This window comes from Sminthopsis crassicaudata, chromosome 1 (genome assembly GCF_048593235.1).
Source record: "Sminthopsis crassicaudata isolate SCR6 chromosome 1, ASM4859323v1, whole genome shotgun sequence".
NCBI classification, from domain to species: domain Eukaryota; kingdom Metazoa; phylum Chordata; class Mammalia; order Dasyuromorphia; family Dasyuridae; genus Sminthopsis; species Sminthopsis crassicaudata.
Window position 1 is genome coordinate 320,358,626 of NC_133617.1, and position 72,089 is coordinate 320,430,714.

Below are 72,089 nucleotides of genomic sequence, written 5' to 3' on the forward strand. Positions count from 1 at the left end.
CCCTAGATGACAGGCAATCCCATACCTTTTACATGTGTTACAGTATAACCTAGATACAATATATGTGTGTAAATCCAATTTTCTTGTTGCACGTTAAGTATTCGATTCCGAAGGTATATGTTGTAACATGCCCTCCTGGCAGTTACAATTACTAGTCTGTCCTAGGCCCAACACAGTACCTTTGACCACTGACCTTTGCAGTGTCCACTCTACCCGGCTCGGCTCCTCTGAGGTCTTCAAAGATGTCTGGCCATAATATCTTGAATCTATAGGTTAATAACCAGTAGCACACTCAAGAACAGCCACATGTAGTCTTAAAAGCCTTTATTATATCTACTCACATAATGCTCTGACTTGATGCCCTGACTTGTTGGTTCCCTAGTGAACAGCTAGTCAGAAGAAGCACATGTTCACTACCAAACTCCTTACCTATCTGGGCTATCCATCCACTTGGGTCAGGGAACTGGGTTGAAGAGAGCAACTGCTGTCTGCAGTGTGCTTATAAAGGGCCTGTGAGGTCACACACACACACAGCCAATCAGCAAGAGAGTCACCATATATAAAGCTATCTCAATGTGGCCAAGATACCACCCACAGGGCAGTCCTAATATCCACAGAGATTACTTCCTGGGGCAATCAATCTCCTGTTGCACTGTGGAGTCACCCATTTAAAGGTCCCTTACAATAAGTAACCTGAGTAGATAGACAGTAGTGCCAACAATTTACATTCATTTCCCAGTGTTCCTTCTCTGGATGTAGTTGTTTCTGTCCATCATTGATCAACTGGAAGTGAGTTGGATCTTGGTTATGTTGAAGATATCCACTTCCATCAAAATACAGCTTCATACAGCATTGTTGTTGAAGTGTACAGCGATCTTCTGGTTCTGTTCATTTCACTCAGCATCACTTCATGTACGTCTCTCCAAACCTCTCTATATTCATCCTGCTGGTCATTTATTACAGAGCAATAGTATTCCATAAACTTCATATAACATAATTTACCAAACCATTCTCCAATTGATGAACATCCATTCATCTTCCAGGTCCTAGCCACTACAGAAAGGGCTGCCACAAACATTTTGGCACATACAAGTCCCTTTCTCCTCTTTAGTATTTCTTTGGCATATAAGCCAATTAGCAGCACTGCTGGATCAAAGTTTGTTAACTTTTGGGGCATACTTCCAAATTGCTCTCCAGAATGGCTGGATTCTTTCACAACTCCACCAACAATGTATCAGGGACCCAGTTTTCCCACTTCGCATCCAACATTCATCATTATTTTTTCCTGTCATCTTAGCCAATCTGACAGGTGTGTAGTGGTATCTCAGAGTTGTCTTAATTTGCATTTCTCTGATCACTAGTGATTTGGAACACTCTTTCATATGAGTGGATATAATTTCAATTCCATCATCTGAGAATTGTCTGTTCATATCCTTTGACCATTTATCAACTGGAGAATGGTTTGATTTCTTATAAATTAGGGTAAGTTCTCTATATATTTTGGAAATGATACCTTTGTCAAAACCTTTAACTGTAAAATTTTTTCCCAATTTGTTACTTCCCTTCTAATCTTGTTTGCATTAATATTGTGTGTACAGAAACTTTTTAGTTTGATGTAATCAAAATCTTCTATTTTGTGATCAATAATGATCTCTAGTTCTCCTCTGGTCATAAATTCCTTCCTCCTCCACAGGTCTGAGGGGAAGACTATTCTCTGTTCCTCTAATCTATTTATGATCTCATTATTTATGCCTAAATCATGGAAGCATTTTGATCTTATCTTGGTAAATGGTGTTAAGTGTGGATCCATATCTAATTTCTGCCATACTAATTTCCACTTTTCTCAAAAGTTTTTTTTTTTTTCAAATAATGACTTTTTATCCCAAATGTTGGAACTCTGAGATTGTCAAACACTAGATTGCTATAGATGTACCTCTTTTGTCCTTTGTGCCTAATCTATTCCACTGATCAACTGCTCTATTTCTTAGACAATACCAAATGGTTTTGGTGACTGTTGCTATATAACATAGCGTTAGATCAGGTACACTTAGACCACCTTTATCTGAATTTTTTTTTCTGTAGTTTCTTTGGAATTCTCGAACTTATATTCTTCCATATGAATTTTGTTGTTATTTTTTCTAGGTCATTAAAATAGTTTTTTGGGAGTCTGATTGGTATAGTACTAAATAAATAGATTAGTTTGGGGAGTATTGTCATCTTTATTATATTCGCTCTGCCTATTCAAGAGCACTGATTGTTTTTCTAATTATTTACATCTGACTTTATTTTTGTGGCAAATATTTTGTAATTTTGCTCATATAATTCCTGACTTTTCTTTGGTAGATGGATTCCCAAATATTTTATACTCTCAACATTTGTTTGGAATTAAATTTCTCTTTGCATTTTGTTGGTGATGTATAAAAATACTGAGGATTTATGGGGATTTATTTTATATCCAGTAACTTTGCTAAAGTTGTGAATTATTTCTAATAACTTTTTATTAGAATCTCTGAGGTTTTCTAAGTATACCATCATATCATCTGCAAAGAGTGACAGTTTGATTTTCTCATTACCTACTCTTATTCCTTTAATCTCTTTCTCGACTCTTATTGCCGAGGCTAACATTTCTAATACAATATTGAATAGTAATGGTGATAGTGGGCAACCTTGTTTCACTCCTGATCTTACTGCGAAAGGTTCCAGTTTATCTCCATTGCATATTATGCTTACTGAGGGTCTTAAATATATGCTCCTGATTATTCTAAGGAATAGTCCATTTATTGCTATACTCTCAAGCATTTTTAGTAGGAATGGATGCTGGATTTTATCAAATACTTTTTCTGCATCTATTGAGATGATCATATGGTTTGATTAATTTGATTACTAATATGGTCAATTATACTAATACTTTTCCTAATATTAAACCAGCCCTGCATTCCTGGTATAAATCCTACTTGATCATAATGTATTATCCTGGGGATGATTTTCTGAAGCCTTTTTCCTAATATCTTATTTAAGATTTTAGCATCAATACTCATTAATGAAATTGGTCTATAGTTTCTTTCTCAATTTTCAATCTACCAGGTTTAGGTATCAGTATCAGTTTAGGTATCAGTATGTGTCATAAAAGGAGTTTGGCAGGACTTCTTCATCCCCTATTTTTTTCAAATATTTTACATAACATGGGGGCTAGTTGTTCTTTAAATGTTTGGTAGAATTCACATATAAATCCATCAGGTTAAGGGGATTTTTTTCATGGGGATTTGATTAATAGCTTGTTCTATTTCTTTTTCTGAATTGGGACTATTTAGCCATTTATCTCCTCCTCTGTTAATCTAGGAAGCCTATTTTTTGGAGGTAGTCATCCATTTCACTTAAATTATAGAATTTATTGGCATAAAGTTGGGCAAAGTAAATCCTTATTATTTCTCTAATTTCCTCTTCATTGGTGGAATGATCCCCCTTTTCATTTATAAGACTAACAATTTTTTTTCTTTCTCTTTTCTGATCAGATTTACCAAAGGTTTATCTATTTTATTGGCTTTTTCATAAAACCAACTCTTGGTTTTATTTATTAATTAAAAATATTTTTTTACTTTCAATATTATTGATTTCTCCTTTTAATTTTAGTATTTCAAGATTCATTTTTGGTTGGGGTTTTTAATTTGGTCTTTTTCTAGCTTTTTAAGTTGCAGGCCCAATTCATTAATCTTCTCTTTCTCTATTTTGTTCAAAGAAGTCTCTAAAGGTATAAAATTTCCCCTTATTACTGCTTTAGCTGTATCCCACAGATTTTGGCATGATATCTCATCATTGTCATTATCTTGGGTGAAATTATTAATTGTTTCTATAATTTGCTGTTTCATATTTTAAGATGATATTGTTCACTTTCCAATTACTTTTTGGTCTTTTTACCCCTAACTTCTTATTGAATGTAGTTTTTATTGCATTGTGTCTGAGAAGAAGACATTTATTATTTCTGCCTTCCTGCATTTAATTTTGATATATTTATGTCCTAATATATGATCAATTTTTGTATAGGTTCAATGAACTGATGAGAAGAAAGTATATTCCTTTCTATCACCATTCAGTTTTCTCCAAAGATCTATCATACCAAGTTTTTCTAATGTTCCATTTACTTTTTAAATTTCTTTCTTATTTTTTTTTGTGGTTTGATTTGTCTAAATCTGAGAGTACAAGGTTGAGATCTCCCACTATTATAGTTTTACTGTCTATTTCTTCTTACAACTCTCTTAACTTTTCCTTTAGAAAGTTAGATGCTATACAAATTGGTGCATATATGTTTAGTATTGCTATGGATTAATTAATATAGTTTTCTTCCTTAACTCTTCTAATTAGATGAATTTCTGCTTTTGCTTGATCTGATACAAGGATGGTTACCCCTGCTTTTTTGGCTTTACCTGAAGCATAATAGATTCAGCTCCAACCTTTTACCTTTACTCTGTATGTATCTCCCTGCTTTAAGTGTGTTTCCTGTAAACAACATATTTTAGGGTTCTGACTTTTGATCCAGTCTGCTATCCAATGCCATTTGATGGGAGAGTTCATCCCATTCACATTTACAGTTAAAATTACTAATTCTGTATTACCTGCCATCATATTATCCCCAGATTATGATTTTTTCCCTTGACCCCCCTGAACTCCTATCCCAATATTTAATTTATAGACCTCATTTGTGACATGCAACCCTTCCTTTTTAGTATCCCTCCTCCCTCCTTCCAAATCCCTTCCCCTTTTTTGTACCCTTCCCTTATTCCCATTTTATTTTTCCCTTTTCCTCTCCTCCATTTTAATGAGGTGAGATTGAATTCTCTGACAAACAAATATGTCAGTTATTTATTCTTTGAGCCTACTCTGATGAGAGCAAGACTCCCTCAATGTTTCTCCCCCTCTCTAAATTCCCTCTGATTTGGTAGATTTTCTATGCCTCTTCTTGGAATGTAGTTTCCCTCTTTTTATCACTCCTTCTCCTTTTTTGTGATAATACCCCTTTCCATTTACTATTCTCCCTTTTTTATATCAGTAAAATCAAATTATCCATGCAGACGACTTTCTGTATTTCCACAACAGAGATCCAGTTCTCAAGAATTCTTTACAATTTTTTCTGTTTCTCTTCAGTCTTGTGGATGTAGATCAAAGTTTTTGTTTGTCTGTTTTTTTTTGTTTGTTTTTTCTTAGAAAATGCTAAACTTAGTAGATTTTTTTAGTTACAATCCTTAATCTTTTGAATTTGGAATATCAGGTTCCAGACTTTTTGATCTTTTAATGTGGAGCCAGCCAGATCTTGAGTGCCCCTGATTGTGGCCCCTTGATATTTGAATTGCTTTTTCTAGCTACTTGCAATATTTTCTTCCTTTCTTTGGTAGTTCTGCAGCTTAGCCACAATGTTCTGTGGAGTTCATTTTTTAGGGTCTTTTTCAGAAAGTGTTCAATGAATTCTTTCAACGCCTATTTTTTCCTTCTGTTTCTATTATCTCTGGACAGTTCTCTTTGTTGATTTCCTGTAAAATAGAATCTAGGCTCTTTTTTTGATCATAGTTTTCGGGAAGTCCAATGATCCTCAGATTATCTCTCCTAGATTTATTTTCCAGGTCTATAGATTTTCCCAGTATGTATTTGGCGTTATACTACAGCTTTTCATTTTGTTTTATTTGTTTTGTTTGACTGATTCTTGGGTTCTCAATGAATCATTCATTTCTATTTGTTCCGTCCTGATTTTTAATGAGTTATTTTCTTCCTTCACATTTTTAGTTCTTTTTTTTTTGTATATGCCCAATTGAGTTTTTAAATGATTTTTTTTCCATTTCCCTAATTTTTTTTAGAGAGTTATTTTCTTTTTCCAATTCAGCAATCCTACTTTCTTGAGACTTTTTTATCTTTCCCAATTCAGAAATCCTACTTTCCTGTGATGTTTTTTTAACCTTTTCTAATTCACAAATGTTGTTTCCCTGCGTGTCCTGTGTATTCTTTATTTTTTCCAACTCAAATTTCATAATGTTGTTATTCTCTATCATAGCTTCTCTTTCCTTTCCCCATTTTTCTTCAAACTCTCTTAACTTTTTAATAGTTTCTTCTAGGAGAGAGTTATGTGATGGGAGGCAGGTATTGTTCCCCTTCAGGCTGTTATCTGCTGACTCTCTGCTGTTAACTTCCTTGGAGTTGGATACCCACTCTTTCTCTGTGTATAAGGAATCAATCATTCTCTTAAGCTTTTTTACTCATTGTTAAAAATCTGTTGGGTCTTCCCTTGGGGTAAGAAGTTTATTTATTTATTTCTTTACCAGATACCTCCCAGACCTGATGGATGCAGAGGCTCCTGTGCCTGAGCTAAGAGAGAGCTCTGGGAGAGAGTTTTCCTCCCCCTCCCTGTAACTGTCTCAGAGGTGATTAGTAAGGCTAAGCTGTTAGAGTTGCCTAATGAAGGACCCCTCTGTGTGTCCTAGCCACTGCCCTGAGGTTTAAGACTGAGCAGTAAAAGCAACACTAAGCACAGCCAATGCCTCCCATGGGGCCTGGATATCAGCAGATGATGTGAAAAGTCCCTGCACTCAAACTGGAAGTGTCTGCCCAGAAACCACGGTCCCTATTTCAAAGGTTCTGCTTCTCTGGGAATTCATCAGCTGCTAGAGTTCCACAGCTGCTGGAACTCTATCTTTCCAGAAATCAGCAAGAGTCAGGATCACTAAACGTCTTTATTCTAGATCTTTACCTTCGCCTCCAACGCCCGGTCACGAGTGCAAGTGAGCGTGAGTTCCACCACCCAAGTTTCTCTTGCTCCTCCCACACAAGTCACTTCCCTCTCTTTGTCTCACCAATCAAGTCAGCACAGAACAGCTGGGGAGGGTCAACCTTAAACAAGTTAATAGGGAACCGTCCAATTGGCAATTAGTCTCACGTGCTTCATCATCCAAGTGCATTGCTCAGTTCTAGCCCTTTACATCTCCCGCTTTCTTTTGTTTTAGACCACAGGAGGTCGCGCCATCCCTGAACTTTCAGGGAGATGAGAACCCCAAAAAGGACGTGATCACGCCCCCCCTGACTTCTCAGGAGGGGAGATGAAAGCACTAAAAAGGAGATAATCACGCCCTCCCTGACATCTCAGGAAGGGAGATGAGAAGCACCAAAGAGAAGTGGGGATTTGCTAGCGGGTTTCTGGATTGAAGGGCCTTATTAGAAACAAGTATGCACAAACCCATCAGCATGGGAGTTATTACACAAGCACATAGCAATAACGCAGAGGCTATTAGTGGTGACTCTCCCCACAATCAGTGCAGACTCGATGTGGTGTAACAAACAGGAATTGTACATGCAAATAGTGACATAACAAACAATATAAATCAACATGGTATTGTAAGAGATTTCCAGAAGTCAGCAAGAGTCAGGATCACTAAACGTCTTTATTCTAGATCTTTACCTTCGCCTCCAACGCCCGGTCACGAGTGCAAGTGAGTGTGAGTTCCACCACCCAAGTTTCTCTTGCTCCTCCCACACAAGTCACTTCCCTCTCTTTGTCTCACCAATCAAGTCAGCACAGAACAGCTGGGGAGGGTCAACCTTAAACAAGTTAATAGGGAACCGTCCAATTGGCAATTAGTCTCACGTGCTTCATCATCCAAGTGCATTGCTCAGTTCTAGCCCTTTACACACAGCCTCAAGCTAAGCAAATTCATATGGAAGAACAAAAGGTCAAAAATTTCAAGGGAATTAATGACAAAAAAAATCAAATGAAGGTGTACCTGATTTAAAACTCTATTATAAAACAGCAGTCACCAAAATCATTTGGTATTGGCTAATAAATAGACTAGTTGATCAGTGGAACAGGTTAGATTCACAGGAAAAATAGTGTACAACTATAGCAATCTAGTGTTTGACAAACCCAAAGATACCAACTTTTGGGATAAGAATTCATTATTTGAAAAAAAACTGTTGGCAAAACTGGAAATTAGTATGGCATAAATTAGATATGGACCCATACTTCACGCCATATACCAAGATAAGATCAAGATGGATCCATGATTTAGGCATAAACAATGAGATCATAAATAGATTAGGGGAATAGAGGATAGTTTACCCATCAGACTTGTGGAGGAGGAAGGAATTTGTGACCAGAGGAGAACTACAGATCATTATCGATCACAAAATAGAAGAGTTTGATTACATCAAACTAAAAAGTTTCTCTATACACAATACTAATGTAAACAAGATTAGAAGGGAAGTAACAAATTAGGAAAATATTTATATGCTTAAAGGTTCTGATAAAGGTCTCATTTCCAAAATATATAGAGAACTGACCTTAATTTATAAGAAATGGTCAAAGTATATGAACAGACAATTCTCAGATGATGGAATTGAAATTATATCCACTCATATGAAAGAGTGTTCCAAATCACTACTGATCAGAGAAATGCAAATTAAGACAACTTTAAGATACCACTATACACCTGTCAGATTGGCTAAGATGACAGGAACAAATAATAATGAATGTTGGAGGGGCTGTGGGAAAACTGGGACACTGATGCATTGTTGGTGAAGTTGTGAAAGAATCCAACCATTCTGGAGAGCAATCTGGAATTATGCCCAAAAAGTTATCAAACTGTGCATGCCCTTTGATCCAGCAGTGCTACTATTGGGCTTATATCCCAAAGAAATACTAAAGGAGGGAAAGGGACTTGTATGTGCCAAAATGTTTTTGGCAGCCCTTTTTGTAGTGGCTAGAACTGGAAAATGAATGGATGCTCATCAATTGGAGAATGGTTGGGTAAATTATGGTATATGAATGTTATGGAATATTATTGCTCTGTAAGAAATGACCAGCAGGATGAATACAGAGAGACTTTGAGAGACTTACATCAACTGATGCTGAGCGAAATGAGAAGAACTTGGAGATCATTATAGACCTCAACAACAATACTATATGAGGATGTATTCTGATGGAAGTGGATATCTTCAACATAGAGAAGAGCTAATCCAATTCCAGTTATCAATAATGGATATAATCAGCAACACCTAGAAAAGGAACACTGGTAAATGAGTGTAAACTGTTAGCATTTTTTATTTTTCTCCCCAGATTATTTTTACCTTCCAAATCCAATTCTTCCTTTGCAACAACAACAACAAAATTTGGTTCTGCACATATATATTGTACCTAGTGATATACTATAACATATTTAATATGTATGGGAATGCCTGTCATCTTGGGGAGAGGATGGAAGGAAGGAGGGGAAAATTCGAAACAGAAGGGAGTACAAGGGATAATGTTGTAAAAAATTACCTATGCATATGTACTGTCAAAAATAAGTTATAATTATAAAATTAAAAAAAAAAACTAAAAAAATGTTTTTGTTCAAACAAAGGTAAAACAGACAAGGTTAGAAGGGAAGCAGAAACCAGGGAAATTTTTTTTAATGAACACATTGGGATAAATCCCTCATCTCTAAAATACATAGATAATTGATTCAAATTTATAAGAGTACAAGCCATTCTCCAACACATGAATGGCCAAATAAAATAAAAAGATAATTTTGAGATGAAAACATTAAAACCATTTGTAGTGATGTGGAAAATATTGATCAGAGAAATACAAATTAATTGGTACCATTACACACTGCTCCAATTGGCTAAGATGATAGAAAAAGGTAGTGATAAGTGTTGCAGGGGAAGTGAGAAAACTATGGTTGATCCAACCATTCTGGAGAGCAATTTGGAACTATGCCCAAAGGATTATTAAACTGTATCCTTTGGCCTATTAGTATCTCTACTAGATATGTATCCCAAAAAGATCATAGAAAAAGGAAGAATTGCTACATATGGGAAACATATGTAGCGAATTGCTACATATGGGAAACATATGTAGCAGTCCTTTTTCTAGTGGCAAGCAACTGGAAACTGAGTGGATGTCTATCTGTTCGGAATGGCTGAATAATTTAGGATATATCAATGTTATGGCATAATATGGTAAATGAAATGGGTAGAACCGAGAGAACATTGTACATGGTGCTAAGAAAAATATGCAATGATTAATTATGATGGACAGCTCTTTTCAACTATGAAGTGATTCAGGCCAATTCCTATACACTTGTGATGGAGAAAGCCATCCACATCAATAGAAGACTATGGGGATTGAATATGGATCACAACATAGTACTTTCATTTTTTGAGGTATATTATGATTTTGTTATATATATTTATGTGTATGTATATATATATATATATATGTATATATATATAAGGAATAGCTATACACATAATAGATTTGCATTTCATCTAAAATAGAACTGAATAGGTTATTAAAATTAGATAATGTATTTAAATATATTTTATTTCAATTTTGCATCCAAATTTTTTTTAAGAAGTTATGATAGAAATCATGCATAAAATTTGTTTCAGGTCAAGGCAACATCACATGCATGAGAAAGATTAAGAAACTACTTAAGATTCCTGAATATCTGCAAAATAAATAGATCATGGAACTTAACATGCTCTCTCTATATATGAAAGTTCTAGCAAAATTGTTCAGTTTTCTTAAATGTAACTGCTAACCTTACTGAGATGGCTGATCTCTCTCCCTTCATAGATATTCATTCTTTTTTTTTTTTAATTATTAAAGCTTTTTATTTACAAAGCTTATGCAAGTATAATTTTTCCAACTTTGACCCCTGCATAACCTTTTGTTCCATATTTTTCCCTCCTTCCTCTCCACCCCCTTCCCTAACTGACAGATAGTTTAATACATCTTAAATATATTGAAATGTATGCTAGATCCAATATATGAACACATATTTATATAGTTATTTTGTTGTACAAGAAAAATTGGATCAAGAAGGAAGAAAAAGAAAAACTGAGAAAGTAAATAACAAGAGAGAGAGTGAAAATGCTATGTTGTGATCCACACTGTTCCCATGGTTCTCTCTCTGGATGTAGATGGCTCTCTTCATCATTGCACAAGTGGAACTGGTTTGAATCATCTTAATGCTGAAGACAACCACGTCCATCAGAATTAAGTCTTGTTTTTGCCATATATATTAATCTCCTGGTTCTACTCATTTCAGTTAGCATCAGTTCATGTAAGTCGCTCCAGGCGTCTCTGAAATCATGCAGCTGGTTATTTCTTACAAAACAATAACATTTCATAGCATTCATATACCATAATTTATTCAGCCATTCTCCAATTGAGGGGCATCTGTTAGAGACTTTCCTTTTCAGAATTGCCATGTATGCCATGTTAGCTAGTAAGGTGGATCCAGGAGGTAAAAAGGGGCTTTATCTTTGAGGAAATGCCACACTCTTGGAGGCAGAGTCTGATTCATTCTCATGACTACCTTCACTCTGGCTAGAGGCTCCAGAAGCTCCCTCAAGAAACCTGCCCCCCAAGAGAATGATTACAATTTAGAGAAACAACAGAACATTACAATAATAATTATAAAGAAAAAATTTCAAGCAAGTTTCTCTGAAGAAAGCCTTTTCTCAAATGTGAGAGAACTGAGTAAAATTTACTTTTTTTAAAAAAAAGTCATTTGCCAATTGATAAATGATCAAAAGACATGAACTATTCCCAAAGTACTATGAAAGCACATATATCCTTTGACATATCAATATCATTACTAGGCATAGATACCAAAGGTAATTTTAAAAAATGGCAAAGAACCTATATTACAAAAATAGTTATAGCACCTCTTTCCTCGGAGCAATTAAGTAGAAATTGAAGGGATGACCATCTCTTGGGGAATGGCTGAGAAACTGTGATATGAGGTTATAATGAAATATGTATGTGTCTACATATGTATGAGTATATACATATATATGTGTGTGTGTGTGTGTGTGTGTGTGTGTGTGTGTGTGTGTGTGTGTGTGTGTGTGTGTGTGTGTTTGTAGTGGGTAACCATGCCCAGAATAGCAAAGCAATAATTGAATTTGATTTAAATATGTGGGAAAGTTCCAAAGACATTATTAAAGAAAATCTTTTTAAACAAACATCCATCATGCCTTTATCCAAAACAGTTCATTTTAACCCAAGTTTATTTAATATTCAACATGACAGGAAACCTCATAGATCAAAGGATTTGTTAAATAAAACATACTTAAATTTAAATGAAACACTTGACAAAATGTCTTATTTTATTTTGATGGATAAAATAGAAGTTATGATATAGATGATATTTCAGTTAGGTATGTTTAGAACTTCCTGACTGAATCCAAGTCATTGATAATGTGACAGCAACTTAGAGTGAGTTCTCTAAAGGTTCCAGGTTTTTGTCTTTGATTCAGTCCTTTTTCTGGTATTTTATTTGATTATTTGAAACTAAGTTCTGTATGTTCATATACTTTGCTAAGGACATAAATATAAATCTGGAAAATATAGCATACTGGATGATGAAACTACGATTTAAATATTATATTATATTATATTATATTATATTATATTATATTATATTATATTATATTATATTATATTATATTATATTATATTATATTATATTATATTATGTTATATTATATTATATTATATTATATTATACATATATATTCTAATTATGTGAAATCCTAGATAGTAGGCAATAAGAATATCTGTGTAACATATATATACCATTAAAAAAAAGCTTTACTTAAATTATTTTATTTGAAATTTACAACAGCCCAAGGAAGTACGATTTCTTATTTTCCACATTTTATAGATGAGGAAATGAAAGTTCACAAAAAACAAATGAATAGGCTGGGGTCACAGAGCTAGCAAGTGATGTGGGATTCAAATTCAGGTCTTAATGTCTTCATGTTCAGCCTTCTAGCTACTTTTCCACCCTGAAATGAAAATAGTGTTCTAAATCAGCATTCAAATAATAAATTAACAATTATGGGAGAAGAGGGAATTGTTTGATAATACTTCCTGTGAAAAATATCTGGGGTTTTTATTGTACTGAAAGCTTTGCATGAATTTACAATTCTTCAGGGAAGCAAAAAAAAAAAAAAAAAGTTATTGTAGGCCCTATTAAGGAAGGCATATTGTTCAGAAAAAAAAAATCATTATAAATAGGCCTCTCTCTTCTATATGTCTCTGTCCCTGTCTGTCATTATCTCTCTTTCCTCATCTTTTTGTCCCTCTGTCCCTATTTCTGTCTTCATCTTTCTCTCTCGCTGTCCCTATTTCTGTCTTCATCTTTATCTCTTTGTCTCTCTGTCTCTCTCTGTCTCTCTCTGTCTCACTCTCTCTCTCTCTCTCTCTCTCTCTCTCTCTCTCTCTCTCTCTCTCTCTCTTTCTCTGTCTTTGCCTCTCTCCCTTTCTTTTTTTTCTCTTCCCCTTCTGTTTTGCAAGACTACATCTTTATAACTGTGTTCTTTTTGAAAGAACAAGGAAAAATTGGACAACATCCAGAAAGGAAATCCCAAACAGAGGCAGATAACAAGAAAACCTTTCATAAACAATTAGCTGAATACAATGTGAATGTTTAGGCTAAGGACCTGGAAAAATGTATTTGGAAAAGGTATGATAATATTCTTCAAGAAAGTTTTCCTTTAGAAGAGGGTTTTATCTTTCTTGTCTGAGAAAGTAGAAGTTGAAACAACGAGCGGATCTTCTGATGCCAAATTTAGGCTGAAAAAAAAGTTTTTTTAGTGGAGTTATAAAAAGTGTATCAAGCTGCTTTGGGTAGTATATAATGTCCTTCCTAAATGTTCCTCAAACAAATAATGATTCTTTACTGGCTGGGGATGTTACAGAGTATGCTGTTCTAAAAGTGATTCAAGTCCCTTCGAATATGAAAAATTTGGGGCGGAGCCAAGATGGCGGAGAAGAAACACACAACTCTGTGAACGTCCTTACTCCCTCACAACCAATTAGATAAATCAGCCTTAGAAATAGCGTTGGACTGATAAATACCACAAGGACTGGAAGCACGACTTAACAGCTGAAGAGAATCTGGAGTTTCAACAGAAAAGGTCAGTTCCCAGGGGAGGAAGAAGAGACCAGCACAGATGGCTGGGTGCTAGCACACTGCGCTGATAGCAATGGGAAGGGCTCTGGGATCAGAGAAGCCACTGAGATAAAGGAATCTGAGTGACTCAGCAGATCTTCTCACTGGGGGGTGTGGCCCCTAGCTCCCACCTGAGACTAGTTAAGATATTGAGAAGTGGGCAGATAAAGCCCAAGGCAACACACACTGCCTAGCTCAGCTGAAGGCTGTGGAAATCAGCACCGGAAGTCCCAGAGAAGCTGAACCTTTGAACTACGGATCGCGATTTCTGGCACACACTTCCAGGTTGAGTGCAGGGGCTTTTCACGTCACCTGCTGCTGACATCCACGCCCCACCGGGACACATAGGCTGGGCTTTGAGTCTCCTTTACTGTTCAGTCTCAAACCTCAGGGAAGCCGCTAGAACACAGCGCCCTCAAGGCACAGCAGTGCTGATCACCTCTGAGGCACTTCCAGGGAGGGGGTGGGGAACTCTCTCTCAGAGCTCTCTCTTAGCTCAGGCAAAGGAGCCACTGCATCCATCAGGCCTGGGAGGAAGCTGGTAAAGAAGTAAATAAATAATTTCCTACCCCAGGGACAGACCCAAAAAGATTTTTTAAGTAGGAACAAAAAGCCAAGAAAAACCATAGATTCCTTCTACATAGAGAAAGAGCGGGTATCCAACCCTGAGGAATTTAACAGCAGAGAGTCAGCAGATAACAACCTAAAGGGGAATGATTCCTGCCCCCTATCACATAACTCTCTCCTCGAAGAGATTATTAAAAAGCTAAGAGAGTTTGAAGAAAAATGGGGAAAGGAAATGGAAGCTATAATAGAGAATAACAACGTCGTGAAATTGGAGTTGGAAAAAATAAAGAATTCACAGGAGATGCAGGGAAACAAAATTTATGAATTAGAAAAGGTTAAAAATCACAGGAAAGTAGGATTTCTGAATTGGAAAAGATAAAAAAGTCTCAAGAAAATAGAATTTCTGAATTGGAAAAAGAAAATAATTCTCAAAAAAAAATTAGGGAAATGGAAAAAAATTCAATAGAGCAAAATAATTCATTTAAAAATGAAATTGGGCATTTACAAAAAGAACTAAAAACTGTGGAAGAAGAAAATAACTCCTTAAAAGTCAGGATGGAAAAAATAGAAATGAATGATTCACAGAGAACTAAAGAATCAGTCAAACAAAAAAAAAAAAAATGAGAAGCTGGAGAACAACGTCAAATACTTACTGGGAAAATCTATAGACCTGGAAAATAGATCTAGGAGAGATAATCTGAGGATCATTGGACTTCCCGAAAACTATGACCAAAAACAGAGCCTAGATTCTATTTTAGGGGAAATTATCAAAGAGAATTGTCCAGAGATAATAGAAACAGAAGGGAAAGTAGATGTGGAAAGAATTCATCGAACTCCTTCTGAAATAGATCCTAAAAAAAGAACACCACAGAATATTGTGGCTAAGCTGCAGAATTACCACACAAAGGAAAAAATCTTGCAAGCAGCTAGAAAAAAACAATTTAAATACCAAGGTGCCACAATAAGGGTCACTCAAGATCTGGCTGCCTCCACCTTAAAAGATAGAAGGGCCTGGAACCTGATATTCCATAAGGCAAAAGATCAAGGACTGCAACCAAGAATGAACTACCCAGCTAAGTTTAGCCTCTTTTTCCATGGAAGAAGATGGTCATTCAATGAAATAGAGGAATTCTATATGTTTCTAAGAAAAAAACCAGACTTAAACAAAAAATTTGATCTACATCCACAAGACTGAAGAGAAACAGAAAAAGGTACACAGAACCCTTGAGAACTGTAACTCGGTTGTGGGTATATAAAAAGTACTCATGGATAATTTGATTTTACTGATATAAAAGAAAAAAAGGGGGTGTAGTAAATAGAAGGAGGTCATTTCAGAAAAAGGGGAAGGAATGATAAAAAGAGGGAAACTACATCCCAGGAAGAGGCATAGAAAATACACCATATGTGAGGGAATTTAGTAAGGGGGAGAATCACTGTGTGAATCTTACTCTCATCAGAAGAGGCTCAAAGAGTAAATAATTGACATATTTGTTTTTTAGAGAATTTTCTCTCACCTCATTAAAAGGGAGGAGAGGAAAAGGGAAAAGGAAAAGGAGAATAAGTGAAGGGACTTTGAGGGAGGGGGGAGGGAGGGATACTAAAAAAAGGGAGGGCTGCGTTTCACAAGGGGGGTCTGTAAATTAAATATCGGGGAGGGGGATCAGGGGAGTCAAGGGAAAAAGCATAATCTGGGGATAATATGATGGCAGGAAATACAGAATTAGTAATTTTAAATGTAAATGGGAATGTGATGAACTCTCCCATCAAACGGAGATGGATAGCAGATTGGATCAAAAATCAGAACCCTACAATATGTTGTCTGCAGAAAACACACTTAAAGCAGGGAGATACATACAGAGTAAAGGTAAAAGGTTGGAACAGAGCCGATTATGCTTCAGGTAAAGCCAAAAAAGCAGGGGTAGCTATCCTTATCTCAGATCAAGCAAAAGCAGAAGTTGATCTAGTTAAAAAAGATAAGGAAGGAAACTATATCCTGCTGAAAGGTAGCATAAATAATGAAGCCATATCAATACCAAACATATATGCACCAAGTGGTATAGCATCTAACTTTCTAAAGGAAAAGTTAAGAAAGTTGCAAGAACAAATAGACGGGAGATCTCAAACTTGAACTCTCAGATTTAGACAAATCAAACCACAAAACAAATAAGAAAGAAATTTAAAAAGTAAATAGAACAATAGAAAAATTAGGTATGATAGACCTTTGGAGAAAACTGAATGGCAATAGAAAGGAATATACTTTCTTCTCAGCAGTCCATGGATCCTATACAAAAATAGACCATATATTAGGACATAAAGATCTCAAAATTAAATGTAGGAAGGCAGAAATAATAAATGCCTTCTTCTCAGATCACAATGCAATAAAAGCTACATTCAGTAAAAAGTTATGGGTATATAGACCAAAAAGTAATTGGAAAATGAACAATCTCATCTTAAAAAATGACTGGGTGAAAGAGCAAATTATAGAAACAATTAAAAACTTCACCCAAGATAATGACAATGATGAGACATCATACCAAAATCTGTGGGATGCAGCTAAAGCAGTAATAAGGGGAAATTTTATATCTTTAGAGGCTTATTTGAAGAAAATAGAGAAAGAGAAAATTAACAAATTGGGCCTGCAACTTAAAAAGCTAGAAAAAGACCAAATTAAAAATCCCCAACCAAAAACTAAACTTGAAATACAAAAATTAAAAGGAGAAATCAATAACATTGAAAGTAAAAAAACTATTGAATTAATAAATAAAGCCAAGAGTAGGTTTTATGAAAAAGCCAATAAAATAGATAAACCTTTGGTAAATTTGATCAGAAAAAAGAAATAGGAAAACCAAATTGTTAGTCTTACAAATGAAAAGGGGGATCTTTCCACCAATGAAGAGGAAATTAGAGAAATAATAAGGAGTTACTTTGCCCAACTTTATGCCAATAAATTTGATAACTTAAGTGAAATGGATGACTTCCTCCAAAAATATAGGCTTCCTAGATTAACAGAGGAGGAAATAAATTGCATAAATATTCCCATTTCACAAAAAGAAATAGAACAAGCTATTAATCAGCTCCCCAGGAAAAAATCCCCAGGACCAGATGGATTCACATGTGAATTCTACCAAACATTTAAAGAACAATTAGCCCCAATGTTATTTAAATTATTTGAAAAAATAGGGGATGAAGGAGTCCTACCAAACTCCTTTTATGACACAGACATGGTAATGATACCTAAACCAAGTAGATCGAAAACTGAGAAAGAAAATTATAGACCAATTTCCTTAATGCATATTGATGCTAAAATCTTAAATAAGATATTAGCAAAAAGACTTCAGAAAATCATCTCCAGGATAATACACTATGATCAAGTAGGATTTATTCCAGGAATGCAGGGCTGGTTTAATATTAGGAAAACTATTAATATAATTGACCATATTAATAATCAAATTAATAAGAACCATATGATCATCTCAATAGATGCAGAAAAAGCATTTGATAAAAACCAACATGCATTCCTACTAAAAACTCTTGAAAGTATAGGAATAAATGACCTAGAAAAAATAACAACAAAATTCATATGGAAGAATAAAAGGTTGAAAATTGCAAGGGAACTAATGAAAAAAAAAAAAAAAACTCAGAGGAAGGTGGTCTAAGTGTACCTGATCTAAAGCTATATTATATAGCAGCAGTCACCAAAACCATTTGGTATTGGCTAAGAAATAGACCGGGAGATCAGTGGAACAGATTAGATACAAAGGACAAAAAAGGGTACATCTATAGCAATCTAATCTTTGACAAACCCAAAGATACCAACATTAGGGATAAAAATTCATTATTTGGAAAAAAACTGTTGGGAAAACTGGAAATTAGTATGGCAGAAATTAGATATGGATCCAGACTTAACACCATATACCAAGATAAGATCAAAATGGGTCCATGATTTAGGCATCAAGAGTGAGATAATAAATAGAATAGAGAAACAGAAAATAGTCTACCTCTCAGACTTGTGGAGGAGGAAGGAATTTATGACCAGAGGAGAACTAGAGATCATTATTGATCACAAAATAGAAGATTTTGATTACATCAAACTAAAAAGTTTCTGTACAAACAATACTAATGCAAACAAGATTAGAAGGGAAGTAACAAATTGGGAAAATATTTTTAAAAGCAAAGGTTCTGACAGAGGTCTCATTTCCAAAATATATAGAGAACTGACCCTAATTTATAAGAAACCGAACCATTCTCCATTTGATAAATGGTCAAAGGATACGAACAGACAATTCTCAGATGAAGAAATTGAAACTATATCCACTCATATGAAAGAGTGTTCCAAATCACTACTGATCAGAGAAATGCAAATTAAGACAAGTCTGAGATACCACTATATACCTGTAAGATTGGCTATGATGACAGGAACAAATAATGATGAATGTTGGAGGGGATGTGGGAAAACTGGGACACTAATACATTGCTGGTGGAGTTGTGAAAGAATCCAGCCATTCTGGAGAGCAATTTGGAACTATGCCCAAAAAGTTATCAAACTGTGCATACCCTTTGACCCAGCAGTACTACTACTGGGCTTATATCCCAAAGAAATACTAAAGAGCGGAAAGAGACCTATATGTTCCAAAATGTTTGTGGCAGCTCTTTTTGTTGTAGCTAGAAACTGGAAGATGAATGGATGTTCATCAGTTGGTGAATGCTTGGGTAAATTATGGTATATGAAGGTTATGGAATATTATTGCTCTGTACGAAATGACCAGCAGGAGGAATACAGAGAGGCTTGGAGGCACTTACATCAACTGATGCTCAGTGAAATGAGCAGAACCAGAAGATCACTGTACACTTCAACAACAATACTGTATGAGGATATATTCTGATGGTAGTGGAAATCTTCAACATAAAGAAGAACCAACTCACTTCCAGTTGATCAATGATGGACAGAGATAGCTACACCCTGAGAAGAAACACTGGGAAGTGAATGTAAATTGTTAGCACTAATATCTGTTTGCCCAGGTTACTTGTACCTTCGGAATCTAATGCCTATTGTGCAACAAGAAAATGGTATTTACACACATGTATTGTATCTAGGTTATATTGTAACACATGTAAAATGTATGGGACTGCCTGTCATTGGGGGGAGGGAGTAGAGGGAGATGGGGGATAATTTGGAAAAATGAATACAAGGGATAATATTATTAAAATATATAATAAAATAAAAATAAAATAAAAAATATGAAAAATTTGATTAATTGACTCTACAACCCTCTACATATGATACTCTCACTCAAAATTTCTTTTATCCAAAATAAATGTTTAAATATTTTTAATCATGTTTCATAAAGCACAATTTCCAAATCCTTCATCATTCCATCCTTCCTCTTCTTTGTGTACACCAATTGTCGGTGTTTCAAGTAAAATACAATTCTCACAAGTCAGCAAAATAACCTGAGTTAATAAGGTCAGTGCAGTTCAGATAAATTCTATGAGAAGCATCCAAGTTATATTACTATAGAACAAAGTAAATTTGAGGATCTACAATTGCATTAGAAATTTATATAATGTAATGAAAGGCTTTTGGGACTCAGAAAAGAGAGGTATATGGAATAATGACATTTTCTTCAATTATCTAATTTTACTGAGAGTAATCTTTGTTATTTTAAATTATGTAAATAAATTTTCTTATTGCCGTTTTATGAGTTCTTTTTGCTAATTGTCTATTAAATTAAATGAGAAAAAACTAATATAAGGACAAAATGCCTCCAGCTTATTTCTTAATTATATATGCTCATTTGCATTTATCAATTGATATTGTATTAGACCAAAGCATTGAACTGAGCATTGAACAAAATAGTAGGATGAATTAATGTATTACCTATGAGAACTTAAAATTTCATTGGAGGAAAAATAAGAAGAAAATACATACCTAAAAAATGAAATTTAAAAAATTACATACAATGTCCTAAATAATTGGTACAAATATTCAAGTCTATCAGTAATCAAGGTAATTAGAATTTCATTTTAGTTTAGAATAAAAAGACAGGAGGAATAATAATTAAAAAAAACTTTCAGATACTTCCTTCTTAACTAGTTCACAGAGGCATAAGATATAAAACCAGCAATGAATGTCAGTAGAGTTTTATCAGCCCCAGCCTATTCTCTCTTGGTAGAGGAGAGCAACAGCTTTGTTGTTGATGCTTTCCACATGGCTGATTACACAGCAGGGAAAACATCAGAAATCTAACCTCTGCTCTACTGAGGCTGTTAACACTATTTCTATATCCATGTAGACATTTTCATGGGTTTGTTATATTTCCCCCTTCTTTTGCCCAGTGCCAAAAATCTGATGAGGAAAGTTCACATTTAAACAAAGAAAGAGTATCTTTCCTCACCTCAGATAATGTTATCACAAAAGAGTCTATGTATAATAAGTATGAAGATGGATGTTTCCCCACTTGTGTTTATAAATATACAGTCAGAAAGAAATAAAAACTGCAGAAAATAGACATAGGCTATTGAATTTCAGTCATCTAACTCTAGAGATCCAATATACCCTTCTTTGTATAAATTTATTATAAATTCATTATCAAGCTTTCATACTTCAAAATGAACAAAAAGGATTCATGATTTACTTATTGGTGTTTTCCAGCTAATTTACCAAAATTTCACATTTAAGACAAAAATTAATTCTGATATATGCTTTGACAAGTTGATTGTCCATCAATAGATGATTTCATCTTCTTCAAAGTCAATAACCTTTGTTCATTTAATATTTGATTCGTAAAAGCATAAAGGAGGTAGTAGCATCAATATTATCTCTGCTGACTTTGCAGGGACAGAGCCAAGATGGTGTCCAGGACACATGTTTCTTTCTGAACTTCTCCAACTACTCTCACACTAATTAACAAATCTAGCCTCTGAATTAGCTTGGGACTGACAGAATCCAGGAATTTTGGGAATATAACAAATTACCAGCCAAAGACAATTTCACAATTTCAGAGATTACCAGAAAAGGTCTGTTTCTTTCTTTCTTTTTTTTTTTTTTTAATTTTTTGTTATGTTTTGTTTTGTTTTGTTTTTATTGACAAAACATATGCATGGGCAATTTTTCAACACTGAACTTTGCAAAAACTTCTGTTCCAACTTTTTCCCTCCTTCCTTCCACCCTCTCCCCTAGATGGCAGGTAATTCTACACATGTTAAATATGTTAAAGTATATGTTAAATACAATATATGTATACATATTAATTCAGTTATCTTGTTGCACAAGAAAAACCTGATTTAGAGAGAAGGTAAAAATAACCTGGGAAGAAAAACAAAAAATAAACAAACAATAACAGAAAGAGTGTAAATGTCATGTTGTGATCCACACTCATTTCCCAGTTTTCTTTCACTGGGTGTAGATGTTTCCATGCTTTACTATTCAATTAGAACTGATTTGGATCCTCTCATTGTTGAAGATAGTCACTTCCATCAGAATTGACTGATCAGTATTGTTGTTGAAGTATATAATGTTATCTCCTGGTTCTGCTTATTTCCCATAGCATCAGTTTATGTAAGTCTCTCCAAGCCTCTCTGTATTCATCCTGCTATTCATTTCTTGTAGAGGGCTGAAACTCTGAAAAGTGTGCTTGAATCAGACAGCAGGGCACTTAAGTCTAATTATCTATTTGATGTCAGATAATGCCTCTATAAGCATATATTTAAATGATATGGTAATGTGATGGTTCTCCTCATGACTGGCATTTACTGGATGTTTGGTGGTGAGGCAATCGTAGGCCAAGGTTGGAGGCCTGAGGGAGAGAAGTCAGGGAATTTGGCTGCAGGAGGAGTAAAAAAGAGGCTAGAGATTCTGGACTTCAGAATTCACAATACAACTTTGGCAAGCTATGTGGCAGCTTGCCTGCCTCTTTCACTTCATCCTCTAAAGACCAAGGATTTTGAATGATCCTGACTCTGACTAATCCTGACACCCTCCAGAGAGCTAGCCCAGATATTATAATTTCTTACAGAGCAATAATGTTCCATCACATTCATATACCATAATCTACCCAGCCATTCTCCAATTGATGAGCATGCATTCATTTTCCTGTTTCTAGCTACTACAAAAAGGGCAACCACAAACGTTTTTGCACATAAAGATCTCTTTCCCTTCTTTAATATCTCTTTGGGATGTAAGCCTAGTAGTAACACTGCTGGATCAAAGTGTATGCACATATTGATAACTTTTTCAGCATAGTTCCAAATTTCTCTCCAGAATGGATGGATCCATTCACAACTTCACCAACAGTGCATCAGTGTCCCAGTTTTTGCACATCCCCTAAACATTCATCATTGTCTTTTCCTGTAATCTTAGACAATCTGAGAAGTGTGTTGTGGTATCTCAGAGTTGTCTTAATTTGCATTTATTTGATCAATAATGATTTGGAATACCATTTCATATGAGTAGAAATAGTTTCATTATCTGAAAATTGTCAATTCAGAAAATGTCTGTTTCAACTGGAGATATAGGGAGGCGGGCCAAGTGCAAGTAAGTGGAGGACAGATGCTGAGTGCAGACAACATAAAATCCTGGGGCAGTGAGGGCTGGAAAATCTACAGGGAGAAATGTACAGCAATGTTTTAATACTCTGGCATGGTTGGAAGCCAGTAGATTAGCGGAGAAGTAATGAAACACCCAACACAAACACAAAACATAAATAGTGAATCTCAAAATACCAGAATCTCACTGAACCTGGCCACACCCATCCAGCACTAGGATTAACACAGCACTAACTCAGTGTTGCCACTGCCACTTATAGAGGAAGCTTGGATAACATCCCTTGCCCTAAAAGCAGATCTCAACTTTAAAAAATGTATAATTGTGTCAGCCCTCTTTGTAGTGGCCAGAAATTGGAAACTAAATGGATACCCATCAATTGGAGAATGGTTGAATAAATTTCAGTATATGAATATTATGGAATATTATTTTTCTGCAAGAAATGACCAACAGGATCATTTCAGAAAGCCCTGGAGAGACTTACATGAACTGATCTGAGTGAAATGAGTAGGACCAGGAGATTGTTGTATACTTCAACAACAATACCATATAATAGTCAGTTCTGATGGATGTGGCCATTTTCAACAGTGAGATAAACCAAATCAGTTCCAATGGAGTGGTGGTGAGTTGAACCAGCTACACCCAGTGAAAAAACCTCTGGGAGATGACTATGGAATACTACATAAAATTCCTAATACCTCTATTTTGTACACCTGCATTTGGATTTCATTCACAGGCTAATTGTACACTATATCAAAGTCCGACTCATTTTGGATGGCAAAACAACTGTTTGGACATATATACATATATTGTATCTGATTTATATTTTACCATATTGAACATGTATTGGTCAACCTGCCTTCTGGGGGGGAGAAAGACGGGGAAAATTAGAACAAAAGGTTTGGTAATTGTCAATGTTGTAAAAGTACCCATGCATATATCAGATAAATAAAAACTATTAATAAAAAAAGGAAAAAAAATGAATAAAAAAAAGCAAAAAGAACTCTGACCATAAAAAAGTTTTTTATTTTTTTTTAAATGCTGAAAGAGAAGAACAGATTTCAAACCCAGAGGAGACGAAAAGCAGATTGTCTCTAGATGAAACTTCAACAGGTAATATAAATTAGTTCCCATCACACAAAGCTCTCCTAGAAGAAAGTATAAATTATATTGAAAGAGAGCTGGAAGAATGATGGGGGAAAGAAATGAGAACTTTAAAGCAGGGTTTAGAAAAGGCAACACAGAAATCATCTAAAGAAAATTCACTACAAAATAGTGAAATGGAAAAGAGCATATAATTCCTTAAAAACAGATTTGACAAAAAAAAAAAAAAAAAAAACCTCCCAGAAAAACAGAATTTGTGAAAAGGGGAAAAATCATTTCTTAAAAAAGCAGATATCATGAAATGGGAAAAATGTTCCATAGAACAAAACAACTAATTTAAAATTTTCAGTTGGAAAAATACATAAAGAAGTAAAAAAAGTAAATGAAGAAAACAATTCACTAAAATCAGGATTGAAAAAAATTACAAATGGATGACTCAATGAGGCATCAAGAATCAATCAAGCAGGATGGAGCCAAGATGCCAGAGAAGACACACACTTCATTCTAAACTTCTCTTCTACCCTCATTTCTAATTACCAAATTCAGTATCAGAAATAGTACTTGACTCGTAAAATAGACGAATATTGGTTAGTACAACAATTGGTAGTACCAACCAAATATAATCTGGAAGATCACCAGAAAAGGTTTGTCCTGATCAGTGGGAATAGGTCAACTCAGACAGAGAGGTAGCACACATAGGGAGCACACTGATCAGACCAGTGGCAGTGGAGGGGAAGAGGGGGAGAGAGGAACGATGGGGGTTGAGGGGTGGCTCCACAGGTGAAGATTTTTACAGAGAGGATTCTACCACAGATTGGCCAGTCTGCTTTAGTTTCAAAGCAGTAGATCAGCAGAGAAGTTACTAATAAGCCATAGGCAGAGTGTACTCCAAAAAAACAGCAGAAGCTAACAGAATCTGACTATACCCACCCAGTACCAGAAGTAACTCAGCTCAGACCACAGCACAGCTGTGCAGCTGCATTCTGCAGTGCTGGGCTTTTGCCAAGGGTAGCCGCAAAGTTGCACAGCAGGAAGGCTCTGCCCGAGATAATAGAACTTCTGCCCCATGGTTGTGCTTCTCAGGGTTGAAACACTTCTAATCCTGGGCTTTTCCCAGGGCAGCCAATGATCTCCACAGCAGGACTCTTCCCAGGGCACTTCTCCAGCTCCACTGCTCTTAGCAGCCTGTTTGCAGGATGGCTACTGTACATATATCCACCCTCTTCTGCATAGGAAGATAGTAATCTACTTGCCATGAAGGCAGGCCCTAAGGGTTACTTTTTGTTTGTTTGTTTGTTTCTTTTTGTTTTCTTTCTCTCTTCCTTCAAAAATCATATCAAACTTTTTAACACAATGTGAAAGATATTGGGGATTTAAACAATAGAATGCTAGAAATTTTTTTTTAATTTTAAGCTTAATCTTAGTCATTAACATTTCTCCCTCACTTATTTATTTATTTATTTATTTGTTTATTTATTTATTTATTTATTTGTTGTTGTATGGACCTTTTCAAGAAGGTTTTTTGTTGGTTGTTTTTTGTTTTTTGTTTTTTTTTTAAATGAGTACAAAAGACAAGCATACACTAACCACCCATAGCTTCTATATAGAAAGAGAACAGGTTTTCAACCCCAAGAAAACTAATAGCAGACAGTCTGCAGACAAAACCCCAAAGGGGGATGTAACCTGGTCCTCAGCACACAAAGCTATCCTAAAAGAAATTATAAAATATCTTAAAAGAGAGATAGGAGAAAAATGGGGAAAAATAAGAGAAGTGCTGCAAGAGACTACAGAGAGTCAGCAGATAACACTCTAAAGGGGAATGATACCTGCACCCCAGCACATAACTCTCTCCTAGAAGCGACTATTAAAAAGTTAAGAGAGTTTGAAGAAAAATGGAGAAAGGAAAGAGAAGGTTTGATAGAGAATAACAATGTCCTGAAATTGGAGTAGGAAAAAATAAAGAATTCACAGGAGATGCAGGTAAACAAAATTTGTGAATTAGAAAAGGTTAAAAAATCACAGGAAAGTAGGATTTCTGAATTGGAAAAATAAAATAACTCTCTAAAAAAATTAGGGAAATGGAAAAAAATCAATAGAGCAAAATAATTCAATTAAAAACTCAATTCGGCATATATAAAAAGAACTAAAAAATGTGAACGAAGAAAATAACTCAATAAAAATCAGAACGGAACAAATAGAAATGAATGATTCCTTGAGAACCCAAGCATCAGTTTAAAAAAAAAAAAGTAAAAGCTGGAGAATAATGTCAAATACTGACTGGGAAAATCTATAGACCTGGAAAATAAATCTAGAAGAGATAATCTGAGAATCATTGGACTTCCCAAAAACTATAACCAAAATAAGAGCCTAGATTCTATTTTATAGGAAATCAGCAAAGAGAACTGTCCAGAGATAATAGAAACAGAAGGGAAAATAGGCATTGAAAGAATTCATGGAAAACCTTCTGAAAAAGACCCTAAAAACTGAACTACACGGAATATTTTGAGTAAGCTGCACAACTACCAAAAAAAGGAAAAAAAATATTGCAAGCAGCTAGAAAAAAAAATTCAAATATAAAGGGGCCACAATAAGGGTCACTCAAGATTTGGCTTCCTTCACATTAAAAGTTCGAAGGGCCTGGAACCTAATATTCCAAAAGGCAAAAGATCAAGGATTGCAACCAAGAATAAACTACCCAACTAAGTTTAGCAGTTTCTTCCATGGAAGAAGATGGTCATTTAATGAAACAGAGGAATTCCATTTATTCTAAGAAAAAAACCAGACTTGAACAAAACATTTGATCTACATCCACAAGACTGAAGAGAAATAGAAAAAAGGTAAAAAGAACTCTAGAGAACTGTATTATTGTTGTGGATATATACAAAGTGTGCATGGATAATTTCATTTTACTGATATAAAAAAGGGGGGAGTAGTAAAGTGAAGGGGTAATATCAGAAAAAGGGGAAGGAGTGATAAAAAGAAGGAAACTACATTCCAGGAAGAGGCATAGAAAAATAGAACACATCAGAGGGAATTTAGAGAGAGGGTTAAACACTGTGTGAATATTACTCTCATCAGAATAGGCTCAAAGAGTAAATAACTGACATATTAGTTTTTCAGAGAATTCTCTCTCACCTCATTAAAAAAGGGGAGAGGGAAAAGGAAAAAGAAAAGGGAATTGGGGAAGGGACTTGGAAGAAGAGGGGAGGAATACTAAAAAGGGAGGGCTGAGTTTCATAAGTGGGATCTATAAATTAAATATTGGGGAAGGGGTTCAGGGGGGTCAGTCAAGGGAAAAAGCATAATCTGGAGACAATATGATGGCAGGAAATACAGAATTATTAATTTTAACTGTAAATGTGAATGGGATGAACTCTCCCATCAAATGGATATGGATAGCAGAGTGGATCAAAAGTCAGAACCCTAAAATATGTTGTTTATAGGAAACACACTTAAAGCAAGGAGATACATACAGAGTAAAGGTAAAAGGTTGGAGCAGAATCTATTAAGCTTCAGGTAAAGCCAAAAAAGCAGGGGTAGCCATCCTTATCTCAGATCAAGCAAAAGTAGAAATTGATCTAATTAAAAGAGATAAGGAAGGAAACTATATCCTGCTAAAAGGCAGCATAAGCAATGAAGCCATATCAATACTAAAGATATATGCACCAAGTGTTATAGCGCATAACTTTCTAAAGGAAAAGTTAAGAGAGTTGCAAGAACAAATAGACAGTAAAACTATAATAGTGGGAGATCTCAAACTTGCACTCTCAGATTTAGACAAATCCAAACGCAAATAAATAAGAAAGAAATTAAAAAACTAAATAGAACATTAGAAAAACTAGGTATGATAGACTTTTGGGGAAAACTGAATGGTGATAGAAAGGAATATACTTTCTTCTCAGTAGTTCATGGTACCTATACAAAAATAGACCATATATTAGGACACAAAGATCTCAAAATTAAGTGCAGCAAGGCAGAAATAATAAATGCCTTCTTCTCAGATCACAATGCAATAAAAACTACATTCAATAAGTAATTGGAAACTGAATAATCTCATCTTAAAGAATGAATGGGTGAAACAGCAAATTATAGAAAGAATTAATAATTTCACCAAAAATAATGAGAATGATGAGACATAACACCAAAATCTGTGGGATGCAGCGAAAGCAATGATAAGTGTAAATTTTATATCTTTAGAGGCTTATTTGAACAAAATAGAGAAACAGAAGATTAATAAATTGGGCCTGCAACTTAAAAAGCTAGAAAAAGACCAAATTAAAAACCCCCAACAAAAAAATCAAAGTTGAAATACAAAAATTAAAAGGAGAAATCAATAATATTGAAAGTAAAAAAAAAAAAAACTATCAAATTAATAAATAAAACCAAGAGTTGGTTTTATGAAAAAGCAAATAAAATAGATAAATCTTTGGTAAATCTGATCAGAAAAAGGAAAGAGGAACATCAAATTGTTAGTCTTACAAATGAAAAGGGGGATCTTTCCACCAATGAAGAGGAAATTACAGAAATGATAAGGTATTAATTTGCCCAATTTTATGCCAATAAATTTGATAACTTAAGTGAAATGGATGACTTCCTCAAAAAATATAGGCTTCCTAGATTAAGAAAGGAGGAGAAAAATTGCTTTAAAAGTCCCATTTCAGAAAAAGAAATAGAACAAGATATTAATAACTCCCCAGGAAAAAAAATCCCCAGGACCAGATGGATTTACATGTGAATTCTACCAAACTTTTAAAAACAATTAGCCCCAATGCTATATAAACTATTTGAAAAAATAGGGGATGAAGGAGTCCTACCAAACTCCTTTTATGACACAGACATGGTACTGATACCTAAGCAAGGTAGATCGAAAACTGAGAAAGAAAACTATAGACCAATTTCCTTAATGAATATTGATGCTAAAATCTTAAATAAGATATTAGCAAAAGGACTTCAGAAAATCATCCCCAGGATAATACACTATGATCAAGTAGGATTTATACCAGGAATTCAGGGCTGATTTAATATTAGGAAAACTATTAGTATAATTGACCATATTAATAATCTTATTAATAAAAAAACATATGATCATCTCAATTGATGCAGAAAAATCATTTGATAAAATCTAACATCCATTCTTACTAAAATGTTTGAGAGTTTAGGAATAAATGGACTATTCCTTAGAATAGTCAGGAGAATATATTTGCAACCTACAGTAAGCATAATATGTAATGGAGATAAACTGGAACCTTTCCCAGTAAGATCAGGAGTGAAACAAGGTTGCCCACTATCACCAATACTATTCAATATAGTACTAGAAACACTAGCCTCGGCAATAAGAGCCAAGAAAGAGATTCAAGGAATTAGAGTAGGAAATGAGGAAATCAAACTATCACTCTTTGCAGATGACATGATGGTATACATAGAGAACCCCAAAGACTCTGCTAAAAAGCTATTAGAAATAATTCAGAATTTTATCAAAGTTGCAGGATACAAAATAAATCCACATAAATCCTCAGCATTTTTATATATCACCAACAAAATGCAACAATAAGAGGTACAAAAAAAATTCCAGTCCAAACAAATGTTGAGAGTATAAAATATTTGGAAATCCATCAATCAAAGAAAACTCAGGAATCATATGAGCAAAATTACAAAACATTTTCCACAAAAATAAAATCAGATTTAAATAATTGGAAAGACATTCAGTGCTCTTGGATAGGCCAAGTGAATATAATAAAGATGACATACTCCCCAAACTAATCTATTTATTATTGGTATACCAATCAGACTCCCAAGAAACTATTTTAACGACCTAGAAAAAACAACAACAAAATTCATATGGAAGAATAAAAGGTCGAGAATTGCAAGGGAACTAATGAAAAAAAACTCAGAGGAAGGTGGTCTAAGTGTACCTGATCTGAAGCTATATTATATAGCAGCAGTCACCAAAACCATTTGGTATTGGCTAAGAAATAGACTGGTAGATCAGTGGAACAGATTAGGTACAAAGGACAAAAAAGGATACATCTATAGCAATCTAGTCTTTGACAACCCAAAGATACCAACATTAGGGATAAAAAATTCATTATTTGGAAAAACTGTTGGGAAAACTGGAAATTGGTATGCCAGAAATTAGATATGGATCCACACTTAACACCATATACCAAGATAAGATCAAAATGAGTCCATGATTTAGGCATAAAGAATGAGATCATAAATAGATTAGAGGAACAGAGAATAGTCTTCCCCTCAGACCTGTAGAGGAGGAAGGAATTTATGACCAGAGGAGAACTAGAGATCATCATTGATCAGAAAAATAGAAGATTTTGATTGCATCAAACTAAAAAGTTTCTGTACAAACAATACTAATGCAAAAAAGATTAGAAGGGAAGTAACAAATTGGGAAAATATTTTTACAAATAAAGGTTCTGATAAAGGTCTCATTTCCAAAATATATAGAGAACTGACCCTAATCTATAAGAAATCAAACCATTCTCCAATTGATAAATGGTCAAAGGATATGAACAGACAATTCTCAGATGATTTATTTGAAATTATATCCACTCATATAAAAGAATGTTCCAAATCACTACTGATCAGAGAAATGCAAATGAAGACAACTCTGAAATACCACTACATACCTGTCAGATTGGCTAAGATGACAGGAACAAATAATGATGAATTTTGGAGGAGATATGGGAAAACTGGGACACTAATACATTGTTGGTGGAGTTGTGAAAGAATCCAACCATTCTGGAGAGCAATTTGGAACTATGCCCAAAAAGTTTACCTTTGAACCAGCATTGCTGCTATTGGGCTTATATCCCAAAGAAGTACCAAAGAGGGGAAAGGGACCTGTATGTGTCAAAATATTTGTGGCAGCTCTTTTCATAGTGGCTAAAAAACTGGAAGATGAATGGATGTCCATCAACTGGAGAATGGTTGGGTAAATTATGGTATATGAATGTTATGGGATATTACTGCTCTCTAAGAAATGACCAGCAGGATAAATACAGAGAGGTTTGGAAAGACTTACATCAACTGATGCTGAGTGAAATTAATAGAACCAGAAGATCACTGTACACTTCTATGCTGTATGAAGATGTATTCTGATGGAAGTGGATATCTTCAACATAAAGAAGATCCAACTCACTTCCAGTTGATTAATGATGGGCAGAAACAACTACACCTAAAAAAGGAACACTAGGAAGCGAATATAAATTGTTAACACTACTGTCTATCTACCCAGGTTACTTATATGTTCGGAATCTAATACTTAACGTGCAACAGGAAAATTGAATTTACAAACATATATTGTATGTAATTTATACTGTAATACATGTAAAATATATGGGATTGCCTATCATCAAGGGGAGGGAGTAGAGGGAGGGAGGGGATAATTTGAAATAATGATTACAAGGGATAATGTTATAAAAAAATTACTCATGTATATATACTGTCCAATAATTTTATAATAAAGTGACTTTATTTTCAATAAAAAAAAAAAGGATTCACTGATCACCTTCTAAAAATGAAACCGAAATAAAAACTCAAAAGTATATTGTGGCTAAATTTCATAATGATCAGAATAAAAAAAAAAAAAACATTCCAAGAAGTCACAAAAAAAAAAAATTGAAATATCAACGAACCATAATAAGGATCACTTAGGATCTAGCTGTTTCCACATAAAAGGACCTAAAGGCCTGGAATCTGAAATTCCAAAAGGCAAAAAAACTTGAAATACACCTAAGAATAACCGACTTATCAGGGAAGAAGATGAACATTTAATGAAACAGGTGAAGTCCATTTATTTCTAAGGAAAAAATTAGAACTAAACAAAAAATTTGACCTTTGACTATAGGACTGAAGAGAAGCAGAAAAGGTAAAAAGAACTCTTGAGAACTGTATTTCTGTTATGGAAATACATAAAGATTGCATATATAATTTGATTTTACTGATATAATATAAAAGGAAGTAGAAATGGAAAGGGGTTAGTATCAGAAAAAGAGAAAAGAGGAGATAAAAAGAGGGAAACTACATCCCACAAAGAGGCAAAGGAACACTATCATATATGAGGGAATCTATTGAGGGGGAAGAATATTGTGTGAATCTTACTCTCATCAGATTTGGCTCAAAGAGGAACTTTTAATTTACAAGGGAACTTCTCTCACCTCATTAAAAAGTGAGTGAGGAAAAGGAAAAGGAAAATAATAATAAGGGAAAGGTATAAGAAGGGGGAAGGGATTGAAAGGGGGTGGGAAGGATTGTAAGGAGGGAAAGTTTTGTGAGGCAAGTGATGCCCATAAGTTTGATACTGGGGAGGGGGGCAAGGATGGTTAGAAAAAGAAAAAGCATAATCTAAGAATAATAATATGGCAGGAAATACAAAATTAGTAATTTTAATCATAAATGTGAATGGGTTGAATTCTCCCATGAAGTGAAGGCATTTAGCAAACTGGATCAAAAGCCAGAACACAACAATATGTTATTTGTAGGAAACAAATTTTAAGCATAGAGATACATGAAGAGTAAAGGTAACAGGCTGGAGCAGAATTTATCATGTTTCAGATGAAGTAAAAAAAGTAGGGGAAGCTATCCTTATCTCCTATCAAGCAAAACCAAATATTGATCTAATTAAAAGAGATAAGGATGGACAGTATAGCTTACTAAAGGATAACATAAATAATGAAGAAATATCAATATATATGCACGAAGTGGTATATATATGCACGAAGTGGTATATATATGCACGAATATATATATATATATATATATATATATATATATATATATATATATATATATATATATATGCACGAAGTGGTATAGTATCTAACTTCCTTAAGGAGAAGAATTTTCCCCTCCCTCCCTCTACTCCTTCCCCTAGAAGACAGGCAATCCCATACATATTAAATGTTTTACAGTATATCCTAGATACAATATATGTGTCTAAAACCAAATTTCTTGTTGATCGGTAAAAATGGGATTCCAAAGTTATAAGTAACCTGGGTAGAAAGAAAATAGTGCAAACATTTTACACTCAATTCTCAGTGTTCCTTCTCTGGGTGTAGCTGTTTCTGTCCATCATTAATCCACTGGAATTGAATTGGATCTTCTTTATGTTGAAGATATTCATTTCAATTAGAATATATCTTGATAGAGTATCATTGTTGAGGTGTATAGTGATCTCCTGGTTCTTCCCCTTTCACTCAGCATCAGTCATGTAAGTCTGTCCAAGCCTCAGTATATTCATCCTGCTGGTCATTTCTTATAGAGCAATAATACACCATAACATTCATATACCATAATTTACCCAACCATTCTCCACTTCATGGTCATCCATTCATTTTCCAGTTTCTAGCCACTACAAAAAAGGCTGCCAAAAACATGTTGGCACATACAGGTCCCTTTCCCTTCTTTAGTATTTCTTTGGGATATAAGTCCAGTAGGAGAACTGATGGATCAAAGCGTATGCACACTTTGATACCTTTTTGGACATAGTTCCATATTGCTCTCCAGAATGGCTGGATCCCTTCAAAACTCCACCAAAAGTGCATCAGTGTCCCAGTTTTCCCACATCCCCTCCAACATTCATCATTATCTGTTAGGATTACATCAGCCCTGACGGGGCTCTCTGCAGGAAGGGAAGTCACTTCTCTGGACAAGAGTTAACAGCAACTGCCTGGAGACAACGGTTCGCTACAGGAAGAAGAATCTGTCGGAGAGATTTGAGTAGAAGACACAGCAGATCTCTTCCCAGAGAGCGATCCAGTAGCATCTGGAGACGACAGCTCGTTACAATTATCTTTTCCTGTCATCTTAGCCAATCTGACAGGTGTGTAGGGGTAACAAAGAGTTGTCTTAATTTGCAATTCTCTGATCAGTAGTGATTTGGAACATTCTTTCATATAAGTGGATATAGTTCCAATTTCATCATCTGAAAATTGTCTGTTCATGTGCTTTGACCATTTATCAATTGGAGGATGGTTTGATTTCATATAAATTAGAGTCAGTTTTCTATATATTTTGGAAATGAGGCTTTTATCAGAACCTTTAACTGTAAAAATATTTTCCCAATTTGTTAATTCCCTTCTAATCGTGTTTGCATTAGTTTTGTTTGTACAAAAGCTTTTTAATTTAATGTAATCAAAATCTTCTATTTTGTTATCAATAGTGATCTCTAGTTTTCCTTTGGTCATAAATTCCTTCCTCATCCACAGATCTGAGAGGTAGAGTATCCTCTGTTCCTCTAATCTCTTTTTGATCTCATTATTTATGCCTAAATCATGGACCCATTTTAATCTTAATTTGGTGTTAACTTATATGGTGTTAACTGTGGATCCATATCTAATTTCTGCCATAATAATTTCATGGACCTAAATCAGGGACCCATTTTGATATTTATATTGGTGTTAACTTATTTGGTGTTATTAACTGTGGATCCATATCTAATTTCTGCCATACTAATTTCCAGTTTTGCCAACAGTTTTTTTTCAAATAATGAATTCTTATCCCAAATATTGGTATCTGTGTCTTTGTCAAACACTAGATTGCTATAGTTGTACACTATCCTGTCCTCTGAATCTAACTTATTCCACTGATCAACTAGTCTATTCCTTAGTCAATACCAAATGGTTTTGGTGACTGCTGTATAGGATCCATGAACTGCTGAGAAGAAAGTATATCCCTTTCTATTGCAATTCAGTTTTCTCCAAAGGTCTATCATACTTAGTTTTTCTAATGTTCTATTTACTTTTTTAATTTCTTTCTTATTTGTTTTGTGGTTTGATTTGTGTCTAAGTCTGAGAGTGCAAGGTTGAGATCTCCCACTATTATAGTTTTACTGTCTATTTCTTCTTGCAATTCTCTTAACTTTTCTTTAGAAGGTTAGATGCTATACCACTTGGTGCATATATGTTTGGTATTGATATGTGTTATTGAAAATTAGAATCAAACAAGTAGAAATGAATGACACAAAGAGAAATCAAGAAGTAGTCAAGCAAAACCAGAAAAACAAAACAATTGAAAAAAATGTCAAGTACCTTACTGGAAAGACAACAGACCTTTAAAACAGATCTAGGAGAGACAATTTGAGAATAATTGGACTCCCTGAAAAAATGTGAGGAAAAAAAGAGCCTGGACACTATTTTCCAAGAAATTATCATAGAGAATTGCTCACACGTTTTGGCAACACAGGGTAAACTAGACATTAAAAAAATTCATCAAACATCCACTGAAAGGGACCCTAAAATCAAAACGCCAAAATATAGTGGTCAAATTCAAGATCCATAAGACAAAGGAAAAAATACTGGAAGCTGCTAGAAAAAAGCAATTCAGATATGGAGGAGCCACAATAAGGATAAGCCAGGATCGAGCAGCATCCACATTAAAGGAATGAATGGCCTGGACTATGATATTCCAAAAGGCTAAGGAACTTGCTATGCAGCCAACAATAACTTACCCAGCAAAAATGAGCATCCTTTTCCAGGGAAGAAGATGGACATTTAATGAAATAAATTAAATCCATCTATTCTTTTTTTTTTTTTTTTTTTTTTTTTTTTTTTTAATTTTTTATTATATATATATATATATATATATATGTTTTATAATATTATCCCTTGTATTCATTTTTCCAAATTACCCCCCCTCCCTTATTCCCTCCCCCCGACGACAGGCAATACCATACATTTTACATGTGTTACAATATAGTCTAAGTACAATACATGTGTGTGAATATCATTTTCTTGTTGCACAATAAACATTAGAATCCGAAGGTACATGCAACCTGGGCAGACAGATATTAGTGCTAACAATTTACATTCCCCTCCCAGTGTTTCTTCTCTGGGTGTATCTACCTCTGTCCATCATTGATCAACTGGAAGTGAGTTGGATCTTCTTTATGTTGAAGATTTCCACTTCCATCAGAATACATCCTCATACAGTATCGTTGTTGAAGTATACAGTGATCTTCTGGTTCTGCTCATTTCACTCAGCATCAGTTGATTTAAGTCTCTCCAACCCTCTCTGTATTCCTCCTGCTGGTCATTTCTTACAGAGCAATAATATTCCATAACCTTCATATACCACAATTTACCCAACCATTCTCCAACTGATGGACATCCATTCATCTTCCAGTTTCTAGCTACAACAAAAAGAGCTGCCACAAACATTTTGGCACATATATGTCTCTTTCCGCTCTTTAGTATTTCTTTGGGATATAATCCCAGTAGTAGCGCTGCTGGGTCAAAGGGTATGCACAGTTTGATAACTTTTTGGGCATAATTCCAGATTGCTCTCCAGAATGGCTGGATTCTTTCACAACTCCACCAGCAATGTATTAGTGTCCCCAATTTCCCCACATCCCCTCCAACATTTGTCATTATTTGTTCCTGTCATCTTAGCCAATCTGACAGGTGTGTAGTGGTATCTCAGAGTGGTCTTAATTTGCATTTCTCTGATCAGTAGTGATTTGGAACACTCTTTCATGTGAGTGGATATAGTTTCAATTTCTTCCTCTGAGAATTGTCTGTTCATATCCTTTGACCATTTATCAATTGGAGAATGGTTCGGTTTCTTATAAATTATGGTCAGTTCTCTATATATTTTGGAAATGAGACCTTTGTCAGAACCTTTGTTTTTAAAAATATTTTCCCAATTTGTTACTTCCCTTCTAATCTTGTTTGCATTAGTATTATTTGTACAGAAACTTTTTAGTTTGATGTAATCAAAATCTTCTATTTTGTGATCAATAATGATCTCTAGTTCTCCTCTGGTCATAAATTCCTTCCTCCTCCACAAGTCTGAGAGGTAGATTATCCTCTGTTCCTCTAATCTATTTATTATCTCCCTCTTTATGCCTAAATCATGGACCCATTTTGATCTTATCTTGGTATATGGTGTTAAGTGTGGATCCAAATCCATCTATTCTTGATGAAAAAAACCAGATCTACATAAAATATTTGATCTTCAAATACAGAACTCAATAGATTTCTAAAAGGGTAAAAAGAAATCTTGAGAACTATATTTCTGCATAAAGATATGTAAAGGACACATCTATAATTTGTCCTAGAAACTAGATGTATAAAGGAAATTATATCATAAAAAGGGTAAAGTGGTGGTACTACATCTCATGAATAGGCAAAAGTTATATTATATCTGAGAGAAAGAATGGAGGGAGATGAACATAGTGTGCATCAATAGACATATTCGATTTATTGTGAAACTTCTTCCACTTCATTGAAATCTGAGAGGGAAGGATTAAGCTAAGGGGAAGGGAATACAGAAATTGTGAGGTAAAGAGGTAAAATGGGGGAGGAACTTTAAGGTGGGAGAGGGATCCTAAAAAGGGAGGGCTGTGAAAAACAAATGGTGCTCACAAGTTTAATACTGGGGAGGGGGTAAGAAGGAAGGAAAGGAGAAAAGCATAAGCAGGGGATAACAGGATGGCAAGCAATATAAAATTAGTCATTCTAACCATAAATATAAATGGGGTAAGCTTCCCCATAAAGAGGAAGCATATAGCAGACTGGATTGAAAGCCAGAATCCTACTATATGTTGTTTACAGGAAACACACCTGACACAGGGTGATACATTCAGAATAAAAGTAAAAGGGTGGAGCAGCATCTACTATGCTTCAGGTGAAGCCAAATAAACAGATGTAGCCATCCTTGTCTCAGATCAAGCAAAAACAAAATTGATCTAATTAAAAGAGATAAGAAAGAAGAGATATATCTTGCTAAGGGATAGCATAGATAATGAAGCAGTATCAATATTAAGGATATACTCACCAAGTGGTGCAGTATCTAAATTCTTAAAAGAGAAATTAAGAGAGCTGCAAAAAGAAATAGACAGCAAAACTATAATAGTGGGAGATCTCAACTTTGCACTCTCAGAATTAGATAAATCAAAACACAAAATAAATAAGAAAGAAGTAAATAGAATACTAGAAAATTTTGATATGATAGATCTTTGGTGAAAACTAAATGGAGACAGAAGGGAGTACACTTTCTTCTCAGCAGTTCATGGAACCTTTAAAAAAAATAACAGCAAATCATAGACATAATAACTTTACCTAAGAAAATTACAATAATGAGACATCATACCAATATGTGGGATACAGCCAAAGCAGTAATAAGGGGGAAGTTTTATATCTCTAGAGGGCTACTTGCATAAAATAGAGAAAGAGAAGTTCAATGAATTGCCCTTACAACTAAAAATGCTAGAAAAAGAACAAATTAAACCCCCCAGTCAAACATGAAACTTGAAATTCTAAAAATAAAAGGTGAGATTAATAAAATTGAAAGTAAAAAAAAAAAACTATTGAATTAATTAATAAAACTAAGAGTTGGTTCTATGAAAAAACCAACAAAATTGATAAACCCTTAGTAAATCTGATTTAAAAAAGGAAAGTTGTTAGCATCAATATTCATTAAGGAGATTGTTTTATAGTTTTCTTTCTCAGTTTTCAACCTACCTGGTGGTTTAGGTATCAGTACCATGTCTGTGTCATAAAAGGAGTTTTGTAGGACTCCTTCAACCCCTATTTTTTCAAATAGTTTATATAACATTGGGGCTAATTGCTCTTTAAATGTTTGGTAGAATTCTCATGTAAATATATCTGGTCTGGGGTACTTTTTCATGGGGAGTTGATTAATATTTTGTTCTATTTCTTTTTCTGAAATGGGACTATTTAAGAAATTTACTTCTTACTCTTTCAATCTAGGAAACCTATATGTTTTTTTGGAAGTAGTCATCTATTTCCCCTAAAGTTATCAAAGGTATTGGCATAAAGTTGAGCAAAGTAACTCCTTATTATTGCTCTAATTTCCTCTTATTGGTGGAAAGATCCCCCTTTTCATTGTTAAGACTAACAATTTGATTCTTCTCTTTCCTTTTTCTGACTAGATTTATCAAAGGCTTATCTATTTTATTGGCTTTTTCATAAAAGCAACTCTTAGTTTTATTCATTAATTCAATAGTTGTTGTTTTTTTTTTTTTTTGCATGGCTTTTTTTTTTTTTTTACTTTTTACTTTCAATATTACTGATTTCTCCTTCTACTTTTAGAATTTCAATTTTAGTATTTTGGGGGGTTTAATTTGATCTTTTTCTAGCTTTTTAAGTTGCAGGCCTAATTCATTTATCTTCTCTTTCTCTATTTTATTCAAGTAAGCCTCTAAAGATATAAAATTTCTCCTTATCACTGCTTTAGCTGTATCCCACAAATTTTGGTATGATGTCTCATCGTTATCATTATCTTGGGTGAAATTATTAATTGTTCCTATAATTTGCTGTTTCACCCAATCATTCTTTAAGATGAGATTATTTAGTTTCCAATTACTTTTTGATCAATTTACCCCTAACTTCTTGTTGAATGTAGTTTTTAGTGCATTGTGATCTGAGAAGAAAGCATTTACTATTTCTGCCTTCCTGCATTTAATTTTGAGATCTTTATGGCCTAATATACGGTCAATTTTTGTATAGGTTCCATGAACTGCTGAGAAGAAAGTATACTCCTTTCTGTCACCATTCAGTTTTCTCCAAAGATCTATCATACCTATTTTTTCTAATGTTCTATTTACCGCTTTAATTTCTTTCTTCTTTATTTTGTGGTTTGACTTATCTAATTCTGAGAGTGCAAGTTTGAGATCTCCCACTATTATAGTTTTGCTGTCTATATCTTCTTGCAACTCTCTTAACTTCACCTTTAGGAAATTAGATGCTATACCACTTGATGCATGTATGTTTAGTATTGATATGTCTTCATTGTCTATGCTACCCTTTAACAAGTTATAGTTTCCCTCCTTATGTCCTTTGATTAGATCAATTTCTGCTTTTGCTTCATCTGAGATAAGGATGGCTTCCCCTGCTCTTTTGGTTTCTCCTGAAGCATAATAGATTCTGCTCCAGCCTTTTACCTTTACTCTGCATGTATCTCCCTGATTTAAATGTGTTTCCTGTAAACAACATATTGTAGGGTTCTGACTTTTGATCCAGTCTGCTATCCATCTCTGTTTGAAGGGAGAGTTCATCCCATTCACATTTACAGTTAAAATGACTAATTCTGTATTTCCTGCCATCATATTATCCCCAGATTATTCTTTTTTCCCTCTTGTCCCCCCTGAACTCATTCCCCAGTATTAAACTTATGGACCCCACTTATGTCACACAGCCCTCCCTTTTTAGTATCCCTACTCCTCCTTTTAAGTCCCTTCCCCTTTCTTGTCCCCTTATCTTATTACTCTTTTCCCTTTCCCTTTTCCTTTCTCCCCTTTTAATGAAGTGAGATAGAATTCTCTGAAAAACTAATATGTCGATTATTTTCTCTTTGAGCCAGTTCTGATGAAAGTATGATTCACACAATGTTCCTCCCCCTCTCTAAATTCCTTCAGATATGATAAGTTTTCTTTGCCTCTTCCTGAGTTGTAGTATCCCGGTTTTTATCTCCCCTTTTCCCGTTTTCTGATACTATCCCCTTTCCCTTTCTACTTCCTTTTTTTATGTTATATCAGTAAAATCAAATTATACATGTGGACTTTCTCTATATCTACAACAGAAATACAGTTTTCAAGAGTTCCTTTTACCTTTTTCTGCTTTACTTGAGTCTTGTGGTTGGAGATCAAATTTTTTGTTTATTTTTTTTTTCTTAGAAATTAATGTCTATCTTCTTTTATTGAAGAAAATGCTAAACTTAGCTGGGTAGTTTATTCTTGGCTTCATTCAAAGTCTTTTGTCTTTCAGAATATCAGATTCCAGGCTCTTCTATCCTTTAATGTGGAGGCAGCCAGATTTTGAGTGACCCTTATTGTGGCACCTTGATATTTTAATTGTTTTTTCCTAGCTGCTGGCAATATTTTTTTCCTTAGTTTGGTAGTTCTGCAGCTTGGCCAAAATATTCCATGGAGTTTGTTATTGTTGTTGTTGTTGTTGTTTGTTTGTTTGTTTGTGTTTTTGTTTTTTGGTCTTTTTCAGAAGGTGTTTGATGAATTCTTTCAATGCCTATTTTCCCTTCTGTTTCTCTTATCTCTGGACAGTTCTCTTTGATAATTTCTTGTAAAATAGAATCTAGGCTCTTTTTTTGATTCAGTAGCTGATCTCCACAATGAACACTGTGAAACATGTATACTAGTGAAGACTGAGTGTGAGATGGAGTAAATACATTAATTTACAATCAAAATCTTAAAGATATAAATGAAAATATTAAATATTTATATTTATGCTATATATAGTTGCTAGGGCCACTTTGAATTATTGCCTATTGTTTTCAAACCCATGGCACCATTTCCCAATCAGCTATTGTTTCATCAAGTATAAAAAATTCACAGAAACAAATCAAATATTTATTAAGCACTCAACATCTATAAGCACATAATAGTTCAGAATACTCGTGTTGATACTCAATATATACATTAAGAACAAAAAACAAAACAAAGAAACAAAAAAAGACACTTTTTATTTCTAAGAAGTGGGTCTTATATGGATAAGGAAAGCACAGGTCAAATATATCATGACCCCAAAACCATAACAAAATGGTGAATGATGGATTCAATAAGGTGATTCAGACAAAGTAGTTGCTCAAAGGACATCTGACAAAACAAAAATACTTTTAGCTAAGAAGAATACAGACTTTTCTGATGAAACAATAAATAACAAAAAAATGAATTAAACATCAGATTTTTTCTTGAAGGTATATTATTTACAAATTATTCTATGATTAGTGAGGAAATTATGATATCCCTGCTGTCAGAATTACATTATTAAAATAGTCACTTAACAAGTTAGAAAGAGATAGACAAGGGCAGTCTAAACATTTGTGAAGGACCTCATTGCACATGATATAATGGAGAGATTTGTCAAAAATTCCAGCAGAGATAATGGTAGAAAATCTTTAATCCCAATAATATTTCTGTCTCCATATTTATTTCATTTTATGTTTAGTTATATTTGTTAAATCCTAAGGAAAATTTAGCCAATCTTAATATTCCAAACTGAATTATATCTATTATCCATGGTATGTTATTTACTTCTTTCTGGTTTCCAGCAATAGAGCCCTGAATTTACTTGTGGTGATTTCTTAACTGAAGAAAATGGTTGAGAAAGAAAAGGAAAGAGAAACAAAAAGCAGTTCATTTTGCAAATAGTTTTCCATCAAAGACTTTGAAGATATTGATGTAATTAAACTTTTTTTTCTAACATTTGAATTACCTAAAAGTATGTTATAGTATGCATGTTTTCTTTCCTAATGTTGTTGGAATAATAGTGGAAACATTTAAAATAGATTATTAAAAATTCTTTTTCTGATAAATATTAAGCAAAATGCAATGCTTCTGAATTATGGAACATTTTTGTATTCTCAAAGATTTGTAGCAAAATTTATTTACATGTTACCAATATTTGAGCTAATGAAGTATAAAACATCAGGGACAACTATAAAATTGGACTGGATGTTTGTTATGCAAATAAGTGAGTAAATATGCTTCCTGGTCAGAAACATAGCTTCACATTTTGAGCATATAGTTTATATTTATATGCATTTGCTAAGAGTTATCTATATTTGTCTGAGACACAATTATTTCTTCTGAACAAGGCATTCTAAAAATTGGAATGCTATCAAAGCTAATTTACTTTACTAATTCATATGGCCTCTGCTAGACAGCAAATGGCAAATTATTCATTTCAAAACTAGCACTTGAGCATTGCAAATCAGTCAGGGGAACTGAAGGTCATCTATTCAGCTGACTTACTTCAGTAGAATAGAAGTTCTTCTAGGCAGTCCTTTAGGAAACATGCAAATTCTGAATTTTCATCTAATCATTGCTTTGTAAAGTTTACCAAATAACTCATGTTTCCTAAATTATGGAAATATCTGTAACATTCTCACAATGTTTATCATATTAGGACAGTTTATTCATAAGAATTGCAATATTATAAAAATTAGTAATTATGTTGCATTGTAATGCACTAGTGATTGTCATTATATATATGGACATATATAGATACACAGCACATGCATGTGGAAATATATATGTACATAAATATGTACATGCCTATATACCTAGACAAAAACATATACAAAACTACGTATGTAAACATATACATACCTGTGTGTATGTCTATTTATATATATCTATCCATCCATTTGTATTTTAAACCTGAGCTTGACTCCTATTTCATATACAAATTAGCTTATGATTGGGGTTCAGAGAGTGTTCAAGAAGAGTATTATCTCTAGGATGAGTACTTTTGAGTCCTGTTATGGGCTGCTTATATGTTTGGTATCCACCTGATTTGCTCTCATCTGTGACTCTAAAACAGCAACAACAACAACAACAGATAAACAACAAGACAACAAGCTGACATCAGCCTTTTGGTTGTTCCAATTTACTAAAGTAATACATAGAGGTTTAAGTTTACTGGAGACAGACTTCATGCAAGACCATGTAGAATGTGAAGCATTCCTGTTCTCAGATAGAAGTTACACAAAAGCACAAACAAGAAATCCCAAACTCTCACTGGAGCACTGCAACAGGGACAAGTATTAATAGGAAGTTTTGTGGGCCATTATGCAATCCATGGGTGGCAAATTTGGGGCAGAATGGAAATTAGAACTATTCACTGTTCACATTGCAGTTACTTACTCTTTCCCAGGTGGGGAGTCCCAGAATGTTATACTAAGAGAAAAAAGGTATTCAGAAGCCAAAAGAAGCAGTGGTGTTGCTCAGACTTCAATGTCAGAACTGGTGTTGTTTTTCAGCACCTATTCCAGATTAGAAAAAAAAATAAGCTAGGCAGAAAACTTAAACTAAAGTGAAACTTAAAATTTTGTCATTTTGAACCCACAAAGATTTCATGACTAATAGGGCTAGAGTTTAGTAGCAATTTAATTATGTAGAGACTGAAATTCAGTTCTGAAATTTGCAGAGCTCAGACTAGGGGGACACTTGAATCAAAACCCTTTGGGTGCACTGAAACATTGAAATTTCCAGCAAGTCTCTGGGATTCTGCAATAACGCATCACATTAAAACCCAAGAAAGTAGTAATAATACCAGCCAATACTTACTCCAGAATTGTAGTATATTTCAATCCTAACTCCAAGCCAAAAGTGAGAAATGAGGATAGAAGAATAAAAAGAAAATCACCACAATGAGCTATGATGTTGACAGGGACACTTGGGTCACTGATGCTGAAGACAATGATTCAAAAATATCTACATGCAATGTCTCAGAAAGGGGCGATTTCTTGGGTACAATTTTTTTCTAGACTTCTTATAAGAGATGAGGCAATAAAATATATAAACTCTATATTTTATGTAAATGAAATGAGAGTAATTTAGGATGTATCATAGAAAAAATTATAAAGGAAATTGACAGCTTCATACAAGAAGTAAATAAAAATCTGCCAAAGCAACAAACTCTGAAAATTAGGATGGAATATATATAGAAGGACAACAGTTCCTAAAAAAACAAGAAATTAAAATATAAATATTGAAAAAATTAAGAAAATTTAAATTATTTAATAGCAAAAACAATACACTTGGAAAATATAAAAAAAAAATAAAATAGTTTTTACTATCTGAACTTCCCTCTGAAAAAGAGGCTAGACATCTTATCTCAAAAATTCTAAGAACTAGACTAAATCTCTTAGAACAAGAGGGCAAAATAAATATATAAAGAATCCCAAGTAACGTCCTGGGAGAAACTCCAAAATAAAAACTACCAGAAATATTATACCAAAATATAGAGTTGATGGGTCACAGAAAAAAGTACTTCAAACAGTCAGAAAAAAGAAAGGAAGAAAGAAGAGAATTCATGTTCTCAGGAGCTATAGTCAAGATCTTTCATGATTTGACAGTCACCATTGTGAAATATTGGGCAACTATATTCCAGAAGACAAAATATATGGATTTTCAACTAAAATCACTTTTCTAGGGAAAAAACAAAACAAAACAACAACAACAACAACAACAACAACAAAAAAAAAAAAAAAAAAAAAAAAAAAAAAAAACAGTATAATAGTTGTGGTAGGTGAGAATGGACCATTAATAAAATGAAAGTTCTAAATATTATTGGTTTTTAAAAAGCCCTGAGATAAGAAAAAAAAATACAAAACTCAAAGACAGAAGTAAAATATATTTTAAAAAATGAATGAATAATGTTGAGTATTAAACAATAATAAATGACATTCAAATATGGAGATATGGTACATGTGCTTCTTTTGAACCCTATTATTATTAGGGTTCCTTGAAGTACTGCAGTTACACAAGACCTATCTGTTATGTCTTAAAGTTCTTAAGAGAAAAATAGACAAAACCACTTCAAATTCTTTCAAGCTATTCTAACCAAATTTTAGCATGTCAGAATGTAAGGATGCGGTTCCCGCAAAACAAGAGAAGGGAATTGTAAGGGCCCTTTAAATGGGCAGACACGGTGCATCGGGAGATTGAGGCCCAGAAGTAATTTCTGTGGATATTAGGACTTCCTTGTAGGTGGGATCTTGGCCACAATGAGATAGCTTCGTAATGGGTGACTCTCTTGCTGATTGGCTGTGTATGTGACCTCACAGGCCCTTTATAAGCCCACTGAAGGCAGCAATCGCTGTCTTTAACCTGGTGCTCTTCACCCTGGCTCCCTAGCCTGGGTGACAAGCCAAGATGGGTAGCCAAAAGAGGTAAGGATTTTGGTAGTGAACACGTGGGTCTTCTGACCAGGTGTTCACTCGGGAACCAACAAGTCAGGGCATCAAGTCAGGGCATTCTGTGAGTAGGTATAATACAGGCTTTTTAAGATTACACGTGGCTGTTCTTGAGTGCGCTACTGGTTATTAAGCTATAGATTCAAGTGATCATGGCCAGAGACCTTTGAAGGCCTCAGAGGAGGCGAGCCGGGTAGAGTTCACACTGCAAAGGTCAGTGGTCAAAGGTATTCTGTTGGGCCTAGGACAGGCTAGTAATTGTAACTGTCAGGAGAGCATGTTACATCAGAATAGATTAAAAGACCAAATAAAACATTTTTTCCAGCCAATGACAACTTAGAAAGTCGACAGAAACAGTTTGTGACACCAGGATGGGAGTCCAGCATGTAGTGTCCACGCAGGAAGTAAGTCAGGAAGGAAAAGACAAGAAATTTATATTTATTCACTATAATCATGTATTTTTCTTCTTCATCTACTCTTAAAATCACATCCATTTTGAGTAACTTCTTCTGAAAAACTAATAAGCTTCCAGGAAACATATACTTTACGAGTGTATTGAACATAAAGATAATGAAAACTTGAAAACCATTCATTGCTTATGAGTTGAGGAAAAAATACTCATTTTTGAAATTTCCATTTGTTTTACAATCAATGCCAATAAATATTAATGTTTCTCTAATGAAAATTTCAGCACTTTGAACCATCCACAATGATTCTTCAAGTATTCCTGTTGTGCAAATTCTACCTTATTACATTAAGAAAAAAAAATATGAAATTCTTTAACAGCTATTATTAAACTTAATGGGCTGCAAAATGCAATGAAGAGCTTCATTTCACTTGCCAAAACATGCATCTTTATCTGCACTGTCACTTTCTTGACATTCAAACTATTCTGTTACTTAATGGAAAGTGTTTTCACACTAACAATATAAAATGAAAGCCATATAAGACTACTATCCTCTTAGAAGACTACTTTGCTCTTAGAACAAAGAATATAACATAGTTATATGGATATCTATATGTATGTATATATGTATACACACATGCATAAATTTTAGTAGATGTCTTAGAGCTAACTCTTGGTTCATCTATGGGAATATACAAAAAGTCACTTTGCTTGTAACATTGTTAGAAAAAAAATAGAATAAAGAAGATACAAAGGAAGATAAGATTGTGGTTGTAATTGTCTTCAAATATTGGGCAGGGTATTATACATTGCATCCTAGAGAAAATAAGGAGTAATTGAAGATGGATATTTTTATTTGCCTTAGTATCCACTGTATCACAACACTGCACACAATTGTAATATAAACAACATTTTTACTGATTGTTTAATGGATATTAACCAAAAAAACCCAAATAGTCAGAAATCTGATAAATTGATTTATGATTAAATTTCAAATGAAGAAGCAAGGTTTCACTCATTTCACTAATGAAATAGCAATAGAAAATTAAACAATATTTCAGAGATACAATATAATTTCCTGTCTTGAACATTGTGAAGAGCTTTAAATACTTGCACTATTTCAATATATTAGCGTCAACAATTATGGTACAAAGCATGACTTAACTGAACAAATGCATTTGGAATAAAAATACAGAAGAAAGATTTAAAAAGGATCACTTAATATCTTGAGAAATTTGGTGTTAAGGAGAACATTATTCAAACTTTTCATATGATACTGATTATTTTTCCAAAGGCAAGTCACTTCTATATATCTAAGTTTCAACATTATCTTATAAAACATAAATAACTATGCCAGTAATAAAAAGCAGTAACATCTAAGAAAGAGAAAAAAAAAAAAAAAAAACATAAGTCGAATCTATATTCATCCCCCTCCTTTCTTTCTCTCAGATATAATAGGTTACCTTTGCCTCTTCATGAGATGTAGTACCACCACTTTACCCTTTTTATGATATAATTTCCTTTCCACCTCTAGTTTCTAGGACAAAGTATACATGTGTTCTTTACATATCTTTATGGCAGAAATACTTTTCTCAAGATTTATTTTTACCTTTTTAGAAATTTCTTGAGTTCTGTATTTGAAGATGAAACATTTTTTGTAGATCTGGTTTTTTCATCAAGAATAGATGGAATTCATTTATTTCGTTAAATGTCCATATTCCTCCCTGGAAAAAAGATACTAATTTTTGCTGGATAAGTCATTCTTGGCTGTATACCAAGTTCCTTAGCATTTCCAAATATCATATTCCAGGCCCTTCATTCCTTTAATGAGGATGCTGCTAGATCCTGGATTATCCTTATTGTGGCTCCTCCATATCTGAATTGCTTTTTTCTAGCAGCTTCCAATAATTTTTCCTTCATCTGATGGTTCTTGAACTTGGCCACTATATTTCTTGGAGTTTGATTTTAGGGTCCCTTTCAGTAGGTGATCAATGAATTTTTTCAATGTCTATTTTACCCTCTGTTTCCAAAATATCTGGGCAGTTCTGTTTGATAATTTCCTGGAAAATAAGGTCCAGGCTCTTTTTTACCTCCCATTTTTCAGGGAGTTCAATTTTTCTCAAATTGTCTCTCCTGGTTCTGTTTTCCAGGTCTGTTGTCTTTCCAATAATGTACTTGACATTCTTTTCAATTGTTTCATTTTTCTGGTTTTCCTTGACTAGTTCTTGGTTTCTCCTTGAGTCATTCATTTCTACTGTTCGAGTCTCAATGATGTATTTTCTTCACTCATTTTTAAAATATCTTTTTTGTGATTGTCCAATTGAGCTTTTATATTCTATGGAATTTTTTTTTCCATTTCATCAATTTTATTTTTTAGAGAGCTGTTTTCTCTTTCCAACTCACTACTTTTATTTCTCAATGATTTGTTTTCTTCATCCACGCTGTCTTTAAATGTGTGGGATGACTTCTCCAGACTCTCTTGCCAAGCTTCCCTTTCCTTTTCCCATTTCTCTTCTACCTCTCTTGGGAGAGCCTTTTTGATTTCTTCTATGTGAGTTTTGTGTATTGAGGAGCTGATCATATCCCTCTTAAGGGATTCCTCTGGAGATAGTGTGCTTTTATTCTCCTCAGTGTTTGAAGTCTGCTCTTTATCCATACAGAAACTGTCAATGATTAGAGCCCTTTTAAATTTTTTTGTTCATTTTGTCAGAGCAAGACTCAAAACAAATTGAGAAAAGTATCAATTGGTCTGTTTCTGGGCGGGGGGATGGGACTGGATAGTGTTACTGAGCTTTCTCTACAGACTGCAGGATGTAGCAGCAAGGCACTAGTAGGACAGCGATGGCTGCTTGCTCTGTCTGTGCTCTGATGGTCTAAGACCATGCTGAGTCTCTCTGGGTGGTGGGGTGGCTAGATCTACAGAGATGCTAGATTTCCCGGGTTTTATTCTTTACCTCCAGTGTTTACACCTTCTCTGCTGCTTTTGGCTTGCTGCCAAGATGTAATATCGACACTGGTTTAAAAGTCATTTTGCAGAAACGGAAGAGATCACACCCCTCCCCACTATGGTCTGAGCAGTATGAGCTACCTGCCTCGCTCATGCTGCTTGCCCACAGTCTGCCCCCAATCTGTTAGTCCCCTCCTCTGACAAACTCAGACCTTTTCTGGTGAATTTCAAGGATGTCTTCTGTTGGTGATTATTTGTGGGTTCCTTTTCCGGTCAAGCATTAATTCAGAGGCTTGTCGTGAAGTAAATTCTGAGAGAAAATGTGGGGCTCAAGCAGCTGTGTGCCTCCTCACTGCCATTTTGGCCTGCTAATAATTTCTTTTTGAGCCAAATCTGAGGAGACTAAGATTCACACAATGTTCTCCTCCACCCTCAATTCCCTTAGATAATAGGTTTCCTTTGCCTTTTTGTGAGATGTAATTTCATTCTTTTAACCTCTACTTTTCCCTTTTTCTGATAAAATCCTTTTTCTATTTCTAATTCCTTTTTTATATTATAATAGAAAAATCAAATTATACACGTGCTGTTTATGTATGCCCTTAAAAGAAATATGGTTGTCAAGAGTTCTATTTATCTTTTTATGCTTCTCTTGATTCCTATATTTGGAGGTTAAATTTTTTTCTTTAGTTCTGTTTTTTGTTTCATTAGAAATAAAGGGAATTCACCTGTTTCAATCAATGTCCATCTTCTTCCTTGAAAAAAAAAAAAGTTCAGCTTATCTTGGTACTTTAATTTTGTCTGCATTTCAATTTTTTTTTTTTTTTTTTTTTTTTTTTTTTTTTTTTTTTTTTTTTTGCCTTTCAGAATATCAAATTCCAGGCCCTTTAATCCTTTTATGTGGAAGCTGCTAGACCCTGAATGATCCTTATTGTGATCTCTCAGTATTTAAATTGTGTTTGTTTGTTTGTTTGTTTTCTGGCTGCTTGTAATATTTTTCCTTAATTTGATACTTCTGAAATTTAGCTACAATATTCCTTGAAGTTTCTATTTTTGGGTATCTTTGAGTTGTTTGATGAGTTCTTCCAATGCCTATTTTACTTTCTGGTTCTATTACTTCTGGGCCATTCTCTTTGATGATTTCCTGTAAAATTGTGTCTAGACTCTTTTTTCATCTTGGTTTTCAGGAAGTCCAATAATAGATTTATTTTCCAAGTCTGTTGTTTTTAACATATTTTTCTATTTTTCTTTTTTTTTCTTCTTTTTTTTTTGTTTAGTTTTGCTTGACTTAATCTTAATGTCTCAATGAATCATTCATTTCCATTTGTTCAATTCCAATTTTAATGAGTTATTTTCTTCCCTACTTTTCTTACTTCTTTTTGTATATATCCAATTGAATTTTTAAATTAATTGTTTTGCTCTATGGAATTTTTTCCATTTCACTATTTATTTTAAATGAGTTATTTTCTCTTTCTAATTCACAAATTCTACTTTCCTTGGAGTTCTTTTATAATTTTTTCTAGGTGATCCTTGTGTAATAGTGACAGGTTATATTGCCCTTTATGGTTTTGTCTGGAGACTGTCAGTTATTAGTCTCCTCAGGGTTGGAAATCTGCTCTTTCTCTATAGAAGCTATCTAAAGTTAGAATTTGCTTTGCTTTTTTACTCAAATTTTAAAAGCCCTTGGGGTCTGCCTTCAGGGCAAGAAGGTTCCCAGCTTCCTTTACAGAACAGGGACAGATGAACAGTAGGTGTTCTGGTTATGGGCTGCAAAGAGTGGCCAAGCTGCAGGGGGGAAGTGTGACTGCCTTTGGAAGAGCTCATGCAGTGGAAAAGAGCCTTGTAATAGGAAATGTGATTCCCCTAGGAAGAGCCCCATACTGCAGAATGCATCTATGCAGCTGGGCTGTGGTAGTGCTGATTCACTCCCAATGCTGAGTGGGTATGGCCAGGTCCTGTGAAAATCTGGATTTTTGAGGTATGCTTTACCTTTGGTATTTGTTTAACTTCTCTGCTAATCTACTGCTTTGCAACCAAAGCAGAGCAAGCAAACTGTGGTAGAGTCCTCCCTGTAAATTCTCCACCTGAGGAGACTGCCCCCTACACCTGGTATGCTCAGCTTGTGCTAGCTTCTGTGTTGTGCCTCCCTCTCTGTGCAGGACTCCTCCCATCCAATGAAAGCAAACTTTTTCTTGTGATCTTCCAAGTTATCTTTGGCTGATAATTTGTTGTACTCCCAATATTTGTGGATTCTACATGTCAAGCATTTTTTCAGAAGCTAAATTTGGTAATCAGTAGTGAGGATAGAAGGGAGCTCCAAATGAAGCATGTGTCCATCTGCACTCTACCTCCCTTAAAGACAATATTAATCTTAAATGCACTACATTAACATTCCAATATCCACTGATCATTTTTTCCATAAGTTTTTAGAAAGGAAATGTACCATAAGCTTTTTGAAAGAAAGAGTGGATTTAGCCAAAGTCTCATGGAATAAAGATGATAAAGTTAAAGAAAGGATAAGGTAGTATTTGCCTTTTTGTGTGCCATGGATAACATTACATAGGGTCTTTGCAAATATAAAAAAAAATAAATTGAAACAATTCTATGCTGGTCTAGTGGCTTAGAGAGCCATAATATAAAATAGTGAAATAAAGCTTATGTGAGAAAATGTTTGAGTTATTTTCGATTTATTTCAGAGGTGACAACTACAAGAAAAAGAAGAAGCTAATGCAAACCTTTTACCTTTATGAAAAGTTCAACATGATTTGAGTTTAAAAAGATAAATGTCAGCACAGAAACATCTGTGTTAGCATCAGTTGCTTCTTTAAAAAACACAAAAAGAAAGTTGAATTGGGTAAACTTGGGTAAACTAGCTTTAATATTGTATATCTCCTTGATGTTTTGTTTTGTTTTGTTTTTTAGACAAAGGTGTGTGGGTGTGGGTGTGGGTGTAGGTGTGATGTGTGTACCTGGCTCCTGCATAAATGTGTACAGTTGTAAAGGACTTCTAAGTAAATATTACCAGAAATCTATCCAATTGTTGCAGAATATGAGATGAGGAACAAGTCTGTACTAGCAGGAGATTAGGCCAGAAAAGAAGTGAAGACTGAGAGGAAGCAGTATCTAGGATCTGTGTAGGTTGCATAATTTTTCCACTACTCTAGGAATAAGATATATAGAGATTCAGAAGAAAAGACATTGAGTCCAACTTCACTCATAATATATATATATATATATATATATATATATATATATATATATTTCATTTATTTATTTATTTATTTATTCTGGGCTCTATTTTGACATTACATGTATGTCTCCTAATCACTATGAAAATGTAAACTTTATATTGTTTGGTGTTATGGTTATAGGTTAGTTGTATATTTCTAGTAGATCAGTATAGAGTCATTTAGACTAAGTACTGTTAAACTTCATGTCAGATAGACAAGGCTTGCTTTTTAATTATATGAATTTTTTCCCCTTCTTAAGAGACCTTGATTCATTTTCCTTCAGTTTACTTTAAGTAATATAGTATTCTATTATCAGTTTGTGGTTCAGATAAATAAATTTCCCGAGAGACAGAGCCAAGATGGCAGAGAAGATACACTCTAATTTGTAAGCTCCCTTCTTCCCTCATTACCAATTAGTTAAATCAGCCTCAAAATAACTCTTGACTGATAGAAACCACAAGGATTAGAAGCGCAACATACAAGCTGAAGTGAATCTGGAGTCTCTACAGAAAAGGTTAGTTCCAAGGGGAGGAAGAAAAAATGCCAGCACAGAAAGTTAGGTGCTAGCACACTGTGCTAATCAGGCTGGGGAGAACTCAGGGATCAGAGTAGCCACTGAGAGGAATCTGACACAGGCTGTTAGCTCTTCTCTGCTTATAAAACAGCAGTTCAGAAGAGAAATCAAGCCACTTTAAAGTATAAAACCAGATCCTAGAACCACCTCAATCCAGAATTGACCTAACAGATTCCTTCACTGCTGTGAAGCTACCTTCTGCTGTCCAGGGCTTCACCTTGGAGTAGTTAAGAGCTTGAACATCAGGGACACAGCCCGATGGCAACATCTAATTAACATAGGGTCAGGCTTGGCATGACGCTGGGGAACTCTAGCAGCTGAGGAATTCCCAGAGAAGCAGAACCTTTGAAGTAGGGACTGCAGTTTCCAGGCAGACACTTCCAGTTTAACCTCAGGGGCTTTTCATGTCAGCTGCTGATATTGACGCCCCACGGGACACATTGGCTGGGCTTTGTGTCACTTTTACTGTTCAATCTTAAACCTCAGGGCAGTGGCTAGGACACATAGTGGGGTCCTTCACTGGGCAACCCTCACAGCGCAGCCGTATCACCTCTGAGGCGTTCCAGGGGAGGCAGGAGGAGAACTCTCTCCCAGAGCTCTCTCTTAGCTCAGGCACAATCCATCTGGTCTGGGAGGAAGCTGGTAAATAAGTAAATAAATAAACTTCTTACCCCAAGGGCAAACCCTAAAAGATTTTTAACAATGAGTAAAAGCTGAAGAGAATTATTGATTCCTTCGACACAGAGAAAGAGCAGGTATCCAACCCTGAGGAAATTAACATCAGAGAGTCAGCAGATAATACTCTAAAGAGGAACGCTACCTGCCTCCCATCACATAACTCTCTCCTAGAAGAGACTATTAAAAATTAAGAGAGTTTGAAGAAAAATGGGGAAAGGAAAGAGAAGCTATGATAGAGAAAAACAACGTTCTGAAATTGGAATTGGAAAAAATAAAGAATCCACAGGAGATTCAGGGAAACAAAATTTGTGAATTAAAAAAATTCGCGGAGCCAAGATGGCAGAGAAGAAACACACGACTCTGTGAACGTCCTCACTCCCTCACAACCAATTACATAAATTAAGCCTCAAAATAAGCCCAGGACTGATAGATACCACAAGGACTGGAAGCACGAATTACCAGCTGAAGAGAATCTGGAGTTTCAACAGAAAAGGTCAGTCCCCAGGGGAGGAAGAAGAGAGGCCAGCACAGACGGCTGGGTGCTAGCATACTCTGCCGATCACACTGGGAAGGGCTCTGGGATCAGAGAAACCACTGAGATTAAGGAATCTGGCACAGGCTATTAGCTCTTCTCTGCTAATTATGTAGCAGTTCAGAAGAGAAAGCTAAAATACTTTAAAAACTCAGATTAGATTTTCCCCGGATCCTGGAGGTGACTCAGCAGATCTCGGCACCTGGGGGTGTGGCCTCAGCTACCACCTGAGAATAGTTAAGAGATTGACAAGTGGGTGGATACAGCCCAAGGCAACACACACTGCCTAGCTTACCTGGAGGGAGTGGAACTCAGCTCCAGGAAGTCCCAGAGAAGCGGAACCTTTGAACTAGGGACCGTGGTTTCTGGCAGACACTTCCAGTTTGAGCACAGGGGCTTTTCATGTCACCTGCTGCAGACATCCACACCCCACCGGGACACATAGGCTAGGCTTTGTGCTGTATTTATTGTTCAGTCTCAAACCTCAGGGAAGCCGCTAAAACACAGCGCCCTCAGGGCACAGCAGTGCTAATCACCTCTGAGGCACTTCCAGGGAGGGGGTGGGGAACTCTCTCCCAGAGCTCTATTTTAGCTCAGGTGCAGGAGCCGCTGCATCCATCCGGTATGGGAGGAAGCTGGTAAAGAAGTAAATAAATAATTTCCTACCCCAGGGTCAGACCCCAAAAGACTTTTTAAATATGAGCAAAAAAGCCAAAAAAACCATAGATTCGTACTACACAGAGAAAGAGCGGGTATCCAACCACGAGGAAGTTAACAGCAGAGACACAGCAGACAACAACCTAAAGGGGAACGATTCCTGCCCCCCCATCACATAACTCTCTCCTAGAAGAGACTCTTAAAAAATTAAGGGAGTTTGAAGAAAAATGGGGAAAGGAAAGGGAAGCTATGATAGAGAATAACAAAGTCCTGAAATTGGAATTGGAAAAAATAAAGAATTCACAGGAGATGCAGGGAAACAAAATTTATGAATTAGAAAAGGTTAAAAAAACACAGGAAAGTAGGATTTCTGAATTGGAAAAGATAAAAAATGTCTCAAGAAAATAGAATTTCTGAATTGGAAAAAGAAAATAATTCTCAAAAAAAAATTAGGGAAATGGAAAAAAATTCAATAGAGCAAAATAATTCATTTAAAAACGAAATTGGGCATTTACAAAAAGAACTAAATACTGTGAAAGAAGAAAATAACTCCTTAAAAGTCAGGATGGAACAAATAGAAATGAATGATTCACAGAGAACCCAAGAATCAGTCAAACAAAACAAAAAAAATGAGAAGCTGGAGAACAACGTCAAATACTTACTGGGAAAATCTATAGACCTGGACAATAGATCTAGGAGAGATAATCTGCGGATCATTGAACTTCCAGAAAACTATGACCAAAAAAAGAGCCTAGATTCTATTTTACAGGAAATTATCAAAGAGAACTGTCCAGAGATAATAGAAACAGAAGGGAAAGTAGATGTGGAAAGAATTCATCGAACTCCTTCTGAAATAGACCCTAAAAAAAGAACACCACGGAATATTGTGGCTAAGCTGCAGAATTACCACACAAAGGAGAAAATCCTGCAAGCAGCTAGAAAAAAACAATTTAAATACCAAGGTGCCACAATAAGGGTCACTCAAGATCTGGCTGCCTCCACCTTAAAAGATAGAAGGGCCTGGAACCTGATATTCCATAAGGCAAAAGATCAAGGACTGCAACTAAGAATGAACTACACAGCTAAGTTTAGCATTTTTTTCCATGGAAGAAGATGGTCATTCAATGAAACAGATGAATTCTATATGTTTCTAAGAAAAAAATCAGACTTAAACAAAAAATTTGATCTACATCCACAAGACTGAAGAGAAACAGAAAAAGGTACACAAAATCCTTGAGAACTGTAACTCTGTGGTTGTGGGTATATAAAAAGTACTCAAGGATAATTTGATTTTACTCATATAAAAGAAAAAAAGGGGGTGTAGTAAAGGGAAGGAGGTCAGTTCAGAAAAAGGGGAAGGAATGATAAAAAGAGGGAAACTACATCCCAGGAAGAGGCATAGAAAATACACCATATCTGAGGGAACTTAGTGAGGGGGAGAATCATTGTGTGAATCTTACTCTCATCAGGAGAGGCTCAAAGAGTAAATAATTAACATATTTGTTTTTCAGAGAATTTTCTCTCACCTCATTAAAAGGGGGGAGAGGAAAAGGGAAAAGGAAAAGGAGAATAAGTGAAGGGACTTGGAGGGAGGGGGGAGGGATACTAAAAAAAAAAGAGGGAGGGTTGCGCGTCACAAGGGGGGTCTGTAAATTAAATATCGGGGAGGGGGATCGGGGGGTCAAGGGAAAAAAGCATAATCTGGGGATAATATGATGGCAGGAAATACAGAATTAGTAATTTTAACTGTAAATGTGAATGTGATGTACTCTCCCGTCAAACAGAGACAGATAGCAGAGTGGATCAAAAGTCAGAACCCTACAATATATTGTAATTTGATTTTACTGATATAAAAGAAAAAAGGAGTGGGTAGTAAAGGGAAGGGGGTAGTATCAGAAAAAGAAGAAGGAGTGATAAAAAGAGTGAAACTACATCCAGGAAGTGGCATAGAAAAATATACCACATCTGAGAGAATTTAGAGAGGGGGTGAAACACTGTGTGAATCTTACTCTCATCAGAGTAGGCTCAAAGAGTAAATAATTGACATATTTATTTTTCAGAGAATTCGCTCTCACCTCATTAAAAGAGGGGAGAGGAAAAAGGAAAAGGAAAAGGGAATAGGGGAAGGGACTTGGAAGAAGGGGGGAGGGATACTAAAAAGGGAGAGCTGCATGTCACAAGTGGGGTCTATAAATTAAATATTGGGGAAGGGGTTCAGGGGGGTCAAGGGAAAAAAGCATAATCTGGGGATAATATGATGGCAGGAAATACAGAATTAGTAATTTTAACTGTAAATATGAATGTGATGTACTCTCCCGTCAAACAGAGACAGATAGCAGAGTGGATCAAAAGTCAGAACCCTACAATATATTGTTTACAGGAAACACACTTAAAGCAGGGAAATACATACAGAGTAAAAGTAAAAAGTTGGAGCAGAATCTATTATGCTTCAGGTAAAGCCAAAAGAACAGGGGTAGCCATCCTTAACTCAGATCAAGCAAAAGCAGAAATTGATCTAATTAAAAGTGATAAGGAAGGAAACTATATCCTGCTAAAAGGTAACATAAACAATGAAGCCATATCAATACTAAAGATATATGCACCAATTTATATAGCATCTAACTTTCTAAAGGGAAAGTTAAGAGAGTTGCAAGAAGAAATAGTAAAAGTATAATACTGGGAGACATCAATTTTGCACTCTCAGATTTAGACAAATCAAACCACAAACAAGAAAGAAATTTAAAAAGTAAATAGAACATTAGAAAAACTAGGTATGATAGACTTTTGGAGAAAACTGAATGGTGATAGAAAGGAATATACTTTCTTCTCATCAGTTCATGGAACCTATACAAAAATAGACCATATATTAGGACATAAAGATCTCAAAATTAAGTGCAGGAAGGCAGAAATAATAAATGCTTTCTTCTCAGTCCACAATGCAATAAAAACTACATTCAATAAGAAGTTAGGGGTAAATAGACCAAAAAGTAAGTGGAAACTGAATAATCTCATCTTAAAGAATGACTGGGTGAAACAGCAAATTATAGAAACAAATAATAATTTCACCCAAGATAATGACAATGATGAGACATCATACCAAAATCTGTGGGATGCAGCTAAAGTATCTTTAGAGGCTTATTTGAACAAAATAGAGAAAGAGAAGATTAATGAATTGGGCCTGCAACTTAAAAAGCTAGAAAAATTAAAATTAAAAACCCCCACCAAAAATCAAACTTGAAATACAAAAATTAAAAGGAGAAATCAATAATATTGAAAGTAAAAAAAAAACAAAAAACTAATGAATTAATAAATAAAACCAAGAGTTTGTTTTATGAAAAAGCCAATAAAAGATAAACCTTTGGTAAATCTGATCAGAAAAAGAAAAGAGGAAAATCAAATTGTTAGTCTTACAAATGAAAAGGGGGATCTTTCCACCAATGAAGAGGAAATTAGAGAAATAATAAGGAATTACTAAGGAAATAAACCAAATCTAAGACCTATCCCATGTGATATACCTTCAGTTATTCAAAAAGAACAATTTCCCTTAAAGGCATGGAGATGCTTTGTGACCTTCTTTCCATCTTTCTGGAAACTTTCCATATGAGTGATCCCTTATTATGCTTTAGTGTCCAGAGTGAAAATGTTCAAATAAACCTCATTCTATATATTACTAGAAGCCACAATATCCTCAATATATAGTCTAAATATTTTTTAGCTGTTACATCTTACTGATGCATTAAGTTTGAGTATGGAACCTAGTAAAATATCCATATTGTTTTTGGATGGTCTCTAACTGTTACTTCACCAACATATAATAATGAGGATAAATTAATTAGAATTTACATTTATTTCTGTAAATTTTTATATTATTACATTTAATTCTATGTTGTATCATTGGATTTATATACATATATATATATATATATATATATATATATATATATATATATATATATATATATATATATATATATATATATATATATATATATATATATACATATATATATATATACAATCCTAATTCTGTCATACATGGAGCAAATTATTTTCCTTAGGTTTGTATTAGCTACAATGTTGATGAGTCTATCATTTATGTGTTTTGTGTTTTTTCAATTAATTAATAAAATTGTTAAACACACATTCAACAACATATTCATTGATTTAATGATCAGAGACCTCTTTCAAACTTGATAGTGTGCCATTTTTGACTTCTATGAGAACTTTTATTCACTTGATCCAAACTTCATCTATTTTTATTATTGCTTACTCAAAAATAGCTTCAGTTTCTTCAAAATATAACTTTATTAACTGTCATACTGAAATCTGGGTAAATTGTATTTATACCACTGCCATTACCATTGCCATTTAGGAAAAAAAAAAGGAAAACATTTTATTTGTCATAAATTATCTGAATGAAGTAAAATTGTTTTTTTTTTTCTTTTTTAATGGAAAAATAAGGAGGAAGAACATTTAAGTCATGAGGAGCAGTCAGTAAAAATTCAGAGATTCTGGAGAGGAGAATGAGGATTGGATAGGGAATTGTTGTACATGGTAATTAATTATTATGAGATCATGATTAGATATGAGTACCAGAACAATTACTAGCAAAGAAAGAAATGTCTTTTAATATGAAAAACTTTGAATATCTAATACCTATCACATGTCTATTATTCATATGTGTATTCAAAAAATTCTACTAACTTCAAGCGACATATTAAAAGAGAGGTTCTATAGTTCCTGTGACAATTCAGAAATACTAATTAAAAAAAAAATAAGAGTAAATACAACCTAATATAAACACCGCTGCTGGTCATTCAGTATTTGTCTCTGTATTATATGCTTCTATTGATATAATTCATTCTTCATGGAATGTTTTGAAATTACATTCCAGTGTAGTTCACTTCAGTGGCTCTGAGAACAGAATTTATTCATGAATATTACATAGAGATGATTAAACATCTCTTAAAAGGAAAAATCCCATACAAACATGAGTGTTAAATGCAAACTTTATTTTCTTTAGAATGGTATGTAGCTTTCAAATACTAAACACCCAAATAGTACGATGTAATTTTGTGGGGAAGGAAGATAAATCAGCCTCATTATTATGTAACTCTCATGTTGCATTTCCATTGGGCAGTTATATTTAAGTAGATTCAACAATTTCAGCTTCTGTAGTACTGAATTGTGTTACAATTGGATCTTATACTTCATAAAAAATTATGCAACTAATTACTTTGCATAGTTGTGTGCAGGCACATGTATTTTTAAAAAGTGAGGAAAGTCCCAACATGCATGCACTCTGCTCTGCAAATTAGTCTTACAGACTTGCCCAGACCACTAAGATATAAATTGACTTGATTAGAGGTCAAACATCCAGTATGTAAAAAAATTAAAAACTGAACCTGAATTTTTATTGGATTTTTACTGAACCCTTACTGAATACTAGACCAGTTCTATATCTGCTCTACAAGGATTTATCTCTTATTAAGTACAAGGATCATAAGATTTACATGACAATAAATGATAAGGAAAGAATGAGATTATGTAGAAGGAGAAAGAAACAATAATACATGATGCTGCAGTCCAATTATACTATGTATTAATTATATTTTCAAAGCAGAAATTTTACTCAAGAGAAATATTACTTAAATCATTTCAGCTTAGAACTATGCATTAGTGAATTAACGTGGACCTTGTTTATACACTATGCATGTGTATATATATATATATATATATATATATATATATATATATATATATATATATATATATATATATATATATATATATATATATATATATATATATATATATATATATATATATGTGTGTGTGTGTGTGTGTGTGTGTATATATATATATGTATATATATATATATACATATATATATATATACATATATATATATATATGTATATATATATGTATGTATATATATATATATATATATTAGCTATTGATTTTGCGGGATCCTTCCTATTTCACTTCTTTACAAGGGAAGATATTGTTACTTTAGAAAATGGCTGAGTGGTAGGTTTAAGTATCTTTGCACCTTGAATTTCCTTTGTTTCTCTCATGGAAAGTCCACACAATTACATGAATGGCACAATGGATGTAATACAGCCCCACCAGTCAAGAAGAGATGAATTTAAATTTGGTCTCAGATGCACACTGACTATACAACCCTGGACAATAAGTTAACCTCTATTTGATTCAATTTCCTCAATCATAAAAAATTGAGATAATATCACCTACCAACTAAGGTTGTTGTGAAGGTCAAATGAGTTATTTTAATATCAGGCCAGAGTAGAAGCTTGATAAATACTTGCTGCTTTCTCTTATGATAAACAATTCCTCAAAAAATAGCAAATTACTTTATCTCTAGAGCAAATAAATCTGTTTTTAAAAGTACAAATAGCAAATACAACTTAAAAATAGAAAAAAATTCAAACGTACTTTCTAATAGTAAAGCAGAAACCAACTCAGGTATCAGAGAGAGAATGGGAAGTAGAGATGGATTGAATTAACTGTGAAACCCAGTGCAAAAATCTTATTTCCTAGAGTTTGGAAGTATTGGAAGAATTTTTTTTCTTCTCATTTTATTCCTAGTAAACTGGATCTTGTTGGGAAGATTCTCCAAATTAATTTTCTAAGCAATGGAATTCATTTGAAACTTATGAGTGTGCATGTATGTATGAATGTAAGTATATGGCAATGTATAAATGCACAGATTTTTAAATATTTTTGTTTTTCTCTCTTCATTTCAAATGTTAGGAAAAGTAAAGAAAATTTTGTTCCATTACAACAGAACACTATTTTTCTGTTTATCCTAAAAAACAAACACTAAATAAATGTTTTTTTTTAAACTCAAAACATTATCCTTTCTTATTCCCCCAACTATGTATTTATGTAGATGGAAACACACTTTATACTTTGTATCATTGTGCCCCATAACTGTTGCCATTTTGTATGGAATCTGACTAATGTTACTTATCTCTACTATGAATGTGTGGTACACTAATGTTTTCCTTCTACTCTCTGCAGTAGCCATTGTTTCTCTGCAACCTATTCTATAATTTCTTTAAATGATAAAATTTGAAAAAATAATTGAACTAGGCAAAGCTACACATATCCACAATTATATTTAATTCTGTATAACAGCCTCATTTATTTGTAATCAGCTGATTTGTGGTAAACCCCAACCCCCAATCTTCTCTCTTCATAGAACTTCAATTTTTTAGAGATCCATCTTCCAATTTCCCATGAAGTTTCTGTCTCCCAATCCCCTTTATTCTCTCTTTCCAGTTGGGAAAACTACAAGTTCTATAAACTTCTTGACAATAAGAGACTGCATAGAGATAGGCAAGATAGAAAAATGGAATAGTTTTGGTTAAGGAATGCATCTCACAAAGTCAGACATGCTAGTGGAAAAGAAAACGAGAAATAAGGAAACATTAAAATCATTAACATGTGTAAATTTAATGGTGTAAACTACTTCAGGTTAATCCTCATACTAAAATAGATGTTCTGCCTTTGTTTATATTTTATCCTCCACTGAATGTAATAACCATTACTCTATACAGGCTTTGTCTAGAGAATGTTGCTAATAGACATAGAATTAGACAGGTAATTAAGACAATTCACATTGGCTTCACTCAATTTGTTTTCTTTTCTTTTTCAGCCCAGTAATAATGAATTCAGAGCTAGAAAAAATACTCTTTGAAACTTTAGAAACTTAGAAGAAATAAGAGGAATCAAGAAATATGGGGGTCAAACTTATACATACATGTAAATATATATGTATATCATATATGCATATGTGTATAAATATGTATAGTTATATATGTATATATATATATATATATGGGGTGTTTATATATATATATATATATATATATATATATATGTTGATAAGAGAAGAATCATTCCATTTTAATAGGAGTAGCACTCAATCAATGAATTATATAATAACTAAATAGGTCATTTGTGACAGTGAAGTGCAGACACTTGAGATAGCTTTATATATTAGTCATCATATTTTTGCTGTTGTTGCTCTTTGAACAATACTACAGTAAAGGAAAAAGTAAAGAGAGGTAACATTCCAGTTTGAGAACAGCTCTAAGCCATATATTTGTAGAAGTCTGAAAGTTTAGGTAAAGCACTGGCTATGATAGTTTAAACTTATATGCATTTAGAGATAAGTGAAACACACAGAGTTGAAGTTCTACAACACAGCGCAGTAAAAATAATCAATCTAAATGATGAAGTCGTGGATGGTTGGGTTGGATTATCAGAGAAATATTGGTCTGAGGTAAATAAGGACACATTAACCTTGTAGACCAACCTTGCTATGTCCACTCAAAAAAATACAAGTTATGTCAAAGCTCTGAGTCCCACCCTCTATGAAGGTTGTGGACAGTCTAGCTATGTCATGTTGGAAATTCCAGTCTATGTCACTGATATTAAATGTCCCCTATAAAATCTGTGTATAGTAAAAGTCATCCTTGCTAAACCCATTTTGGATCAGTTCACCATAGCACTTTGCCTTGGGTTGTCTTTCCTTTCAACCCTCTCCCATGCCATATTGTGTCTCCTCTGATTCCTTCACCATGCTTCATGGTATTTCTTCTCTTTTCCTCCACTCTATATATTAGGTATTTTTCTTCTTCTTACACCTAACTGTAGATGGTCACAGATAGTGGGTAACCCTGGGCGAGGTATAAGATCCTTTAGTCCAGTAAAAGGAACCTTTCTGATGTACCTGGTTTAGTTCCCCATCTGTACTGTAATTAAAGCAGAGTTATTCTAAGTGGCAAAGGAAATATCTGTACATAATAGCAAATTGTTTATGTGGTCCCATATGCACAGTATCCTATAGTAAGCACATATATAGTGTGCTATAGTTATATAAGTGCATTAGAATATAAAAGGCTGAGAAATTTTGAATAGACTCCCATTTGACCATCTTCATGAGTTCTGCCCCTTCACCATTCACCCATGATCAGAATTCAAGCTGGTACCAAAATTCTCTAATGAAAAGGTTCAGACAGCTAACTTTTAGGATGATAAATTCGTTTTAGAAATTAACTTGCCAGCTGAAGGCATACCACAAACTTCTGAGGTATTTCTTTTTCCTGAGTAATTGTGAGTTCCACTAAGAAAATTGCCTTTCAATCATTAATTATTAGAATCTCTTTCTTGCTAACTATATTTTCTTTCATTCTATTCCATTTTTACCATTCCTGGTGTCTACTGTATCTATTCATTTTTTCTATAGACTCTTCTAAATAAACCTATCTTTTTCAAAAAATAGCCATTGTAAAGTCTTTACATAACCAAATCCCATTTGTTGTTCTCCTAAACCACATCATCTGGTGCCACATCATTTGCTACATCAGCCACTTCATTGTTAAAACAAACAAACAAACAAACAAACAAAAACAACAGTCTTTCCTAGAATATGGAATGTAATGTAAGAATTATATCATACTTCTTGCCAAGATAATTTTCTAAACATGAGACAAGCAAGCCGTCCCCTGCCCATTCCACATATCTATCAAAGAAAAACCCTGAGGTGTATATATCAAGTACTATATATGAGGTATGGATAGATAGACATAGATATTTGAGTTGTATATTTGAGGTACTATCTCTAAGACTTATGGACATGTATAATTCCTCACATTTATTCATGTTGTTTGTTACATCACTACTAGCCTGTGTTATATTAATATGTGCTTGTGTAATACCTCCCATGCTAATGGATTTATGTATATCTGTTTCAAGTAAGACCCTTAAGCCCAGAGGAAACCTGCTAACCATAGGTGCTTTGGTATTCTCACCTCCCTGACAAGTCAGGGAGGACATGATTACCTCTTTTTTTGGTGTTTTCACCTCTATTCTTGAGAAGTCAGGGAGATCATGACCACCTGTGTTCTAAAACAAAAGAAAGTGGGAGATAGAGAAAGCCTAAAACTCTGGAGAAGTATACTTGAAACAAGGTGTTAACTCAGTGTAATTGTTGAGATAATACTTCTCTAATTCACATATATCTAGTATTATATAATGATATAATCATTTTAGTTTGATATAATATATAATCACTCTAGTTTGACATAATGATACAATCACTCTAGATTGGCTTATATTCAGTATATTGTAATGATGTAATTATAATAGGGCATTTAAACTGGGGACAAAGTCAGACTGGGGGGGGGGGAGGAAACTGGTTGGAACTGTCAGACTGTCAGACTGCTGGATGAGACTGAGTCAGACTGAAACTGGGTAGACTATGACAGAAAGAGACTGTGTAAGAGCAAGTCAAGACTACAGACCCTATTCTGGTCCATTCTTCTGGTGTCTATCCTGCTGAGACCTAGGCCCTTTTGGAGGAACTTCAGAAAGCTAGCCTGAACATTACAGATTATAACTTTTGTTTCTATCTTGCTGCTTAGTATGTGCTTCATTTTTAGAATATACATTATTGTATGTTACACAATTTCTATAATTTTATTCTTTAATTTACCTTAATCAGTAAGTCTGGGTTCCTTCTATAATTTCTTGTAATTTGATAATAAATTTCCCTTATGAAACACTACCATTTCCACAAATACACTTGAGTCAGCAATGTTTTGATTATTTTTCTTTTGAAGTTTCATTGACTGAATTCCTAAGGATTTCACATAGAGACACATTTTATTCTCATCTTTGATCTTTGCTTATTCACAGGCATTAATCCTGAGGTAAAGATACAACCAAATATATTGAATAAATCTAATCACATATATCTGGTATTTTCATTTGCTCAAAGAAATATATATTTGGTCCAATAGAATTTCTATAGGTTTGAATAAGTTTATCATGTGCTCTAAGACTATTTACTAATTGTCTTCATTGTTGATAAAAATGAAAATTTTCTAGTGATTAAGCATAAATTGATTCCTTTAAGTAAAGTGATATTTAAAACTCAGAATCTTAAATGAAAATAACTGATTTCTCACTTAATTTTGAAATAGAAAGGCAATCAATGCAGCAAATGAATAAAACATTAGGAGATTGAAGACAATGAAACATTAATTGGCCAACATATCTTTTTAAAGAGACTATAAAGGATGAGGAAAGAAATCAGTGTCTTGTAAAAATTTCATCACAGAAATTCAGACAATAAATAATTGAATTTCCATTAAAGATTTTAGATTCTGAAAATAGTTATAATTTGAGTCACCATTATCCAAATTAAATTGAGGAAATATGTCACCTGGAGTGCTGGAAAGTAAAGATACCAGAAATAGAGCATAGAATTATTAGAATAGTGAGGATGACATGATGGTATAAGATGACATGATGGTATAAGATGACATGATGGTATAAGATGACATGATGGTATAAAGATGACATGATGGTATAAAGATGACATGATGGTATAAAGATGACATGATGGTATAAAGATGACATGATGGTATACTTAGAGAACCCCAAAGACTCTGCTAAAAAGCTATTAGAAATAATTCAGAATTTTAGCAAAGTCGCAGGATACAAAATAAATCCACATAAATCCTCAGGATTTTTATACATTACCAACACAATCCAACAGCAAGAGATACAAAGAGAAATTCCATTCAAAATAACAGTCGATAGTATCAAATATTTGGGAATATATCTACCAAAGGAGAGTCAGGAATTATATGAGCAAAATTACAAAACACTTGCCACAAAAATAAAGTCAGATTTAAATAATTGGAAAGACATTCAATGCTCTTGGATAGGCCGAGCGAATATAATAAAGATGACAATACTCCCCAAACTAATCTATTTCTTTAGTGCTATACCAATCAGACTCCCAAGAAACTATTTTAATGACCTAGAAAAAATAACAACAAAATTCATATGGAAGAATAAAAGGTCGAGAATTGCAAGGGAACTAATGAAAAAAAAGTCAGACGAAGGTGGTCTAAGTGTACCTGATTTAAAGCTATATTATAAAGCAACAGTCACCAAAACCATTTGGTATTGGCTAAGAAATAGACTAGTTGATCAGTGGCATAGGTTAGGTTCACAGGGCAAGATAGTGAATAAAATAGCAATCTAATCTTTGACAAACCCAAAGATCCCAAATTTTGGGATAAGAATTCATTATTTGACAAAAACTGCTGGGAAAACTGGAAATTAGTATGGCAGAAACTAGGCATGGACCCACATTTAACACCACATACTAAGATTAGAACAAAATGGGTCCAAGATTTAGGCATAAAGAATGAAATCATAAATAAATTGGAGGAACAAGGGATGGTTTACCTCTCAGACTTGTGGAGGAGGAAGGAGTTTGTGTCCAAGGGAGAACTAGAGACCATTATTGATCACAAAATAGAACATTTTGATTACACCAAATTAAAAAGTTTCTGCACAAACAAAACTAATGAAAACAAGATTAGAAGGGAAGTAACAAATTGGGAAAAAATTTTTACAGTTAAAGGTTCTGATAAAGGCCTCATCTCCAAAATATACAGAGAATTGACTTTAATTTATAAGAAATCAAGCCATTCTCCAATTGATAAATGGTCAAAGGATATGAACAGACAATTTTCAGATGATGAAATTAAAACTATTTCCACTCATATGAAAGAGTGTTCCAAATCACTATTGATCAGAGAAATGCAAATTAAGACAACTCTGAGGTATCATTACACACCTGTCAGATTGGCTAAGATGACAGGAACAAATAACGATGAATGTTGGAGGGGCTGTGGGAAAACTGGGACACTGATGCATTGTTGGTGGAGTTGTGAAAGAATCCAACCATTCTGGAGAGCAATCTGGAATTATGCCCAAAAAGTTATCAAAATGTGCATACCCTTTGACCGAGCCATACTACTACTGGGCTTATACCCCAAGGAACTACTAGAGAAGGGAAAGGGTCCTGTATGTGCCAAAATGTTTGTGGCAGCCCTTTTCATAGTAGCTAGAAGCTGGAAGATGAATGGATGTCCATCAATTGGAGAATGGTTGGGTAAACTATGGTATGTGAATGTTATGGAATATTATTGTTCTATAAGAAATGACCAACAGGAGAAATACAGAGAGACTTGGAGAGACTTACATCAACTTATGCTGAGTGAAACAAGCAGAACCAGAAGATCATTATACACTTCAACAATGATAATGTACGAGGATGTATGCTGATGGAAGTGGATTTCTTCAACATAGAGAAGAGCTAATCCAATTCCAATTGATTAATGATGGACAGAACCAGCTACATCCAGAAAAGGAACACTGGGAAATGAATGTAAACTGTTATTTTTACCTTCGGAATCCAATTCTTCATGTGCAACAAAAAATTCAGTTCTACACACGTATATTGTATCTAAATTATACTGTAATATATTTAACATATATAAGACTGCTTGCCATCTGGGGGAGGGGGTTGGGGGAGGAAGGGAAAAAATCTGAATAGAAGTAAGTGCAAGGGATAATGTTGTAAAAAATTACCCATGCATATGTACTGTCAAAAAATGTTATAATTATAAAATAAAATAAAAAATTAAAAAAAAAAAAAAGAATAGTGAGTACATGGAAGAGAAAGGAAATATGAAAATGAAGAAATCTGCTGCAGGAAAAAAAATAAGATGAAATGATGAGTAATTTTCTTTTACTTCTTTAAATCAACATAATTAAGCCTAGACATTACTGTTTATGTTTTTCCATGTGAAGATGTGCTTTTGAGAGGCATTTGGTCTTTAAGGGATCCTTAAATAATTTCTTCCTGAGGTTTATCAGGGAAGAGAAAAATGTTTGTTTTTTTTGTTTGTTTGTTTGTTGTTTGTTTTTGTTTTTGTTTTTGTTTTTGTTTTTTATTTCGGTGCTTGATGTTGAAGAAAAAATATCTAGTACTATCTAGACAACATATTTCGAATGAAATGCAAAAGGAATAGTCTGCAGAAACTCCTTATATTATCTGTGTAATGAAGGTAGGAAGTAGGCCATAAAAGAGGAGATTATCTCAAAAAAAAACTATCTCAAGTTCTGAATAATAGATATAAGAATATGTCATTTTAAATTTAAAATTAATTAGTTAAAAAGTATGTTGTTGAATATGCCACAAATTTTATTCTTTACTTTTTATCTTTGCTATATGAACACATGCATATAACACATATAGAGATGCATATAAACATGCATGTAAAATACACGTGTGTTATTTATTTCAAAAGCTTAGATGTTACAAGAGCTATATAACATAACTATAACAACCATTTTCTTATTTTGTCCAATTCAAAGTGAGGATTGTATACTATAATTGTTGTGAAATTAAGAAGAGATAAAAGCTCTAATATTCTTCTCTCTTCCAAATTAAAACTTTGAAGATTAGAGTGTGCTTTTTTGTAGGTAGTCATGGCTATTATAATGTAAAATTATTCAGTAGTTGAATACAGAATTGTAATTTGGTTTAGTGTTCTTTTGACTGTTAATTCAAGTAATAAGAATGCTGCAGGCTTTCAATTTAAATTCATAGTAAAGTATATAGAAATCTTGCTATTTATACAAAAGTGAAATGGTTATAATTTATAATTTGAAAACTTAGATGTAAATAGTTTCAAACAATAGAAAGTAAATTATGTCTTATGTAATAAGTTTTTAATCCTCTTTATAACTGGTTAAGAACAAATTTATTCAGCATTTAATAGACTTTAAATAATGCAATAAACTCTACTTTGTTATATTTGTGGGTGTATGTATGTGCACACATATGAATGTATGTGTATAGACATTATCAAGAAAACAGGAATTAAAATGCATTATTAATTTAATATTTTTGGGTCAAGTAGATGATTCTGTCTTAATTCAGATAACAACTCTTTACTTACCAGTTTTGTGACCTTGTGCAAGCTACTTTTTTCATAATAAAATTGAGTTCATAATGTAATTAATTATCTTAAAAATGAGTAGATTGGATTTGCTGGCCCCTTACACTTCTAAAATTTTAAACCAAGGGAAATTTTAAAACAATGACTTTCACATTTGGAAACCAAAGCTATGCCGAAAGTATAGAATGTACAGTATATAGAGATAATACTATACTATACTGTACTATAAATCATGGCTCTTGATTATATATTACTGTTAATAGAGGATAAGAATCCAGGATTTTCAAAATTTAAGAGACCTTAATTATTAGACTAATATAAGTCTTATATAGGACATAAATCGGAAAAGAAATGGATTATACAAATTTTAATCACCCAGACTGCTTGAATACGTCTAGGAGGAAGTATTTGCTTCATGGGGCAAATATTTTAATATTTTAACTGTTCTAATCATTAAATAAATATTTTTTCAGTTGAATTTATATCTTTCTCCTTTATTTTTCAGTTATTCATCTATTTTTTGTCTGAGATATTTTAGGAAGAAAACAATTAGAAGAATGAAATGAGGAAAGACTGAATTTTAATTTAAAATAAAACAACTTCATTAACACAATTAATCAATATAATTAATGAGTAGCTTTGAGGAAAAATGGTTAGGATTCCAGAGGTATAATAGGAGCATTACAATTTCTCACCCTGATTTAGTTGAGATGCATACCTCTGAAAACAAAATTAGAGAGTATTTTGCTTTTTTAAGATGTGGAAACAGGTTTTTGTTTTCATCAAGTACAACTGTCTCTTTTTTTGGATGAATTAACTATAATCCAGTGTTGTAAAGTGATTTGCCTAATAACAAAGATGGTAAGTGGTAGAACTAGAGAGAAATCATAAGTAGGGGAAAATATTTACTGGCTTGGAAACAATGGGAAAGAAGAAGCCAAATATTGGAAGCAAGCAAGAGAAAGCAAGAGAAGTTTGGTTCTCCTCAAAATAGAGAAAATGCTGAGATGGCATATTTGAATGATTTAAAAATTGCAGTAGGAGAAAAGGATTGATGAGGGGGTGTTTCTTCACCAAATTTTTATTAAAGGTATGGAACAACACAGAGAACCTAATTCATGAATTCATATTCCTGAGCAAATAATCCTTAATAGAATTATAAGATCATAAACATAGAAATGAATGTGTCCCCAAGACTATTTAGTACAATTGCCTTATTTCAACAATGTGGTCCATTGAGGTTAAATGATTTGTTCAAGATAATAAATATAGTAAACATTAAAAGTGGGATTTGAACTTAGGAGCCAGTGATCTTTCTACATAATTGCAATGCTATCTATAGAGAAGGAGAAAAAGAAAGGGAGAGATAGATGTAGAAGAGTTAAAGAGAAACAAAAAGAAAAGATCTCATTCTCACCAACAGAGTAATTAGATTGGAAGAGTGCAACTTATATTTTCAAGAAGCCTAGTGAACATAAGATTACCAGAAAGGAGGATCTCAAAAAAAAAACAAACAAACAACAACAACAAAAACAAACAAACAAACAAAAAAAAAAAAAAAACAAACAAACACAAGCCCCAAACCAGTAAGTGGTTGGTTATAAGTAGTGAATAAAACTGGAAATTATTATGGAACAGATTCACTATGCCATTCATTGGTCCAAACCTTTTCATCTTTCATCAAATTTATCATAGTTCCTCACTGTCCTTCCTCTCAGGAAAAAAAAAAAAAAAAATTAACCCCAAAACACCATTTTCCCGGAAATCTCTCTTCTCCCTTCTCCCATGTTTCTCATAGAACATCTCTCAGATATCTTTTACCATTATCCATGCTTTTACCACTATATATTATAATAAGATGGCTCTTTTCAAGACAAGGCAAACTCCAATTGATGCACAGATGATCATATTCTATCTAGTCTTGTGCAGCTGATTACCTCCTTTATCATGCACATACTTTTTATTTTTACATTTTTTTTACAAATCTTCATTTTCTACATATTCAATAGCTACTTCACTGCTGTCTATAAACTTGCCCATAAATGCCCAATTACATGAATTTTACCCTTCATTCTTGAAGGGGACAAAAATGACATCAGTAGGTTAGAGTCAAGTTATATTATATCTGCCTATGTTATGGTTTGGGCACAAATTCTCACTGTTAACATTTTGGTGGATTCTCCAATTTGGAAACCTCATGTTTTGGGTTCTTTAATTCTACTTTGCTCATAGAACACAGCACCTTCTCTGATGAAGGCATGTCACTATACCAGTGTTCTCCATGTCACACAATTAATTCCAAAGTTCTTAAATGAG